At 36.7% G+C, this 72,089-nt stretch overlaps 2 protein-coding genes across 2 annotated transcripts; both read right to left on the bottom strand.

Moving 5' to 3' along the window:
* Positions 1-6,575: 6,575 nt before the first annotated feature.
* LOC131168039 (UDP-glycosyltransferase 90A1-like) lies at positions 6,576-8,156 on the bottom strand. Its single transcript, XM_058127210.1, has one exon. The coding sequence runs from the start codon at positions 8,122-8,124 to the stop codon at positions 6,697-6,699; it is 1,428 nt and encodes a 475-aa protein (XP_057983193.1). The 5' UTR covers positions 8,125-8,156; the 3' UTR covers positions 6,576-6,696.
* A 28,178-nt stretch (positions 8,157-36,334) lies between these two features.
* Positions 36,335-57,836, bottom strand: LOC131167569 (protein AGENET DOMAIN (AGD)-CONTAINING P1-like). The gene is made up of 5 exons (XM_058126368.1): positions 57,399-57,836; positions 56,526-56,634; positions 55,464-55,597; positions 36,583-36,650; positions 36,335-36,443 (listed from the first exon to the last, which is right to left on the bottom strand). The coding sequence occupies exons 1-5, from the start codon at positions 57,834-57,836 to the stop codon at positions 36,335-36,337; spliced, it is 858 nt and encodes a 285-aa protein (XP_057982351.1).
* Positions 57,837-72,089: the final 14,253 nt, after the last annotated feature.

The following is a 72,089-nucleotide window of genomic DNA, read 5'->3' as shown; positions in this document are numbered from 1 at the left end:
GTCATTTGGGCCTTTGGTGTTTAATGAGTCGTGCTCATCTGCTGGGCTGTTTTTGGCTTTTCGATTCATGCTCGTTAGTTTGGCCTCTATGCCTAATGACTCGTGCTCATCTGCTGGGCTGTTTTTGGCCTTATGAGTCATGCTCGTCATCTGGGCCTTTGATGCTTAATGAGTCATGCTCATCATCTGTTGAGCCCTTTTTGGCCTTCCGAGTCGAGCTCGTCATTTGGCCTCCATGTCTAATGAGTCGTGCTCATCTGTTGGGCTGTTTTTGGCCTTCCGAGTCGTGCTCGTCAGTTTGGCCTCTGTTCCTAATGAGTCGTGCTAATCTTCTGGGCTATTTTTGGCCTTATGAGTCATGCTCGTCATCTGGGCCTTTGATGCTTAATGAGTCGTGCTCATCTGCTGGGCCGTTTTTGGCCTTCCGAGTTGAGCTCATCATTTGGCCTCTATGTCTAATGAGTCGTGTTCATCTGTTGGGCTGTTTTTGGCCTTCCGAGTCATAGTGAAGGAGTATAAGGACTCCACACAGTTCGTTATGAACACCTCCAAAGCTTATAGGGCGAGGTTCAGGAGGTGCCAGGAACAGGTCAAAACCAAGCACCCTGACCTTCCCCTGGATGGTGTGAGCTCACACGGAAATGGCAATGAAAGTCTCGAATCCAGGGAAGATCTAGGCGAGGAAGAAGATGGGGAGGAAGAGGAAGCTGGAGAGGGGAGCAAGGCAAGCTAGTCGGCTAAAACTTCATTTGTAATATATATATATTCTTAAACTTTATTGATGTAGTACAATTGCTGTAATTGGAACTTTTATTACTGCGTTGCAAGAAACGCTCAAGAACTTTTATTTCGTTTGCTACTTGTTTCCCCCTTCTCCATCGAGAGCACCTGTTTAGCATATCTTTTTGCGAGTACCCCCACTATCTCCTCCGCTAGCAGATCCTCCGAAGATCACCACAATTTACCCTACGACCTGCTCTTCCTTCTCTTGTATGCTGAGCCTCCTCTACTTGAGAGGTTCCTTTTGTGGATCTTCTTTCTTTATAAACTTTGACAAGTATCCCCTTCTCATTAGGGCCTCGATTTCTTTCTTTAATTGGATGCATTCCTCTGTGTCATGGCCATGATCCCTATGGAATGCTTTGAACTTGGAAATGTTTAGCTCGTGAAGAGGTGTTCGCATGGGTTCGGGCCACGAGACATAATCCTTCTTTCTGATCTGCATCAGTAATTCAGAGTGCGGTACATTCAGGGGTGTGTAGGTGGAGAACTTACTGGGTTGCCCTCTTATCTTTGGGCTTGCATGTAGTGCACTAGTCTCGTGTCTTTTCGCGGATCTATAGGATTCTCCCATCTCCCTGCTACTACTTTTCCTTTTCCATTCTATGCGACTTCCTCTTGCGTCCATCATCTCCTCCAGGTTGATGTATTTCTGTGCTCAATCCATCAGCTCCCCCATATCCACTGGCAGCTTTTTCCCTAAAGAGTATAAGAAACTTCCGGGCTGAAGAGTCGTTGTCAAGGATGCTAAAGCCACCTCCCATGTCTAGGTTGTGGATTTCTAGGGTTATCGTGTTGAAGCGGTGCATGAATTTCTTTAGAGTCTCCTGCTCTCCTTGCGCCATACTCATGAGATGACCCGTTGTTTTAGCAATTCTATGGCTACTAAGGAAGTGGTTGGTGAACAGTTGTTCCATCTCTAAGAAGGAACCAATGGATCCGGGTCGTAAAGTTAGGTACCAATCTCTGGCAGTACCCTTCAGGGTAGTTGCCAAAGTTTGACACATGATGGCGTCTGGAGCCCCTTGCAACTGTATCAACATTTTAAAGTTATCTAGGTGATCAATTGGGTCAGACAAACCTTCGTACCTTTCAAAGGTGGGCATCTTGAATCTACTTGGCAATGGAGCCTCCATGATTTCTTTATTGAATGGCGGGTCTGAGGACCTCATGGAAGCTTCCCCGTAGTTGGGTTTGGTTCTGTCCTCTTTCATCATCTTCTCTATATGATCTATCTTCTTGTTTCTTTCTTCGAGCTCCGTGGATCTTTGTTGGTTGACATCCACGCTGTTTGCATCTTCTGCCTTTTTGTTGAGGTAGGTTTTCTCTTCGTTCTCCACTGGTTTGTTAGCGTTCTTGTTTGTGTTGGGGTTCTCTTGCGGTTGGTGGAGGACGTTCCCTTCCTGAATCTTTTGTTGTAAGAGTTGGTTGGGCATATCCTTCATTTCCTTTTAGAAAGCGAGGAATTCCTCCCTGCTGACACCCGATGGTTGTGCGGGTGTGGAGTGGATGGAATGGGACGATTATTTTCTCGTGGTAGGGATGGAGGTAGAACTGTGTGAGGTCGGCATTGCCTGAATGTCGAAAGTCGAGAGCAAGATATGATCGCCTCTCAAAAGCAGGTTCCCACAGACGGCGTCAACTGTTGCGAGGTGAAAATTTGCAAGGATGATCATTCGACTTCCGCTGACCTGAAAGGAGAAGAAAAGAAAGGCTTGGAGGACCCGGGGTGTACTCCGGGGGATCGCTCCGATGCCTAAGTAAGAGAAATGCTTTTAGAGAGGTTGAATGCAATAGTAGAATAGTGCTGAATGACTTACCTTGGCCTCTTCTCCAAATCCCTTCTTATAGGGGCTCGATTTGACCGTAGGTTGGTTCGTATTCATTGTGCGGTGGCATGAATCGCTCCTCAGTCATAAAGTGCTTATGCCTATTACTCGGCTATTTAAGCTGTTGACGTGGATCTCTCCTCCTCTTTATTGGGTTGGAGCTGATCACTCGTCAGAATGTCTGACCCGGAGAAGGCGCAAGACAGGTGTTGACTTGCCCTCATTGGCTAGATTATTTTGGGTGTATCAGTGTTCACTGCTGGGTGTCGTAAGTGAGGTCACATCTAGTGGAGCTCGTGGCCGAGGGTGGTGCTATCGAAGGTCTCTTGGCTGTGATAACTGGCCAAAGATGGGGAGCGAGCTGGACTACTGTGTTGGGTGAGTGGAAGAAAGAGACGATGGCAGAAGGTGAAGAGCTAGAAAGTGATAAACAATGGACTGTTGTCGGGACTGAGGTTGGTTGATGGTGGCCGGTTTGAGCGGCTACGATGGGAGAACGAGAGGCGACGAGGGGAAGCGAAGGGAGAGAACGACCCGAGAGAGAATGAGAGCTGGGAGAGAGATCGCAAGAGAGACTGTGGAGCTAGGCGAAAGGGAGAGAGATCAGAAAGAAAAGGGATGGAGAGAATGAAAAGTGAATCGCCCCCCTTCCCTAGTGTGCGTGAACCACCTAAATAGGCATTTTTTGTTTTTGTTTGTTTTGTATTTTTTTTTTTTTTGTAATAATAATAATAATAATAGTTATACTAGTAAACTAATATAATGATAATAATAATGATAATACTAAAAGTTAAAATAATAATAATAATAATAATAATAATAATAATAATAAAAATAATAAATATAGGCTTTTGTATTTTTCTTCCTTTTTGTGTATTTTTTTGTATTTTTATTATCGACCCTTATCCTTTCGAAAAGAAAGACTCGGTAAAAAATTAAACTTAATTTCCTGGAAAAAGGAGGACCCGAACTACATTTTCTTAAGATGCTTGGAATTAAGTGAAAACAACTAGGACCCGGCAAAGACATCGGGACTCACTCAAAACACCAGAACTCGATAAAAACATCGAGACTCCCTGAAAAGAACCGAAATTCGGTACAGACATCAAGACTCAATAAAAACAAGCCGGGACTCGATAAAAATAACGTGACTCGATAAAAACACCAGGACTCAATTGAACCTCCGAGACTTATTTAAGACAAAACGAGACTCGGTAAACATATCAGGGCTCAATTGAAACTCCGAGACTCCTGGAAGACAAAACGGGACTCGGTAGACACACTAGGACTCAATTGAAAATTCGAGACTCTTGGAAGACAAGACGGGATTCGGTAGACACACCGGGACTTAATTGAAACTCTGAGACTCATGGAAGATAAACAGGGACTCGGTAAAAACAACGACTCATTGAAAACAAACCGGGACTCGGCAAAAACACAGGGACTCGTTGAAAACAAATCGAGACTCGATTGGGTCTCTTAGAAGGGTCCTCCAATTTTTGGGGCATGAAATCAACTTTATGTGTCGGGTCTTCTCAAGGTAGCCTTGTTAAAATTGGGGTATCGACACTTAAGAAATTAGGATATAATATATATATATATATATAAGACTCCTTTTATGAATTGAAAAATACTAACCTCTTTAATTGAGTGCGTTAAGAAATTAGGATCAATTGGAAACAAAGTAGGGAGACACTTTGTTGAAACAAGATTACTAAATTTAATTGTCAATAGTCTAAATGAAATCATGTGAATTCACCTCAAAAGTGAAAAAGATATGTTGGAATTAATATACTTTTAAGCTAAAGCATAGCCAAAAGTGGAAAAAATATAATAAAGTTGTTCAAAAAGTGGCTTCTAAGAAGTTGAAAATTAAAATGTATTTAAAAATGGTAGGTTTTTTTTTTTTTGGTAGTCATAGGAAATAATCAAAAAGTAGCTTTTAAAAATATACTAAAAAAATAACTTTTAGCAAAAAGGAGTCGCGAGTAATGTGTTTTTAAATAGACATATATATGAAATTAATAGTATTATTTACACAGTTAGTATTTCACTCTTCGTGATTGTGTTTTACTCTTCTTTATTCGTATTAAATGAATTACAATACCCTCTCGATTTTAATATCACTAAGCAACTTACTTTCAAAAGAGTAATTATATTATACTAAATGCTATTAAATGGTACAATTAAACTATTTCAATTAAAAAATAAAAATGGAATAACATCCACCAATGCAATATAAGTTTATAAAAGTTATAGATTGGGAAAATCAACATATTCTAGCAACTTATATAATAATAATAATAATAATAATAGTTTCGGTGAAACTATTGTTAGGTTGAGTTTAATTTTTGTTTACGTGGTTAAGTTCAATCGTTTAGTTGATGTTTAATTTTAAGGTTGAATGCTTTAGTTAATTAATAAAGTTTTGATCTTTAGGCTTTTGTTCGGAATTTCATACATAGGATTTATTTATTGTCTAAATAGGACTTAATTACCATCATTCGTTTCTTGTTATTCTACGCACATTAGGTTCTTATTTTATGTTTTAATTTTATCACAAAAATCTCAAATATCCTAGAAAACTCGAATATGAACTTTGTTCAGTAAACTTTTTGTTTCTTATTTTCTTTTGGAATTACACTAAAATTTGGAATTAAACTGTATTCCCTGAAGAAACAATCTAGCATTTGGGCAAAATATTAGATAACAGAACTCTTATACTTGGGATAACTTTTGAGTTGCTTATTTTTTGAGTGAGTAAGTTGGGGTATTCTAAATTGGCCTAAAGGCACTCACCGGTCGACTAGGCATAGAACACGTGACAGGGGCGGTCGGCTGGGTTATATAATTATAGCCTAACAAGTATGGCTGGTCAACTGGGCTTTAAAGCCTTTCAACACATCGGTCAATTGGGCACATACAAGCCTGGCCAAATAGTCTAGTCGGTCGACTAGGCCATTTATATTTAACCAAGGCTGGTCGAACAGGGCCTTTGAACAAATTAAGTTTTTGCCCCTTTTTGACTTTAAAACTATTTTAAAAATTTTTATAAGATGTTATCATTTTAAAAAACGGTTTTTCATGAATGCTTAGGCGCCCTAAGGTCTGATTATGGTCATTTGAGCTTTTGTATCATATCATATAGAGCATGCATTTTACAATACTGAACTAAATGCAATACAATTTAAATAAATGTCTTCATATCCTTTGCTCTTTAATTTTCCATGGAATACGCCGGACGATGTGATCTTTAAGTCCTCCAAGTTTCCATTATTGGTTTCCTTATGTGTGTGCTAACTTATAAACTTGTTCACATACTAAAAACACACATAAGATACATGTGTTTTGTCATTATTAAAACAGAGATCGGATTCAAAAAGTAAATAATAAGCCCCAGATAAAATGAGGTATCTACAATCAAAATTGAGTGGAAAGATAAAATTTAATTGTTCACTAAACTTAACAGTTGACTAAGGTCAATTAACGAAAAATTTATTTTATTAATAAATTAAATTTCAATAAGCCTTGTGATAGTTTTCAAAAACTCAAGAATAAAGTATCATATTTAAAAAGTAAGAAAGTGTTACCGAATTTTATCCTAACAATCAAAATATTTGATAATCTTTACTTAGAATGATTTTTTTGAGATGGATAAAATTAATATTAGAGAGCCACCTAGGGTATCTTTACTTCCAAATTAATGTGAGCAGCGAGAGATATACCGCAATAAAAAAAAGTTCTCCTTAACCTCTCTAATTGTCTAATTGTCAATTTTCAAATATATGCATATAAATGATGGGCCCCACCCGAATTAATTAACCAACAGCTCCATCGAAAACCTTGGAATTTTAATAATTATAAATATTTTAAAAATTACATGTCAAAAAGGGTGGTATATAAAACTTTTGAGACTTAGAAGAGCTTAATGTTAGTGTATTTGAGGTAACGTCTTTTAATTTTTATTTTTCACTTTACTTATTTCAAAAGATAAATTAAAACAAGTAATATATATAAATCCAACCATGAAACAGCAGCGTATGCACCGCACCAACTATGAAGCTAGCTAGACCCAAGTCCAACCTGATCAACCGCTGCTCGGGTCAGTAAACAACTTGCATGTGTGAAGGATGAGCTGGTCTAACATTTGGCAGGACGATCCACCCTCCTCCATCGCCTTCCTCGCCGCCGCCGCAATCTCCTTCGCCTTCTTCCTCACCTCATTCCCCTTCTCCCCTTCCATCAGCTCCCTCACGCTCCTCTGCAACCCCTCCCCCTTCACAAAACCCCTCACCCCCCCATCACAACGCTCCACCCTCACCCCTACGCCTATCTCCTCCACCACCATCCTCGCGTTTAGGTGCTGCTCCGCCATCATCGGCCACGCCAGAACCGGCACCCCTGCGCACATGCTCTCCACCACCGAGTTCCAGCCACAGTGACTCAGAAACCCCTTCACCACTTCGTGCCCCAGTATCTCCCTCTGATCAACCCACTCCTGCACTATCATACCCCTCTCCTCCACTCTCTCCTCAAACGCCGCATCCGCCATTTCAAACATTCCAAAATCCTTTTTCCCCACCACCCACAAAAAGCTCACCTCGGATTCCTCCAACCCAGTTGCTATCTCCCTGAATTGCTCCCGCGAGATCTCGGCTTGCGACCCAAACGCCACGTAAAGAACCGGCTTTCCCTCGGCGAGCTCGCTGTCGAGCCACCTCAAGTAATCAGGCTTCTCCGCCGCTGTCTGCGACGGCGCCAGCGGCGCCGCCAAACACAGCGGTCCAACGCTCCACGCCTTCGGTTCGCACGCACGATTCCAGTAATCCACAAACGCGGGTTCGAGATCGTAGAAGCTATTGACAATGAGACCTTGGCTTTTGGCGGTGGCGGCGACTTGCTCCACGACGAAGTCGAAGTGAGGACCGCTGGGTTCAATGTCTCGAAACGGCGGTTCGAAGTCATTTCGGGTGAGCTTGATCCAAGGGAAGGCGGGCACGGCAAATGGCACATCGTCGGGGATGGGTTGTTGGAGGAGGCGGTGGACGGAGACGTCTCTGGTCACAGCCATGGCGTAGGCGCTCATGCCGTAGATCACCAGCCGGGGGATGCTATACTTGGACGCCGACTCTACGGTCCAGCCAAGGAAACCGTCGGAGATGAGGAAGCTGACTGGCGAGAGGGACTGCAGCATTTTTTCGAAGTGCGGTTGCATGAGTTTGGTGGCGATGGCGAGGGGGACGAAGAGGGAGATGGAGGGGAGCTTGTCGGTGCTCTCGACGCCGGCGGGTACGTCAGGGATGTTTTCCGGGAAGGGTATGTCGACGATGGAGGCTTTGGTGTCGGACAGAGAGTGGGAAATGAAGGGGCGGTTGGCGGGAGTGGTGATAACGGTGACGGTGATGCAGCGGCGGAGGAGGAGGCGGGCGAGTTGGAGAATTGGGATGGTGTGGCCTTTGGACATGAAGGGAAACAAAACAGCGTGACGATGGGAGGGAGGAGAAGGAGAAGCCATTAATGAATATTGCTCTCTAGGTAATTAATTAAGCTACAAATGGATGTTTGAAATGAGGAAGTGGAACATGAGATGGTATTTATCATGCACTAGCTTTGCATGTTATGGATCCAAGTGCCTTTGGGTTTCAAGTAGGAAAAGAGAACAAAATTCCTAAGAGAAGAGTAGACGGGGGCTAGGGTAGTAATTTTCTTTATGAGATTCAAGGCCCTCACGTTCTCCTATTTAAATTGACTTAGTTGACCTGTTTATAAATGGAAATGTAATTCAAATGATAGCTGGGTCTGCTATCCTGAAAGTGCGGGATGATAGAAGGGGAAGATTCATTGCACGAAGTGGATGGAGGAACCAAATACTGTAGACTATGCCTCAACTCTGTCAGTGAAAAATGATGAAGAGTCAGGTTGCTGGTGTCAAGTTAATCACAAAATTCTCATCGCATCGTTCAAACTACAGATGAATTGGAGGATAATCCTGAAAATTTGGATTCTGATAATGCAAAAAAAAAAAAAATTACAGAGGCTTCTATGGCATTATGACCCGTTTAAAAACTTTTAAAATAAAATGATTTAAATGATTATAAAAGTGTTTAAAATCTTTAAAAAAATTTAAAATAAATAAATTATATTTTTTAATCAGATAATCGATTTATTAAATGGATTAGTTTGAGTTTACATAATAGTCATCCGTTTATTAACGGATCAACCCAAACCCAAACCCAAACCCGTTTAATCTCGATCCGTTTATGATCCGTCCGAACTCGATCCGTTAACCCATTTTGCCACCCCTAATTCTCACACATAAGATTTAAAATTCTTTAATTGTGAGATGTCATACTATCACATATATATATATATATAAGAAGTTTAGCTTAGTTTAGGTTCTAGTGATGTACGTCTTATATCATTTTAGTGAGTCCAATTATTAATATAATATCTCGTAATAAGAGATTTTTAATATATATATATATATATATATATATATATATAAATATATATATGATAGGCACGGGCTATGTCATTTAATATTTAAAGTGCATAAGCTAATAAGATTAGTTTTAACATTACTTTTCAATTAAGTGGGACCAAAAATATTGGTCAAATAAGAAAATTTGATTGATTCGGCTATGTTAATAGAGTAGCTAGTAGAGTGGTGGACTATACTCATTATGGGTACATGGTACATTTGTTTATATTTGACAATTGTGAGATAAGAGTAATTTTTTCAAGCATAAAAAATATAGATGATTATTTTTCTCAAGTTAGCTTCTAGAAAAAATTATTTATGATCAACTTTGATATATTATTTCTCTTTAATCAAATAAGAAAGAATAAAGAAAGAATGAGAAATTTTTATGTCAAATGTCTAATGAGAATCTCAAAAGATTTGTTTAGAGATGCTAACAATGGACATGTGCATTTTTTGTTTTTAAAATCAAAAGATGATCAACATATCTACATAAAATAAAAGTGATTAAATCGCATGCACACTGTAACGCCCCGACCCGCCACGTGAACTAGGAGTACTTGAAAACATAACATAAAACCAATATTCCCTGATACCATTTGCAAGAGGATTCGACCCCAAAGAGTTCATGGTTGCCCAATCCATAAACAACATTCAATTAAGCAATGGAAAAACTTCTTTTACAATATTGCTCATCACTATCAAATACTTTTCCTTTTGATATATATTATGTTTATGCTCTATTTTTGCAATTTGTAATACTATGCTCAATTTTTACTTTAAAACTTCTCCCCGTTTTAACTTCCTTCAAAAAGAAAAAAAATGATTAAGTTCAAGTAAAATCACATGTTGAACATATCATCAAACATGCGTATCAAACATATGAACACATTCAATTTATTATTTTTCAATATAACATATGTAGTGTGTTATAACATTCAAGTATATGAGTTGTAATTTCATTACTAACAGCTTTTTCCTTTAGACAATATTCAAGATTTCAATTGTTGATTTTATGATACCGATTTAAAATTGAATTCATAATATCTATTTAAAATTCATGATACCAATTGAGAATTGAAACCAATTGAAAATTTAATTCATGACTCCAATTGAAAATTCTCTTAATTGATTAATAGGGAAACAATCATAATATAAGCAATATGACATAACACTCCCCCGAATTCAATACATTCAGTTTTGTTATCAACTTTTCTTTCATCATCCTATATTTCAAAACATTAATTCACATTATGTATCAAATATCAATATTATGCTCATATCATCAATGTCATACCATGCCCATAGATATAATTATTCTTGTCATGCTTAAAAAACCAATTGATTTTTTAGATTGTGATACCAAATGAACCTTTTTTTTAAAAAAATAAAAAATAAAATTGTGATACCAATTAAAATTTTTAAAATGTGATACCGAAAATATTCATGGATACCAAAGACTTTATAGATACCAAAGTCATTATCACATCATACACAACTCATGGATACCAATATAACCATTATATCTCTCATAACTCATGGATATCAATATAAAAAGTAGTAAGTCTATCCATGTAGTTCATCAATAGCATGCATGATTACGAATTAATCTCATATCAAAATTCATGCTTATACTCAATAATTTCATGCTCAAATTTTCAACATAGTGAGCCATAAATTTTCAATATAAGTCAAGCATATGATGTAGCATATCATATAGGCATGTAAGCATATAGCATCTCATATAGTCATTCATTCTCAAACTTATCTTAAACTCTTCTTTAAGTTTTTCTATTTTAACTAGTTTGTTTATTGATCATGAATTAAGTTACTTTCTCAATTTTTGAAGGGAATGACTTAATCCATGGAGTTTTTCATTTATGAACTAGTTTATCATCTCGATACCAATACTTTCTTGGGTCCAGTTGGTTTAACAAGGGATGATTCCTTAATTCTCCATACTTGTTTAGTTTTCATCCTTTTTCTCTTAAATGGACATTCAAACTTTATATGCCCCTTTTTCTTACATTGATAGCATATGGTGTTAGTGTAAGCATTAAAGGATGTGCTTGCATTATCTTTGGAGGCTTTTGAGAAATAACCCATGTAAAGACTCCTTTTCTTTTTATTTTCAATTCTATTAAATCCAATGTCTTCTTTGTTTAGAGACATTCTTTAGGAGCCTACCATTTTGTCAAAGTTTGTTTTTCCTTTTGTAAAGTTATAAATGACCTTTTTCTTTATCCTTAATATGATTTTTGAGATCATTTATTTCAATGTCTTTCTTGTTATCAACCTTCTTTAGTGATTTTTCTAATTCTAGTGATAGTTTTCTTATCTTATCCTCTAATTCAGAAATATATATATCTTTCTTATATTCTATAGAGGATAGGGATCGAAGGACTTCTATCATCTTTTCATTCTTGCTTTCTAATTCTTTAATTTTAAAATCTTTTTCTTTTTCAGCAATGTGTTTTGATTCTAATTCTTTTATTATAGCATTATACTTATTTTCTATTGGTTGCTTTGATTAGCATCTTATGTATTTTGAATAGATCATTTTGCAATTCATCATAAGATGGCCTATACTTATCATTGGATTCATCACTACAAGAATTATTTGAAGATTTAGATGAGGAGCTTTCCTCATTGTCCCAAGCCATAAAGCACGTATAAGCAACCTCTTGGTCACTTGATTCATTCTCTGAACTACTTGTACTCATCATGTCCCAAGTAGTGGCTTTCATGGCCTTTTTCTTTTTCTTCTTAGATTCTTTCTTTAGTAGTGGACATTCTGGTTTAATATTTTCAACTTTGTTGCAATTGTAACACGTAGGAGTTTTATTCTTTGATTTCTTACTAACTTCTTTTTCTTCTTCATCTAATTCAGATTTGGATTCTATTTTGAATTTATTTTTCCTTCTTAGAATTTTTGCTAGCTTTTTAGATATAAAAGCTACTTCATCTTCATCCATTTCTTCTTCACTACTTGAGTTCTCTTTTGCGACTTTGAAGACTATTGTGTCTTGGGCTTTGGTTTTACAACTCTTTTCATTCACTGCCATTTCGTATGTGAGTAAAGAACCTATAAGCTCATCTAAGGAAGTGGTTTTCAGATTTCTTCCTTCCGTTATGACAATGGTTTTTGGTTCTCATTTAGCTGGCAGCCCTCTAAGAATTTTTCTTATCATCTCATATGTAGTGTAGATTTTTCCTAGTGCATTTAGGGAATTGATTATGTGAGTGAACCTAATAAACATATTAGTTATGGATTCATCCGAGTTCATTTTAAAGACTTCATATTCACTTGTTAGCATATTGATCCTATTATCCCTAACATTTATAGTGCCTTCATATGTTACTTCTAATTTGTCCTATATCTCCTTAACTAATTTGCAAGCCATTTTTCTATTAAATTCATTGGCATCTAGAGTACAATATAGAGCATTCATGGTACTAGAATTTACTTGCAGCATCTTATAGTCTAAGTCTGTCATATCAATTTTCTCCTTAGGGACTTGTTTTCCATCAACTAATTTAAGGGGAATTTGGTCACCATCTATAACAACCTCCCAAGCTTTCCAATTCATAGTTTAAAGATATATTTGCAATCTCTTTTTCCAAAAGGTATAGTTCAAACCACAAAAGATGGGTGGCCAGGTTGAAGACTGTCCCTCTCCAAAGGGAGCTACGCCTAAGTTAGCCATTAAGATCCCTTTATGGCTACTGATTAAGATTTTCTATAACCCCGCTCTAATTCCAATTGAAATTAGGAATAGCTTCCCAATAGGGGGGTGAATTGGCTTTTAAAAATTTCTTTTTAAAGTCCTTAACTTCTTTTAATATTTAACCAATTCTTTGACTTGTTTATCTATTTTTTCAATCAAACAAGAACTTGGTTTCTTTTAAACAATCAACAAGACAACTAATAATACATTCAATCTTCAACCACAATTTGTTTGCCAAATATAAGTTCACTGCAACACTATTAGATTGATGAAAGATTCAAGATTCAGTACTTTCTGAAATATAAACATAGTTCACTTAATCTTAAGTTTTATACCATTCAATCACAATATATTTATAGTATATGTAACTTTCAGCTTTTGTATTCTGTTTGGCCCTGTGGTGAATGCGAGTTTGAACAAAGCCCTATATATATGAAATTGCTTCTTCAATATGATGGTCAATATAAATTTCAATTACTCTTTCCAAACTTCAGAATTCAAGCAAACTCTTAAGTTAATTTATCTTTGGGATGTTTACCAACCCGTATGGTTTCCACAAAGTATGGTTTAAACAACGTACTCCCTTTCGGTTTCCACAACCCAAATCAAAATTAAACTTTAAGTTTACTTGATTCCCAAATATACGTAGTATATATGATTTCCAATTTAAACCATCCACGCAATTTAAATATGCTGAAAATAAAGAGTAAGGGAAAGAGAAAGTGAGACTGGGATTTTTACGAGGTTCGGCTTATACCCAGCCTACGTCCTCACCTTTGGCAAACCACCAAAGGATTCACTAAACTTGTTCCTTTAACGGGCAGAACAATACCTTTACAACACTCTTTGGTTAAGGCTAGAGCCCACCTTCTCCAAACGATGTCCCCTCATTCGGTCACTCCTTAACTAGGCTAGAGCCTGCCTCTCTAAGCAATATCCCTTTGCTTAGCCAATGATCCAAAAAACCCTTGGAATCATCAATCTACAAGAAATAAATCAAATAGATGTGTACAAGAACTTGCTCACACAAAGAGCTGATTAGTGCAACTATTTAGAAACTAATATACTTCAAAGTAAATAACAATATGGAAATTAACTTGAAGCTCAATGAAGTATATCACTGATTAATTCTTTCAATGATTGAAAGATTTATAATTTGTAGTACAATTTCGGTGGAAGAATCAGCAAGACTTCAGCAAATTTTGTAGACAAGATGAGAGTGAAAGTGCCTTTGAGTGTTGAGAGCAATTGAGAGAGATTTTGAATTTTTCTGAATTTGAATTCTTAGTGTATTGATTCAATGATCTTTGAGGCTTATTTATAGACTTTAAAAGTTATGTAACTTGGTCCCCAAGTGACTCAGAGTATCCCCCAAGTTTTCACAAAGTTTGAGCCCCAAGCAAACCATTTAAAAAATGTTTCTGTTGAGGTTTTTTTCAAATTATGTTTGTAGCAGTCGCTTGCCCCAATCTGGTAGTCACCTGCCATGTTATTTTTAAAGGAGCAGTGGGGGTAGTAGGGTGGCAGTCACCTACCAGAACACAGCCAGTCACTTGGTTTGACCACCCAGGCGCCTGTCCTGGTTCAGGCAGTCTACTGGTTGTTGTCAGCTTCTAGTACCCTTTTTTTTCAGTCATAACATTTTCTTTGTAACTCCAAATTTGATGATCTTGGTGTCAAATGAAAGCTAAGAGAAAATACTACAACTTTCATGTTGAACACTTTTTAGAATAAAGAGTTTTTGATAGAACAAAATACACCTCAATGCAGATGTAGAAAAATTAACAACATTTTGAAAATCCTCTTTTTGATGCTTTTCATTCCAAAAATGATTCTTACCTTTTTGAAATATTTTTTGACCTTATAAAAATATTTTCCAAGAATGTTAAAAGGTATTTAGGTCCAATAAATTAACCTAAGATCTTTATGTATCCATATTGAAATTATTTGAAGTACTTATATGAAATTTCCTACAAACTCTTTCAAATTTTCAATTCTTGAATTCCTTGAGGTCTTTATGCTTGCTTCATCTTTCTTTAAGCTTTCATCAAGTTCTCTTAAATCCTCATGCTCTCATGATCTTCAAACTTTATCTTTAAATCCATTTTTGAATCCATGCTTCAAGCTTGATATAAATCATCTTTCTTTGAAATATAATCTTTCATGAAGTCTTTAACCTTGCATTCATCATTGAGTCCTAAAAATATATCACTTAAACAAAGCATGTTAAGTTTTACTTGTTTGTTAGCATCAAAATAAGATGTTAAGCCTTGTAAGGCCAACACTATTACATAAATATTGTCAATGTTTCTATTACAATCCCCAAGAAGATAACCTAACCATAGTGCAGTACTTACACGAATACTTACAAAGCACTCCCAAAAACACTACGCTCCAGAACCCACTAAAACGATAGGTTTGGTTTCCTGTAGGACCAAAAACAAGATTTGTATATTCGGGTGAGACACTTTTCAGTATGGTGGATCAGATTACATTAGTGTGTGATCACATGAGTTTATTCCAACAGAAAACAATAGTAATTTTAACTGAAATGAATTACGCAGTTAAAGCATTCTCAACCCTGTAAAATAGAAGATATATATATAATTCCTGCAAAAGATAGGGTGAATTATTACAAGCGAGAGTTCCCGAGACTGGGGTAGGATATAGACCTATACACTATAAAATCCCTCGGCTCGGTACTCAAAGTTGTAACTTTGTCCATTTCATTTTTAAATCATGTATATGCATATTGAACTCCCCCCTGCCTAGGAATACCACATAAACACCATTTACTTCCCCCATGGTACGGGTTGTGCGGTCCGTACACCCGATCTAGCTCTAGCAGCCCACCAGTCCAATCACTTCAATGCTACAAGTCCGCCTTGGTCATTTCCCACCTTAGATCAAACACCAAAGCCAGTGACCAATCGACTTTTCAGATACCCACCCTTACGGATAAGGCATGGTTGCACTATATCACCCACTAGCAACAGTATCGTGCTTCCATAGTAACTAGTTCCTCAGGTGGTTCATACATCATATATACAATTTATAATGAAAGTATAGTAACCTATTTTCATTTCATAAAGCATTTAAGTAATTCCAGTATTTTTCACAAACTCATTTATTCATTAGCATTAACAAACATACACAACCCTCGGTCTTAAATCGATATCTCATTTTCCATAATTCCCTGAAAACAATTTGGAACTCCAGTTCCCATATTTCATACCAAATATTCTACCAGTTCAGTTCATTCACATTAACCATCTCATGTCACACTCATTTGATTAAATAAGCTATAATATAATAAACGGTTTGTGAAACTACGATTTACATAAAGCAGGGTTTCAAGCATCTCCAACTTTTAATATAATAAGAATATATAAGTTTAACGAAAAATGGAGACCATATCCTAAAACCCTAATTTTTTTGAAATCATAAAATACAATTTAACTGGTTTAGATTTCAAAAAATTAACTAATGTAAAACTAATCCCCTTACCTCGCTTACAAGAAAACCCCCTGAAAATCCCAAACTCCATGCCCTACAGCGTTTGTAGTTCAAAATCCCAAAACCACAATTTCCCCAAATAAATCAACACAAACTCTAGATCAGCAACCATTAATAATTTCCTAAGCCTTCCTATAGTTCACAACAATCATAAAGCCTTAAAAACCTACTTACACTAATTTTGGAGTAACGCCCAAAATGCTCAAATCAAAGATATGCTCCACTAGACTTGTAGATAATCTCCCCTAGATGCTCGTAGTAACTTCCATTCGTCGAATCTATCAATGAGCGGTGAGAAATCATAGAGAAAGAGAGAGAGAACGTGGGCATGGGTTAGAGAGAGAAAGAGAGAGAGAGAGAGAGAGAGAGAGAGAGAGAGAGAGAGAAAGAGAGAAATTATGTTTCTTAATGAAGAAGTAAACAAAATTTCTATTTATAGATCCCTTGACTCTGTCAAATTCGTCGACGAATGGTGCCTTCGTTGATGAACCACTAAAGGTCATTCGTCGACTAATGAAGAACCTTGTCGATGAACCCTAAGCTTTATATTTTCTGAACATTCTGGATGTCTTCGCCAACGAAGCTCTGAATTTTGGCGACGAATCACATAAGGTCCTTCATCGACAAACATAGGGGATTCGTCGACGAAGCCTACTAAGATCTCCTTTTTTATTTTCCCTTTTCCTTATTTTCTCATTTATTTCTTTATTTTCCGAATTCGAGGCTCTACAATCTCCCCTCCTTATAAAAATTTCATCCTCGAAATTTGCCAACTAATGTTAATTACCTCTTTATCTCATAATCTGTCTTTGCGGAAGAGTCGGTAGCCACCCACATAGCAGCCCCTTACCACATTTAGTACCTACCCTCACTTATAGCGGAGGAATACCATGGTTACATACACTGTCTTGGGAGATTACAACATCCATACAAAACTCTCCTGAAGACAAAACATACACCAAGCTATAAAAAAACCTACGCTAAAACACTATACATATAAACTGATACTTACTTACCGCTCTACTCACCTGTTTGGTTCTAAGCTTCTCTGAATAACTGTGGGTACTTCCAACGTATCTTTGACTCTAATTCCTATAAAACTTCCTCACTGCATGATTACACCATAGTACCTTTACTAATGGAATTCTCTTCGTACGTAACACTTGCTCTCTATGATGTAGGATCTGAACTGGTATTTCCTCATATGCCAACACATCTCTGAGCTCCAACGACTCATAATTGATCACATGCGAAGGATTCGGGACATACCTCCTAAGCATTGATACATGGAACATGTCACAAATCCTTGGCAATGCGGGAGGTAATGCTATCATGTACGCCACTGAATCGGCTCTCTCCAGAATCTCGAACGGTTCAACGTACCTAGGGCTCAACTTGCCCTTCCTACCAAATCCCATCACTCCTTTCATCAGAGCAATCCTAAAAAATAGGGCATCCCCTATCTTGAACTCCAGCTCCCGTCGGCGAGCATCTGCGTAACTCTTCTACCGAATCTGAGCTATCTTTATCCTCTCCCTGATAACTTGGACATTCTTAGCAGCCTGCTGAACAAACTCTGGCCCTAAAATTTTTCGCTCACCGACCTCGTCCCAATACAACAGAGATCGACATCTCCGACCATATAGTGCTTCATATGGTGCTATACCAATGCTGTCCTGATAACTATTGTTATAAGCGAACTCAACTAATGGCAGATATCTGATCCAACTGCCACTGAAATCCAGTACACACGCCCATAACATATCTTCTAAGATCTAGATAGTCCTCTCTGACTGACCATCTGTCTGTGGGTGAAACGTTGTACAAAATGTGAGTTGAGATCCTAACACTTCTTGAAGACTCTTCTAGAACCGTGAAGTAAACCGTGGGTCCCTATCTAAAATAATAGACACCGACACCCTGTGCAATCTTACAATCTCTTGAAGACATAGCTCTACCAGCCTATCCATAGAATAACTAACTTTAACTGAGATGAAATGGGTTGTCTTTGTCAATCTGTCAGCCACAACCCAAATCGCATTCTGCCCGTGAAGTGCTGATGGAAAACTCGTGACAAAGTCCATGGAAATGTGATCCCACTTCCATTTAGGAATGAGAAGTGGTTGCAATGGTCCCTCCGACCTCTAGTGCTTAGCCTTCACCTGCTAGCATGTCAACCATTGCTCTACGAAATGGGCGATCTCCCTTTTCATGTTTGACCACTAGAAAGATTCCCGCAGATCCCTGTACATCTTTGTACTTCCTAGATGTACTGTGTAGAGCGAACAAGGTGCCTCCTCTAGAATGACCCGCTTGATCCTGACATCATTTGGTACATAGATCCTAGTGTAGAATCTCAACATCCCATCATCTGAGATGTTGAAATCCGGTTTCAACCCCTTCTACACTCCCTTCATAACCTCTACTAACTCTGAATCTTTCGTTTGAGCTGTTCTGGTCCTTTCCCATAAGGTCGGCTGCACCACAAAGCTAGCAATGAAAGCCTAATGATTTCTTTCCACTAACTCCACGCCTAACCTTTCCAGGTCCATACCAATCTAATGTTGAACACCCACTGATGAGACTCATGCATCCACTAACTTCTGACTCAGAGCATCAGCTACAACATTAGCTTTTCTAGGGTGGTAACAAATGGTACAATCATAGTCCTTTATCAACTCCAACCATCTCCTCTGCCTCATGTTCAACTCCTTCTAGGTGAAAAAGCACTTAAGACTTTTATGATCAGTAAAAATCCCACACCTTTCATCGTACAGGTAGTGCCTCCAGATCTTCAATGCATACACTACCACAACTAATTCCATATCGTGTGTCGGGTAGTTCTTCTCGTACTCTTTGAGTTGACGAGAAGCATAAGCAATTACCTTTCCCTGTTGCATCATAACACACTTGAGACCTTTTGTCACGCCCCGAACCTAGAAATGGGACCCGAGGGTGAATTTAAGTACCCTAACCTGTCTCTATATCAATTAAAACATACATGATACAACACAAAAAGAGGGTTTGACCCCGTGGGGTGAACGGATGCCCTATATACATACATACAAAATCCATACTCATCCAAATATACGCAGCGGAATATGGTCTTCTATACATAACCAGTATCATACCAGAGTCTACATAAACTAGGACATACATTCCCATAATTACAACACGTACCCTAGGTGTCTACAAACTATCTAGACAACCTGGATACCAAAACTTGTACCTAAAAGGTACTAGCAATAGCTACGACACCCCTTGCTTCCGGATGCTAGGATGTTACTTACGGCTACTTGAGGGACCTGAAAAACATTATACGTACATTCGGGGTGAGACACCTCTCAGTAAGGAAGAAAGCAGTTTATATCAGTGTGTGGCATACTAGTGTCATTTTACATACTTCATAACACCATACACACGATACAGTTTGAAACAATTCGTACAATTTCATACAGTTCCATACAGTTCCAGTATTTTCACCAAAAACCATTCCAATTCATATGATACCAAAACATACATACATACATACATACATACATACATACATACATACATACGGTCAGTGTCGTCACACCAGTTCGCAACTACACAAGGTCACCTCGTCTCACAGCGATTACATTGTTACACATGCAACTACGCTGCGACGATCAAGACCCAATAGTGATTACATTGCTTCATACGCAACTACACAAGGTCACCTAGTCTCACAGCGATTACATTACTACTCGTGCAACTACGAAGTGACAACTCAGGCCCAATAGTGAATTCATTGCTACACATGCAACTACACAAGGTCACCTAGTCTCACCACGATTACATTGCCACATGCAAAACTATGTTGCGACAACTCAGGCCCACAGTGAATCCATTGCTTCATACGATGTAGCATATAGCTCACACCACTTTGGTGACCAACCGAAATTAGACTAGTGATATTTCATACACTCGAATATAAAGACGAACACTCTTGCCTATGGTAGTTAACCGATCCATGGCATAGCGTACGGTAATTAGCTGCCTTTTTGGCGTACGGTAATTAGCCGCCCTTAGCCGATTTCACAAAGCCTGGAATCATTTTGGAACTCACGTCCCTATACATTTCAGCGTACGGTAATTAGCTGCCACATAGTTGTTTTACAAATACCTGGAACAAATACATATATCCATACATACCACACTTATTTGGTTTATGACAAATCATATCAATTACAAATTCAAGTATACAGTTTATGCAAATATGGTTCACGGTCACCTCAATAATATAGTTTCAACAAAACCAACCATTTTTTAAACAAAGTAGAGATGATACCTGAAATCTCCAATTTTCCCAAAAACTAAAACCCAAAAATCTTGCATTTTTACCTGATAGATTTCCCCAAATAAGTAGCCAAAACAAACATATGATCGTAACCTACAGGCTTACTGATCCTAATTTCAAAAATGGACTAATATAAACAAAATCCCCTTACCTTAACCCGAAATCCAACTATGAACTCTACGGTCCTCAAAACTACGAACCGAGACTTCGAAACCTACAAACCACGGTACAGTACATGCTTACAATTCGTACTACTACACATATACTGAATCAAAAATGAAAACTGAGTCTTACCTCGATTTTAGCCCAAAACCCAAAAACGCTCGAATCGAGATTCTGATATGCTAAAAACGTAAAGAATCCTTCACTGATCCTCGCAGTAACCTTGGATTTACGATTCAGGCGACAAACAGCGAAGCAATCAAGGAGAGAGAGAGAGAGAGAATTTCCAAACTTAGAAACTAAGCAAACCCAAAATATCCTTATAAAGACCTTTGACCTGGGGGATTTCGTCAACGAGATGGCATCCTCGTTGACGAGGTCTTCAGAAATTTCGTCGACGAGATAGCGATTTCGTCGATGAATCCTGATATTTCCAACTTTCCAGACCTCTCGCCTTTTTCTCGTCGACGAACCTCTAAATTTCGTCGACGAGAAGTCTTCTACCTTCGTCGACGAATTATGGCCTCGTCAACGAAGTCTGCAGAATTCCATTTTTACCCCTCTTTTTCATAATAAGCCCACATATCATGGTTCGGGTTCTTCCGACCTCCCCTCCTTACAAAAATTTCGTCCTCGAAATTTGCAATCTCTCGTTACACACACATTCAAACTACTACATACTTACTTTGAGAATACAGCGGTCATTTATACGCAGCTCCGTCACGATACATACATACATACTCTAGAGAATACGGCGGCCATTTATATGCAGCCCTGTTACGATACATACATTCACACTCTAGAGAATACAGTGGTCATTTATACGCAGCCCTATTACGATACATACATACACACTCTAGAGAATACGGCGGCCATTTATACGCAGCCCCGTTACAATACATACATACCTTCCCTAACTTATGGCGGGGGAATACCGTGGTTACATAAATATATGGTCTCGGGAGCTTACAATACAACAGGACTCTCCCAGAGACTAACGACTAAATACGGTAACAGAGGTTTACATACATACATACTCATACCCCCCTGCTATCCAGTTACTACTCAAAACAACTGCGGATACTTCTGGCGTATTTCCATTTCCAGTTCCCAAGAAGCTTCCTCAATCTCGTGGTTTCGCCACAATACCTTCACCAATGGTATTTCTTTGGTATGAAGCTTCTGAACTTTACGGTCCAGAACCTGAATAGGTATCTCGTCATACATTAAAGTATGCTCGACTTCCAACTTATCATAACTAATAACATGAGATGGATCCAACACTTACCTTCTCAGCATGGATACGTGAAACACATCATGGACCCTCAAGAGTACTGGAGGTAGTGCGACTCTGTAGGCTACCGGACCCACTCGCTCAATGACCTCGAATGGTCTGATATACCTCAGGCTCAACTTGCCTTTCCTCCCAAATCTCATCACTCCTTTCATCGGAGCGATTCTAAGGAATACTTTACCCCCTACCTCGAACTCCAACTCACGGTGGTGAACATCCGCGTAACTCTTCTCCCGACTCTGAGCCGATCTAATCCTCTCCTGGATCAAACCTACCTTCTCAGGCACCTGCTGCACGAGTTCAGGTCCTAAAACCTGACGTTCACCGACCTCATCCCAATACAAAGGAGATCGACACCTCCAACCATACAAAGCCTTGAACGGTGCCATCCCTATACTAGCCTGGAAGCTATTGTTATAGGCAAACTCCACTAGTGCAGAAACTGAATCCAACTACCACCGAAGTCCAATACGCAAGCCCGTAACATATCCCTCAGGGTCTGTATTGTCCTCTCCAACTATCCATCAGTCTGGGGGTGGAACGTTGTACAAAAAGTAAGCTTCATCCCCAATGCTTCCTGCAAGCTTTTCTAAAATCGAGAAGTAAACCTCAGATCCCGATCTGAAACAATGGACACCGGTGCCCCGTGTATTCTCACAATCTCATGCACATACATATCAGCTAGCTTACTCAAAGGGTAGCTAACCTTCATCGGTATAAAGTGAGCAGATTTTGTCAACCTGTCCACAATTACCCAAATAGCATTCTGCCCGTGAAGCGCTAGTGGTATTTCGGTAACAAGGTCCATGGAAATGTGCTCCCACTTCCACACCGGAATAGGCAAAGGCTGCAACGGCCCTACTGGCCTCTAATGTTTAGCTTTCACCTGCTGACACGTCAGACACTGCTCCACAAACCAGGAAATATCCCTCTTCATACCACTCCACCAGAAAGACTCGTGCAAATCCCGATACATCTTCGTACTACCCGGATGTATAGTATACAAAGAATGATGTGCTTCTTCCAGAATCGTCCTTTTGATTTCATCGTCTTTTGGAACACACAGCCTGGTCCCAAACTTCAACGAACCTCTGTTAGGGATGTTAAAATCTGCAACGAAACCCTGCTGCACTTTCTCCACAATCTCAGTTAACTTTGCATCACTAGCCTATGCGGATTTAATACGCTCAAACAAGGTCGGTTGGATCACCAAGCTAGCAATGAAAGCCTGATGATCACTAGACACCAACTCCACACCAAGGCTTTCCAAATCTCGCCTAACATTATGTTGAGCTACAACTCCAGTTACTGCTGCATGCTCTGACTTCCGACTCAACTCATCTGCTACCATATTAGCCTTCCCCGGGTGATAACTAATAGTGCAATCGTAATCCTTAATCAACTCCAGCCACCGCCTTTGCCTCATATTCAGCTCCTTCTGCGTGAAAAAGTACCTGAGGCTTTTGTGGTCAGTGAAAATCTCACATTGGACACCATACAGGTAGTGTTGCCAGATTTTCAAGGCATAAACAACAGCAACTAACTCTAAATCATGCGTAGGGTAATTCTTCTCGTACTCCCTAAGTTGCTGAGAAGCATAAGCTACCACCTTACCCTGTTGCATAAGCACACATCCCAAACCCTTCAGGGACACATCGCTATAAATCATGAAACTCCCATTCCCCGAAGGAATGGTCAATACTGGAGCAGTAACCAGACGGTGCTTCAACTCGAGAAAACACTGCTCGCAATCACTAGTCCAGTCAAACTTCACTCCCTTCTTAGTCAATCGTATCAGAGGTCTAGACAATTTAGAGAATCTCTCCATGAACCGATGATAATAACCCGCTAGTCCTAGAAAACTCCGAACCTCCTGCACACTCTTCGGTCTAGCCCAGTCGACGACAGCTTCGATCTTACTGGGATCAACAGAGATACCACCCCTAGACACCACATGGCCTAAGAACACGACCTAATTTAACTAGAATTCACATTGTTTCAGCTTAGCATACAATTTCTTCTCTCGCAGAACCTGTTATACCAACCTCAAATGGTTTTCATACTCTTTCAGATTCCTCGAATATACCAGAATATCGTCGATGAACACCACTACGAATTGATCCAGGTACTCATGAAATACCTTGTTCATCAGATCCATGAACACTACCGATGCATTGGTTAGTCGAAACAGTATAACCAAGAATGCATAGTGGTCGTATCTGGTTCAGAAAGTGGTCTTTGCTACATCCTCAGATCTAACCCTCACCTAATGATACCCTGATCGTAGGTCGATCTTCGAAAAGACCTACGTTCCCTCCAACTGGTCAAAGAGATCATCTATACGAGGCAAAGGGTAATGGTTCTTCACCGTCACTTTGTTGATCTCACGGTAGTCAATGCACATACACATCGACCCATCCTTCTTCTTCACAAATAATACTGTAGCTCCCAGGGTGAAACACTAGGTCGAATGAATCCCCTGTCCAGTAATTCCTGCAATTGCTCCTTCAACTCCTGATGTTCTGCTGGAGCCATCCGGTATAGAGTTTTAGAGATCGGTGCCTTGCCAGGCAGCAAGTCAATTGTAAACTCCACCTCACGATCCGAAGGTAGACCGGGTAAATACTCTGGAAACACATTTGAAAACTCGTTAACCACCCGAATATCCTCGAGTCTCAACTCATCCCACGACAATTCCTTCACACAAGCTAGGTACCCCTGACAACCATCCAAGAGTAACCTCCTTACCTGTAATGCCGATAAAATCTGTGGCGTCGAATGCACACACTATGATGACCCAAAAATATATATACAATTAAAGCACAATAATAATAAAATAAAATAAATGGTCATTAAGTTAATATCAATACAGAAGTGTTTTTCTGTAGGATCCTTGATTCCATGTTTGATGCCTAAGAAAGACCTTGTCTTAGCGAGTGCTCAGAGACCATTGCGGCTCAATCGCTCCCTGGAGGTCGACCTGGTCAAAATGAAATTTCATAAGATAAACAGGATAGACATTGTTTGTACACGTAAATAAGTACATAAAATAATATTTTTACTGACATAATTTATAGAAATATATGATAAAATAATAATAATATAGGTATCTTATGCGGGGCCCACAAGACTGTATGGGGCCCACATGAGTCCCGAAGCCATGTGGAGGTTTACACGAGTCTCGAAGTTACGTAGGGCTCATAAAATCGTATGAGAATTTTTGGAGTTACGTAGGATCCATTTGGGTCTCGAAGTTGTGTGGGGCCCACAAGATCACGTGGGGCCCACATGAGTTTTCAAAATTTAAATTTAAGTCTTGTTCAAAAATAAATAAATACTAATAATAGTTTAAAAGTAATAACAATGATAATAATAATGATAATAATGATTAAGAAAAATAATAAAATAATAAAATAATTAATTAACTAATTGATTAATTAATTAGGTAAGTAATTAATTAAAATTTTTTTTAATGGGAATGGTGGCAAGCACTCCCACATGGCCTCCATCCTCATCCCATACTCAACCCATACCTTACCCATCCCTTGCCCATTCTTTAATTTTAAAAAATTATAATTTCACCCACCTCCCCACACTTTTATAAATTCCATTTCTTTCCCAAAATTTTTCTATAAATAGGAAGCTCTCAACCTTCATTTTTCGCAACAATTTTTCCAAGGAAGAGAAGGATTAGTGAGTGAAAAAATTTGCGGTGGAGAGAGAATTTTGATTAAGTTCTCACTCACCCACTCTTTCCGATCTCATTTCTTAAAGATAGTTATTGTGTTCGTAGCACACGGTAAAAGAAAAAGGTAAGTAAATTTTGATTATGTTAGTTTTTTTTATTTAAAATTCATACCCGAGTTTATTTTATAAGTAAATTTCAATTATGTTAATTAGTTTCACAAAATTTTCATGAGTTTATTTTTACGCATATTTAATTATACTAGTTCTATCTTTAATATACTTGCATCTATTTTTGGGTTAAGAAATGTTCTAATCCCCTCGGGTAAATTTTCAGCATTTCTTTCTATTCAAAAATAAAATTATATATATTTTTAACACAAAAATTGTGTGGCATGAGTTTATTTCTACGTTGCATTTTTTTTATGAAAATATGAGTAAAGATGAGATTTTCACGATATTATTTTAAATTGCATAAATTATAATGAGATGATTTTAAAACCTCTTATGGCAACGAAAGTTCAAAGTTATATATGCTCGGTACCGCAGCTTAAAGTTTAAACAGATCAAAGTGCACCCACACTATTTACAGAGTGGTTATTTATGTTAGTAGATTTCTCCTGAGTGCACACGTGGTTCCGGACCAGGACTTAATAAGGAAAATCTCACTTAAAGTTTACGTATGTTGATTTAGTTTGGTCGGCCAGCTAGTTAAGTCCAGTCTTCGAACCGCACAACCCAATCATGGGGGTAAACATGACTTACGGCAAATAGGCCTAAGGGTGATTTTTACAATATATGTTTATACATATTTAATTACGTGTACAAAGTTACTGATGATTTGAAGGAAAAGTGTAAGTTTACATGAAAAGGATCATTCTAGTGCTTAAATGACGATCTAAGGAAAACGTATAAAGAAAAGTATATGTATGTTTATCATTAAATATTTTTACAGTTTTAAAGTTAAAAGTTTAATTTAACAGTTATAGTATATGATTATAAAATTTTACTGTTGTAATTGATAGTAAAAGTTTTATGTAATAATTTTTAAATTTATATTTATTCTAAAAGCAGTCTTGAAGTTATAGTATTATTTTACGAAATTTTTGAAAAGCTCATTTTGGCCACACACTAATAATAATCTTATTTACTTACTGAACGTCGTCTCACTCCAATCATATTTTTATTTCAGATAACTCTGAAGGGCATGTCGGAAATCAGGCTTAGCAAGCATACGTGTGGGGATTAGAAAAATAAAGATTGATTAGAAATATTAGTATGATTTCAGACATTTATGTTTGTGTAATTTTTCTTCTTTTGAAATAAATGATTGTACTATGGATAATTAGCGCTCTAGTTTAATAATAATTGAGTTTATTTGCTTCCACTGTAAATTAGTAGTAAAAAGTAAATATCCCAGACCCTTTCGGGGTTGGGGTGTTACACACACAATCCTACAAATTCATACTATCGCTCCCCAGGAGGTCTAAACACCACTACCTTCTTACGACAATCAATCACTGCATAGCTGGAGAACAACCAATCCATCCCCAGTATGACGTCGAAACCCGACATGTTGTATACTATAAGATTTGCCGGTAGCAGTCTCTCCTGAATCACAACTTGGCAGTTTCCTAATATCCTACTGCAAAACGTTACATTCCCATTCGGCGTAGTCACAGACAATATTTCATTCATCACACCGGTTTCCACCTCACACAACTTCACAAAACTAGCAGATATGAACGAATGGGTTGCCCCCGAATCAAATAAAACAACAGCTCGATTCGAAAGAATTAACATGGTACCTGTCACCACATTCCCAGCATGTTCCACATCTGCTGGAGTAAGTGAATACACTTTCACTGGAGCCGTGGTTGCCTGGAAATTCACCTGAGGCACCTGGTTACTTCCACTGTTCTAACTCTGTGCAGGCATAATCCTCCTCGATTCCTGGCAGCTCTTCGCCATGTGGCCCGACTTGCCACAATTGTAGCGAGCACCTTAAAAAGGTTGACACTTGCCCTCGTGTCATTTACGGCACTTAGCGCACGGTGTAGAGGATAGATCCCCCTGAGAACTCGGCCTCTCGATGTTCTGCCAATAACTAGAGCTGTAATTCTTCTTCTTTTTCCACTGACTCTGCTGAGGGCCACTCTGAGGACCAGAAGATACTGGCCTCTTCCCCTGAACTTGCACCACCTCATCTCCCCGAAGGTCGGTCTCAACTATGGTGGCTTTATCCACGAGGACAGAGAACTCACGGATCTGCAGCATCCCCACAAAACGGCGGATGTCTTTCCTCAGACCCTTCTCGAACCTCCGAGCCTTCTCATGCTTATTTGGAACCAAGTACAGTGCGAATCGAGACAACTCAATAAATCTAGCAGCATACTTCTGCACCGTCAAAGTACCCTCTATCAGGCCTGAAAACTCATCGACCTTCGCATCCCGAGTGGAGACCGAAAAGATGTCTCAAAAAATACATCCTTGAAAAGGCCCCACGTCATACTAGATGGACCAGCTCTCTGCCTCTCCAGCAGGCTCACAGCCGTCCACCATTGCCTTGCCTCCCCAGTCAACTGGAAGGTAGCATACAAGACCTTCTGCTTCTCAGTGCAGTGGAGTACTTTCAAAATCCTCTCGGTCTTCTCGACCCAGTCCTCTGCCACTATCGGATAAGATCCTTCCATAAATGTCGAAGGATGCATGCGTGTGAACCTCTCGATGGTACACCCCGCATCAATAGGAGAGCTCTCGCGTCTCCTAACACTCCACCCAATCTCTCGGATCACCTGTCTCGCTAAACCATGAGACACAGAAGGAGACTCATCGCTTGCCGTCTCCTCGGAGCCACTTTCCAAGTTATTATCCTTGGGCTCCATTCTAAAAATTGAATAGAAATTGGTTAGAATTCCTATATATATCATACGCAGTTAACACAATCATAGACCTAATCATGTCAACTATTACTCTCACAGATCTAAACCTGTTCCGTCACACTGACACGAATCCATCAATGGTCTGCCCTGCCTTTACTGGAATCGTTATTTCAGGAAAAACAGGGAATACCGCCAACACATCCCAATCTAGTAACAGAACAACCCTCGACCAACCCTACCCATTTCCTACATCCTATACTCCGGTATGTACACATCAATACTCCTAACCAAGTCTACAAGACCTAACAACCTGGTTAGCTCTGATACCAAGCTGTCACGCCCCGAACCCGAAAATGGGACCCAGGGGTGAATTTAAGTACCCTAATTTGTCTCTATATCAATTAAAACATACATGATACAACATAAAAAGAGGGTCCGACCCCATGGGGTGAATGGATGCCCTATATACATACATACAACATCCATACTAATCCAAATATAAGCAGCAGAATACGGTTTTTATACATAACCAGTATCATACCAGAGTCTACATAAACTAGGACATACATTCCCATAATTACAACACGTACCCTAGGTGTCTACAAACTATCCTGACAACCTGGATACCAAAACTTGTACCTAAAAGGTACTAGCAGTAGCTACGACACCCCTTGCTTCCGGATGCTAGGATGTTACTTACGACTACTTGAGGGACCTGAAAAAAATTATACGTACATTCGGGGTGAGACACCTCTCAGTAAGGAAGAAAGTAATTTATATCAGTGTGTGGCATACCAGTGTCATTTTACATACTTCATAACACTATATATACGATACAGTTTGAAACAATTCGTACAGTTTCATACAGTTCCATACAGTTCCATTATTTTCACCAAAAACCATTCCAGTTCATATGATACCAAAACATACATACATACATACATATGGTTAATGTCGTCACACTAGTTCGTAACTACACAAGGTCACCTCGTCTCATAGTGATTACATTGCTACACACGAAACTACGCTGCGACGATCAAGGCCCAATAGTGATTACACTGCTCCATATGCAACTACACAAGGTCACCTAGTCTCACAGCGATTGCATTACTACACGTGCAACTATGAAGTGATGACTCAGGCCCAATAGTGAATCCATTACTACATATGCAACTACACAAGGTCACCTAGTCTCACCACGATTACATTGTCACATGCAAAACTACGTTGCGACAACTCAGGCCCACAGTGAATCCATTGCTTCATACGATGTAGCATATAGCTCACACCACTTCTGTGACGCCCCGACTTTCATACAATTTTTTTTAAATAATAAATAAATAGTCACGTCATAAATCCATTAATCAGCCACGTCAACAATCTACTATCATTCATACGACCCGACCCGCATTGGGTACCGGGTAAAAAGTATTTTATTAAACAACCTAACAGCGGAAGACAGTATATACACATCAATTAGAATATAATACCCAGAGTATCAACGTACATAAATACACAATACTATCTCATACCCAAAAATAATACAACCCTATGGAACCACACCTCCCTAGTCAAAACTTACCCTGTATCTCAAGGTCCCAGCTCCCTATGATCACGGAGCTCTACCACCTGGCCTATCTTTGTCCCTGAAAAATTTAGATAATTTGGGTGAGACACATCTCAGTAAGAAGGAATAGATTATTTACAGTGTGTGACCAAATGAGTACAATTATAATACACTTTACTTTTCAAATCACCATTTCATCAAAGAAAATACACTGATATTCACATACACATAATCATATAGATATACAACACAAGCTTTTATAAGCTTTAAAATCATTTATCAAATTCAATGATTTCCAACACATATTTACCCGCAAAGTCCCTGAGAATAGGAAAGATTACTCGCTCATATAGGTAGCTTCCCTCTGCCCTAACACGTTATGCAGCCGGGTATGGCCACATTTGATACCCATCAGGGCACTCACCTTACTCAGTAAGCCCTCAGGCGGAGAGTTTCACTTCGCCTTAATTATTTATATTATTAACTCAAACTGTTCCATTTCTCAATTTTATCATTCTTTATTTCTCAATTTCCATTCTTTCTTTCATTTCTCATTTTAGCTAATTTTATCATTCTTTCACTTTTCATTTCCACTTTACTTTCCGGCTCATGAGTATCCTCGGTATCAAATACCAACATCGCGTCTGTAACTCAAGGCCACCCTAAGGATCTTTCTATACACGCCATGCTTCCCCCCATGGTCAAGGTTGTGCGGCCCGAAGGCTGGATCTAACTGCGGTTGGCCGACCTGGTTAGATCAAATATCATATCACATATCGCGTCTGTAGTATGACTGGTCGGCCTAATACCCTAATCCGGACTCAGGGAGCCCAACACCCTACACAATGGCACAGTCGACTATCACGCCACACGCTCCAAGAGTCCGTGTGGTTGCACTAACACCACTCGCAACGGTACCGTGCTCAATATCATAACCATCCAATAGGGTTTACCACCACATACCCGCAATCATTATGCGGTAATGACATTTCATCAATTATATTCCAATATATCACAATTTAGTTCAATATAAATATTATCATCATTTTCTGTGCACATTTCATCATCTCGTAATATCATATATCATATTTCACGTATTTTTCACATTTTCCCAAAATACTTATATCAGTAATTTGTACAAACTTATTTCTCATGCAAATAATTTCCACTCACAAATAAATACCACAATATCAATAATTCACAAATTCTCATTTTCCAGGCAAAACATTTCTACTCATATAATAATACCATATTACATTATTTTTCACTAATCACATCAGTAATTCTCGTCTCAATATTTTTTTAGAAATTACTCATCGTTATATTTTACACTCTAAAATACCACAATTTAAAATCACTCAAATGCCACACAGTTTATCCGATATTTATATCATAATAATTTTCAGACAAAATATTATATGCTCATGTTCATATATTAATTCAAATAATAATTCTAAAAACACTGCTATAATTTATTCTCCTTACCTGACTTACTATGAGTCTCGCTAGAATTCCAAAATTTCACGCCCTTGGCGACCGAAATTAACTCCTACAATTTACATTTTTCCTAGATTAAATAATCTATTTCTTCAAAATGATACTCATCTAGTCTTCCCTAGGCTCCATATACCTCAAATTGATATTTAAACTATTATTTAACACCCCCACTTAATTTTTTTAATTTTGCCTGCGAGTCACAAAATTACACCCGCGGCGCACACCTGGACCCTAAATTCCAGAAATCCTACTTCAGCCTCAGATGCTCATTATTTTAGCATTTCTAAATGAATGCTAATTAATTAAAAATAAGCCCCTTAATAACCCCCGCACCCCAAGTTGGGGGTTTTGGCCCGACACCCCCACGAAAATTCTGTCCCTCTAGACTTGTAGAGAATCATCCCTAGATTCTCGTGATGGTGTCTTTTCGTCAATTGGGCTTATAATTTGCAAAAAATTAAAGAAAAAGGGAAAAATGGCTTACCCCAGGGAATATGCCTACGCCGCTTCTACCACTGATCCGCTCCGATAGAAATGATGGCAGCGGTATCTTCGGATTTTCGATCGAGCGAAAATCCGTCACGAAATCGAGGAGAGAGAGAGAGAATGAGAGGAGAGAGAGAGAGAGAGAGAGTTTAGAGTTGCGTTCCAGCAGAAAAGGAAAAGAACAGAAAAGAAAAGAAAGAAAAAACAGGGGGGGGGGCGTGAATGCACCTGAAGCTTCATGAAGCTTCAGGTGGGTGGATATATATAAAATAATAATAATAATAATAATATTTAATTAATAATAATATATTTTATTAATAAAATAAAAATTAATTTTAATTATTATTTTTCTTTTTTTTAAATCCGTTTAATTAATTAATTATTTTAAAATTTTTTAATTAAATTTTTTTTTAAAAAAATTTCAATAATTTTTTTGGGAATCATTCTACTAATCTTTTATATCTCTTTTTGGGGTTTTTACAACTTCGGTGACCAACCAAAATTAGACTGGTGATATTTCACACCCTCGAATATAGAGTCGGATACTCTTGCCTACGGTAGTTAACCGATCCATGGCGTAGCGTACGGTAATTAGCTGCCACATAGTTGTTTCGGTGTACGGTAATTAGCTGCCCTTAGCCGATTTCACAAAACCTGGAATCATTTTGGAACTCGCGTCCCTATACATTTCAGCGTACAGTAATTAGCTGCCACATAACTATTTTACAAATACCTAGAACAAATACATACATCCATATATACAACACTTATTTGGTTTACGACAAATCATATCAATTACAATTTCAAGTATACAGTTTATACAAATATGGTTCACGGTCACCTCAATAATACAGTTTCAACAAAGTAGAGATAATACCCGAAATTTCCAATTTTTTCCGAAAACTGTAACCCAAAAATCCCGTATTTTTACCCAATAGATTTTCCCAAATAAGTAGCCAAAACATACATATGATTGTAGCCTATAGGCTTACTGATCCTAATTTCAAAAATGGACTGATATAAATAGAATACCCTTACCTTAACTCGAAATCCAATTACGAACTCTACGGTCCTCAAAACTACGAACTGAGACTCCGAAACCTACAAACCACAATACAGTAGATGCTTACAATTCATACTACTACACATATACTGAATCAGAAATGAAAACTGAGTCTTACCTCGATTTTAGCCTAAAACCCGAAAACGCTCAAATCGAGATTCCGATCCGCTAGAAACGTAGAGAATCCTTCACTGATCCTCGCAGTAACCTTGGATTTACGATTCAGGCGACAAATGGCGAAGCAATCGAGGAGAGAGGGAGAGAAAGCTTCGAATCTTAGAGAGAGAGAGAGAGAGAGAGAGAGAGAGAGAGAGAGAGAGAGAATTTCCAAACTTAGCAACTAAGCAAACCCAAAATATCCTTATAAAGATTTTTGACCTGGGGGATTTTTTCGACGAGATGGCATCCTCGTCGACGAGGTCTTTAGAAATTTCGTCGACGAGACAGCGATTTCGTCGATGAATCCTGATATTTCCAACTTTCCAGATCTTTCAGTTTTTTCTCGTTGACGAATTATGGCCTCGTCGACAAAGTCTGTAGAATTCCATTTTTACCCCTCTTTTTAATAATAAACCCACATATCATGGTTCGGGTTCTTACACCTTTCTTTGAGGTATCACTGTAAATAACAAATTCACCATCCCCTCATGGAATGGTCAAACTAAAGCAGTAACCAGCTGCTGCTTCAGTTCCTAAAAACTCTGCTCACACTCATCAATCCATTCAAACTTTACATTCTTCCTCGTGAGTCGCGTTAATGGACTTGATAGTCTGGAGAACCTTGCTACAACCCGTCGGTAATATCCTGCAAGACCCAGAAATCTCCTAACCTCTTGAATATTCTTTGGGTCTACTGATACCCCTTCCTTGGACACTACATGCCCCAGGAATGCCACTTGTTCTAACTAGAATTCGCACTTAATAAATTTTGCAAACAACTTCTTCTCCCTGAGTACACGAAGTACCAACCTCAAATGAACTACACGCTCCTCAGGACTCCCTGAATAATCAAGATGTCATCAATGAAAACAACCACGAATTGATCCAGACTCTAGTGGAACACCCTATTCATCAAGTCCATAAATGCTGCAGGAACATTAGTCAATTTGAAAGGCATAACCAGAAATTCAGAGTGGCCATACCTAGTCCTGAATGCAATCTTCGGTACATCTTCCGTTTTCACCTTCAGCTGATGATACCCAGATCGCAGATCGATCTTAGAAAAGACATGTGTGCCCCATAGCTGGTCAAACAAATCATCAATTATGGGTAATGGGTATTTTCTCTTCACTATCACCGTGTTAATGTTCCTGTAGTATGTGCACATCCTCATCGACCCATCCTTCCTCTTTACAAATAACACAGGTGCTCCCCAGGGTGAAACACTCAGTCGGATGTATCTTTATGTAGTAGCTCCTATAACCGCTCCTTCAATTCCCTCAATTCTACTAGAACCATATGATATAAAGCTTTCGAAATCGGTATCGTGCCTGGAGTTAACTCTATAAAGAACTCCACCTCACGATCAGGAGGCAATCCCGACAAGTCCTTTAGAAAAACATCTGAGAACTCCATCACCATAGGGATATCCTCCAGTTTATGTTCCTCCCTCGGTGCCTCTTTTACGAATGCTAAATAACACTGGCATCCTTCTAGAAGTGATCTCCTCATCTGCATGGCCGAAAGGATCCGTGGTGCAGAGCGCACACATGACCCAACAAATATAAACTCTGGCTCATCAAGAGGTCGGAACACTACCTATTTCCTATGATAGTCAATACTCACATAACTGGCCGCTAACAAATCCATACCCAAAATAAGATCAAAGTCAAGCATATCAAATATAACCAAACTAGTAGGTATCATTTTCCCCTAAATCTCTACTGGACAATCTCAGATTACTTTATTATACATTATCTCTGCCCCTATCAGTGTGACCACCTCTAACGACTGTGGTTCTACCCTATACAACTTAATAAATTCTTGAGAAATGAAGGAATGTGTTGCACCTGAATCAAATAATACAATAGCACTATTCAACAAATGGAAATAGTACCTGTTACCACGTCACTAGCGTTCTTAGCATCGCTAGGAGTTAAGGAATATACTCTCGCCTATGTCATACCCCTCTGATAGTTTCCATGTGGTGCCTAGCTACCACCCTGATGCTGCTGCTAATGACGAGGTAGAACATTTGACGACGAGTCACACTTTCGCATCTTATGTCCAGGCTGACCACACCGATAGCAGTCACTTGGTCCGATCTTGCATTCTCCCGAATGCCATTTGCCACACCTAGGGCAAACAGGGTGTGATGTGATATCCTGAAATGCCCTAGAACCCATATCCTGATGCTAGCCTCTTCCATGCCCATATTTCCTCCAAGAACCCTACCTCGCATCACAATACAAACCTGAAGGTGATGTCCTCTTCTTCAAAATTTAAGCCTTAGTATCCTCCTGCAGGCTCTCCTCTCACACGGTGGCCTTATCCACCAATGTAGCAAAGTTTTGAATCTTCAATATCATCGCATGTTTCTCAATCTCCTTCTTTAGTCCCCTCTGAAACTTCCAAGCTTTCCTTACCTCATCTAGTACCATAAACGGAGCAAAGTGAGACAACTCCATGAATCTGGCAGCATATTGTTGTACTGTTAGCTTCCCCTAGGTCAGGATCATAAACTCCTCCGTCTTCGCATTCCGGACCATGGCTGGAAAGTACCGCTCAAAGAACAGCTCTCTAAAATGGCCCCATGTCATCGCCGCCTGCACTAGCCTCTTCTCCTCCAACATATTCACTGATTCCCACAATCTCTTGACTTCTCCAGTCAACTTAAACGTCATATAGAACACCTTCTGCTCATCTGTGCAATATAGAACAGCCAAGATCTTTTCGATCTCCCAAATCCAATTCTCTACTCGGATTTGGTCTGTACTCCCTGTAAAGAGTGGGGGCTTTAGTTTGGTAAACTGATCAATAGAACCTCCCTGCTCAACCATGGGATTGTCCTGCCTCCTAGTATTACGCGTAACCTCCGCCATAAACTACTGGGCGAAGTCCCAGAACGCTACAATAGAGTCACTACCACCCTCATGGGCAACTCCCTCGCTACTACTGCCTCCAGCGTTGGCAGTATTATCCCTAAACTCAATCCTGAAGAGACAATTGAAAAAATTATTTAGAATCTTGGTACCTTACATAACTGCTACAACTACAAAACCATAAGACTTACTTAATAACTTATTGTTCCTAATGACGACATACTCTTCTAGTTTACTACTCTCATTCTAACTCAAGTCCCGCCCCTCCACTCGGAAACAAAACCGTCAATGGATTGCCGTGAATTTCTGAACCCATCGACTGATCCAGAAAAACAAAGAAGTCCGCCAATGGATTTCTGTCTCCATGCCTACGAAGCAAAACTCAACATTCCTATTCTACCCGTTCCTATCTTCCTATTCTCTGGTATAACCTCCTAAACTCATTTAATCAAGTCTAAAAGACCTAACAACCTAGTTAGCTTTGATACCAATTGTAATAGCCCGACTTGCCACGTCGGCCCGAAGTGCTAGAAAACGTATAACAAAATGAAATATTCCCTCTTACCATTTGCAAGAGGGTCTGACCCCAAAGAGTTCATAGTTGCCCTATCCATAAACAACATTCAATAAAGTAGCGGAAAAATATCAATCTCAAAATTACCATACCAGAGTTCTAAGTTATTGCTATTACATTAATATTGCCAATGTTTCTATTACAATCCCCCAAGAAGATAACCTATCCATAGTCCAGTACTTACATGAGTACTTACAAAAAGGACTCCCAAAAACACTATGCTCCAGAACCCACTAGAACGCTAGGTCCAGATTCTTGCAGGACCTGAAACAAGATTTGTATATTAGGGTGAGACACTTCTTAGTAAGGTGGATCAGATTACATCAGTGCGTGATCACATGAGTTTTTTCCAAAAAAAAAACACAGTAGTAAGTTTAACTGAAATGAATTACGCAGTTAAAGCATTCTCAACCCTATAATATAGAAGATATATATATAATTGCTGCAAAAGAAAGGGTGGCTCATTACAAGTGAGAGTTCCCGAGGTTGGGGTAGGATACACGCCCATACACTATAAAATCCCTCGGCTCGGTACTCAAAGATGCAACTCCCCCCCCCCCCATTTCATTTTTAAATCATGTATATGCATATCGAAGTCCTCCCTGCCTAGGAACACCACATAAACACCATTTACTTCCCCCATGGTACGAGTTGTGCGGTCCGTAGACTCTATCTAGCTCTGACGGCCCACTAATCTAATCACTTCAATGTTACAAGTCTGCCTTAGTCAATTTCCACCCTGGATCAAACACCAAATGTAACGACCTGCTTTTTCATGCCATTTTTTTTCCTCTTAATATATAAAACATATAGCAAAACTCTTTGTATTATCTACTAAAAATATCTCAGGGGCCCCAAGGGAGCACTAAGGAAACTCCGATCATATTACATTTCTAAGCAGTGGTAAACATAAAACTGTAAACTATATTTATAATACCAGAAATCTAAAAAGTCCCAAAATATACATCACAAAATACCCAATGACATCAATCAAAAATCCTAGGATCTACCCCAAACAACCAACACCCAGGAAACACTCACCCTTCTAAAAAGGGTAGCACAAGAACTTCTCTACCCGCGAGCCTGATTTGCACACCTAGCTGGATCACCTAAAAAATGTTAATCAATGGGATGAGACAACTTTCAGTAAGAAGAAATATGTTATCACTAGTGTGTGACCTATGAGTTACACAATTAATATACTGATGCAATAATGAAACTATGAAACTGTTAGTCTAGTATACCATACAAATTACATTTATTATAATTTAAAATACAACTGTATATATGAGTTTTCTAGTTGCACATAATTCTAGCATCATAATAAAACTGTTGATGCACTGTAGATCTGTATATATAGAAACAATTATGATAATACCCTGGGAACTGAATATCATGATTTAACCCCTCATGACAGGGTTGTGCGGCCCGTAGGCGAGACTTTACTCTGGTTGGCCTACCAGGTAAGTCAATTTGAAACTCTACCAATCAACAATCTGGCCCACTGCAGTCTCTCCGAGCACGATACTACCCTACCTCGTCAAACCGGTTACCATAACCCAGTTCTCTGGTTAGACTGCAATCTCTTTTGGCACGGTAGACGAAATCCACATACTATCTGAGATATATGGTTGTACTTTGATCTAAAATAGTAACGGTACTGTACTCTGCTATCTGAATTTGACTGAATATTTTCTCAGGGTCTGATACTATTTAGTATTGATATATATAATTATCTCACTGTTTTTTTACCATGAGTTTGAAATAACCATAACATCTTTAAACTGATCTACATAATCTGAATTTCTGACTGCATATCAATATTTTCTGCTAATATACTATAAAACATGATATTTGTAAAACTGTATAAATACTATACTAAACTATAATAAACTCATGTCACACAATTGAGTAATTAAATCCATTGCTCTAAAATTTGCATCTCCTGATATAATAATAATATTTTGGAAAACTGAATAATAATACAGATATATACATAATTTTCTAGTAAACTTTCTAAAATTCCTAGCATAGCATATTCCTCTTATTAATCTGACTGGGAGACTGCCCTCCACTCAACTCTCGCACCCTCGGTGTACAAACCCCAAAAACTTGCATTTACATATACAATTCTCGAGTAAATCAATACACCCATATTTCCTGAGTTTGCCTATTCATAATTTCCTGAACTATAATTACCTAGGCTCCCTAACCATACTTGATGGGGTCCTCAACCCATGATTATAGGGGCCCAAAACACCCTATTCCTGAAAATATAACACCCAAAATTTATTCCACAAAACACTAGTATATCCTCATAGAATACAAAATATGACCCCAAATAATACTGGTAATACTGAAAATACTTAAAAATCTACTTACCCTAATTTTAGGATGGATTCCAAACTACTCAAATCGAATTTTCGCTCCAGCTAGGCTATAGAGAATCTCCCCAGGATCATCGTGGTAGCTTCTGATCGTTGAATCGGGGAGAGACGGAGATGAAATCTTAGAGAGAAGTCAGTGAAACCCTTTTAAAAAGAGAGAGAGAGAGAGAAAGAGAGAGAGAGAGAGAGAGAGAGAGAGAGAGAGAGAGAGAGAGAGAGAGAGAGAGAGAAGAATTATAAAATGAATTTCTTGTCAAAAATTCATTTTAAGGCTATATATAAAATGTTGTCCATGTGGCCTCGTCGACGAGCCACGTCGCCTCGTCGACGAGGCCCTGCTACAACCCCCTTTAAAGTTCTTTCTTTACCCCTCTTTTCTTTATTATTTAATTCCAATAATTATCCAGGTTATTACATTCTCCCTTCCTTAAAAAATTTCGTCCTCGAAATTTACTATCTGTATACCAAAGACTTGTACTGAACTCTATCCATTAAGGAAAATAGGCTACTTATTTTATTACTTACCCTCACTTATGGCGAAGGAATTCCGTGGTTACATTCAAGATCCTAGGAGATTACAAATATACTCATAAAAGAAAATTCCCCCAAAACCAAAACATTACCTATCCTATAATCTAAAATACAACCACATATGTATTTCTCTACACTAAACAACTTTGTCTTTATCTAAACAACACTAACTAATACTATAATTCATTAAATAAGTATGGATACTTTTTTCTAATTTCTTCCTCAAGCTCCCATGAAGTTTCTTCTATAGCATGGTTTCTCCACAAAACTTTAACCAATTGAATTTCCTTGGTGTGCAGTTCCTGTATCTTTCAGTCTAAGATCTATACTAGTGCTTCCTCATAGGCTAGTGATTCTCTAAACTCTATTTCTACATAACTGATTATGTGGAACGGGTTTGGAACATATCTTCTTAGCATATCAACATGGAATACGTCGTGTATTCTAGAAAAAGCTGGTGGCAGAGCTAGCCTGCAAGCAACTGTTCTCACTTTCTCAAGTATCTCAAAAGGGCCAATATACCTAGGGCTCAGCTTGTCCTTCTTCCCAATCCTCATAACCCCTCTCAGAGGAGCTACCTTTAAGAATACCCGAGTCCCCACATCAAATTCTAACTCCATGTAGCAAGTGTCTGCGTAGCTCTTCTACCTACTTTGAGTTGAACTGATTCTTTCTTTAATTAGTCAGACTTTATGATATGCCTGCTGCACAATCTTCGGACCCAAAACTCGCCTCCCGCCTACGTCATCCCAAAAAAGAGGAGAATGACACCTCCTACCATACAGTGCCTCGTAAGGTGCCATGTCGATGCTGGCCTGATAGCTATTATTGTAAGAAAATTCATCCAACAACATAAATTGGGTCCAGCTACCCCCAAAATCTAGCACGCATGCACAAAGCATATCCTCTAATATCTGGATCATCCTCTCAGTCTTACCATCCGTCTGAAGGTGAAAGGAAGTGTTGAATGCTAATTGTGTTCCCATAGCCTCCTGAAAGCTTATCCAAAATCGTGAAGTAAATCGAGGATCTCAGTCAGAGACTATGGATACCGGCACACCATGGCCGTGAACTATTTCTTGAAGATATATTTCTACCAATCTTTCCATGGAATAGCCGACTTTAATAGGGATGAAGTGAGCGGTCTTCGTCAGACGATCAACGATCACCTAAGTAGCATTCAACCACTGTCGCACTGGTGGTAGCCCAGTAACAAAATCTATAGAGCCATGATCTTATTCCCACTCTGGAATGAAAAGTGGATGCAACTGCCCCGTGGGTCTCTGGTGCTCAGCCTTTATCTGCTGGCATGTCAAGCATTACTTTACAAATTCAACGATATCCTTCTTTATACCACTCCACCAAAAGAATTCACGTAAATATGTGAAATCTCACTATGAGTAAATATGTTGGACAAAGTTTGCTCCAGTGGTGGTAATATGTATTATTAATATTTAGAATTTGTTTAAATGGACTTTTGGATGTTAACAAAAAAAATTTGAATACATAACTTATTTTCCGATATTGTATTTTTTTTTCAATTCAACTAATGTTTTATAGGGATATTTTAAGAAAATAGTAAATGGGCAACAAATTAGGGAAATCCCTTTAACATATCCATCGATGGGTGTAGATAACAAAAGAAACAACAAACTTAAACTGAGTCTTTGTTGGAGTTTGTGTATTCCCAAGAGAGGGGTGAATTGGAAATTTAAACTTTCTCCTAGGTCAATTTAGATTCCTCAAACAGTATTGCACAAACCTAGGTTCTTTCTATATAATCATAAAATCAATTAAATATTTAAACAATTAAACGTAAACATTCAAGTGCTGAAATTTAAGATGCGGAAATTAAAAGCAGGCACAAGATATGTTATTGGGGTTCGGCCAATAGTACTGCCTACGTCCTCACCTCAGCTCGCAAGCCCGAGGATTACCACTATTGCTCACTTAATGGGTGGAACCGTTTACAACACCTTACCAAGATGGTGCACCTAACTTTCCTAACTGGGCCAAAGCCAATTCGGGACTATTCATAGGGCTAGTCTCTCTCTTCCTAAAACTCATCAGGAATACAACCAATAATATCAATTTCGTGTACAAACAGAGGTGCTTCTAGACTAAGCAGATGATGTACAAAAATTGGTTCAATACTATTAAAAATTGTTCTTCAGTATGATATGAATGTATAAGCTCAATGAAGTCTAAATATGACAACTTTCAAGATAATGTCAATATTATCAAGCAATATGTGAGAGTGTGTTATGAATGAATCTTTGAGTCAAGACATGAATGTATATCAATCACAAGTAATATCCTCAAAGATCTCAAGAGCACAAGAAAGTATCTCAAGGATAATTTATCAAATAATTATAAGAGATATTTGAAAATCAAGTTTGTTTTAAAAGTATTTCACAATAACACAAAAACAAGTCTTTGAATACTTGCAACAATAATGCAACACTCACAAGCTCTATAGAGTATTCCCACTGAAGACTTATGAATTAAATTACAAGGGAACTCTTAAGCTTACTCTCAATAAATTCAATATCAAACAAATACAACGAGAGTGTAAGCTAATATGAACAATCTTAATAATACTCTTACCAAAGGATTTTAGCATGTAGTAAGTTGGGAAATTAATTAATTAGTTAATTAAACATTATTTAATTGAATTAATTAATTAATTAATTAAACATTTTTTAATTGAATTACTTAAGTAAAAATATGATGGGTATATATATGCAAATATATATATATATATATGTATATAATAAAAATAATGATAAAACCCACTCTTTCTTCTCAATTTCTCTCAAATCTTCAGCCTAATTGACAATCAAACGCCATTTCTAGGGTCTAGCATTGATCCTTGTCAATTTAACCGGAGAGAATTTTTGAATTGGGTTTTCCAAACACCACCCCAAGGCTATGTAAGATTTAGGAAATTAAGCAATTTGATGATTTTGGTAGTTTAATTATTTATTTAGAGTTTATAGGCCTAGGAAATGCTAAAATAGTATTTTACCTAGGATTGAGTTGATTAAATTAGGATTTATGAATTCAGGGTTCGTGTGAGCACCGTAGGCGTAGTGTTGGGATCCTTACACACATAGTTTCAGGAAATCAGGTAAGAGAAATAGATTAAGCTATTGTTTTGTAAATTCTACCGGTTAAAATCGAAATTATATGTTTATGTATATGATTATCACACAAGTTTTGACAGCCAACCGTTTAAACTGGAGTTTTTGAGCCTAGGGTTGTGTTAATAGCTATTATTTTCACCAATTAAAAGAAAGAAAAAGGCTACAAGATTTAAGTAATGGATTTTCTGGATTAATTGACTAATTGAAATGATTGGTTGGAATTGTGTTACACTTTCTAAAAATTGGTCAAAGTGAGTAGGGTTAACTATCTCCGTTTTGAGTATATGATAAATTGTGGAGATAATTTAACCCATATTTTTAGTAAAGCAGATAATGAACATGGATTGACTTATTATTTCAGTAGTTATATAAATATGTGCATTATTCAAATTGTGTGGCATGAGGAAAAATGAAAATACTGTGTTGAGTTATGAAATATATATAACATGTGGAAATACTTAAATGTGTTGGGATTATACTATATTTGGAATTGTTTATTCAGAGTAGAATATTAATGTTAAATTGCAATGTATGGTTTGAGAACTTCGGTGGCCCATAGTACGCATGGTACCGTTGCGAGAGTTATGGAGAGTTTAGTGCAATCACACGTCTTAGAAAGAGTATTAGTATTGAATAGTCGATTGAGCAGTGAAGAGTAGTGTTCCCCTTGGAATATAGACCCGCATTGGAAAGCCAATCAGACTAGCAGACTAAAGAGTTGGAAATTGATTTAAATCTGGTGGGCCAACCAGGGTTAAGTCCAGCCTACAGACAGCACAACCCGTCATGGTGGGAAGCATGTTAGTTTTTATCCATCTAGCAGTGAGTTTTAAATTCATATTTGCAAACTTATCCAGAGTATAATAGAATAGTGCATGTAATACAGAACAGTGTATGTGAATATAAAATATTTGGAGATAGAGGATGTGAAATGTGAAAATAGAGTATGTGATAAGAGAACAGAGTAGAGTATATGAAAACAGAGCATATGAAGACTCTGGTAATATATGAAAGACATAGATTATGAAGAGTTGGGTTTTATAGAGATAACAACATACAAAATAAAGTAACAACATATTAAATGTATTAAATATAATGGTATTATATGTATTTGGGGTGAAGTAAACACTTCGCCCGAGGGCTTGCTGAGAAAGGCAAGTGCCGTCGTAATTATAGTCTGGTACCAGAGTAGAGGGTAGTTACATGTATGGGCATGTAATTTTCCCTATTCTTGGAGACTTCGCTTACAAACATAAACCCAAGGGCTTACTAAGTAAGGTGAGCGCCCTAATAGTTGTAATGACATTAGAGCAGAGGGAAGGTACATGTATGGGCATGTAATCTTCCCTATCCTCGGGAACTTTCACTTATAAATAATTGTGTGTATGTGTGTGTGTGAGTATGGGCTAAGAATGATTTTATAAATGTGGTTAAATAACAATTGATGATATTTTGTATACACTAAATTCATGATAGCCACAAACTGGTATTAGTCTATTCCATCTTACTAAAATGTCTCTCACTCACTATACAATTCATTTTTTTAGGACCTCCGCATGATCGAGCTTAGCAAGCTCAGGCCTGGGTTTGTTGGCATAGCATTTTTGTGAGAGGGGTATAGATCTTGGATGTATTTTTGGGTTTATGTTTTTTTTTTTTCTGAGATGTATATATGGATACTAGATGTTGGGAAGTTCGTTTTTGGGATGTTTATATAGAACTCTGATATATTATTGAGGATGTTTATTTATTTTTCCGCTACATGATTGAGGTTATGGTATCAGACAAAGGTGATTGGATCACATCACACCCCCGGCCCCACTTGGCGGGTTCGTGGCATGACATGGCAAGTAGGGTGAGTAAGAGAGGGATTTTTAGCTTATATGAGTATTTGGAAATTTAGAAGATTTTGGCTAATGATGTTTTCTAATCTATTGTTAATATTTCCAAATGAACTAATATATATAGACAAACACAAAATTATAACCATTGAGGGACATAGGAGTCTTTTTAGAAAATATTAATGAAGGTTAAATAAAATTAACCTTATTTTACTGTAGTTAAAAATGTTCAACCCAAGAGTTTTTAATCGACTATATTTTAAGTTCGGTTGATCCAATTGAAAAGTTCGGTCAACCATGAAGATTTTGAAGTGAAGGTTTGGTTGACTGACTTAGGGCAATTTACGAACCCTTTGAGGTTTGATTGACCAAGGCAGGTTCAGTTGACCCTTTTCAAAGGTTCGGTAGACCAAGTCTGTTTTGAACTAATGGTTCAGTCAACTAAGTTATTAGGGGTTAGACACGTGTCAATTCAGTCAATTGTGGAAGATACATTCAAAAAGATACAGTTGACCAAGCGAAGTCAAAATGTTGACTTCCACCCAGTTCAGTTGACTAAGGCATTTTACACTCCCAAGGTTCAATCGATTGAATTTGTCCATGAACCATATTTGGCCTAAATAAAGACCCGAGTTAAATCCCTATTAATGTGAGTTATTAACCTAATATCTTGAGGGATTCCTGTAGTCATTCTATGGTCTTTTGAGCTTATACAGTCTATCATGCATGTCATGCAAATATATTATAGACCAAATTAAAAACTAAAAGCAATACAATGAAAATTTTCTTTTTCTTTCTTTTGCTCTTCATATTTCCATGGATTTATGCTAGGAGTATGTGCTCTTTAAGATCTTTCTGGCAACCACATCACTTTCATGTGTGTGTTTTGAATGATTAACCTGTCCAAGTACTTAGGCACACACATTAGTAACTTGCGGTTTTTCATTATCAAAACCAGGGATTGGACTCAAAAAGTCAACAATCTCCCTCTTTTTTTATGATAAAAAACACACGAGAGCAAAATGAGGTTTAGCCTAAAAAGGCTCTCTCTAAGAATATGTATAAATTAAATTTATGTAATATAGCACACGCATATTAATGAAAGAAGACAATTAAAAATATTTGCATTCAGTTTTAGCAAAAAGGTACAAGTACAGACATGCATGCAGCTCAGACATTTTGCTCATAAAAGTTCTCCCCCTTTTGGCATTAGCAAAAAGCACTAAGTAAAAAATTGGCCATATAAAGCAAACTTAGCGAAAGAGAACTCCCCCTTTGAAAAACATTTCCTCCTTTTTATCATATAGTATTTTGGGCATAAAAACAATTTTAAAAATATAACATTAAGGCACATAAGCAAGAAAGTAAAATATGTCACATGTAAAACCGTTTCTTGCCAAATACTAAAAAATATATGTATATATATATACACACTACAAGAAAACTAGTTTTTAGTGATGTAAGTACTAGTGACAGATGAAATTTTGTCACTAAAAGTGCAATGGTAGTGAAGGTTTTATAGAAACATCACTAATAGTTCGATTATCAGTGAAAAAAGTTCATCTGTCACTAATACTGCACTTTTAGTGATAAAATTTCATCCGTCACCAATACTTCTGTCACTAATACTCCAGTTTACCCGCTCAAACCAGCGCGGGAAACCACTTTCCGCGCAAAAACTATCCCAGGAAACAATTAGTGCCAATTCTTTGGGTATTAGTGATGATTTTAATGCGTCACTAAAAGGAACTTTTTAGTGACGGTTAATTAACCATCACTATTATTGTTGTATTAATAAAAAAATAAATTTATTTTAAACTAGTAGTGAGAGTTTGTAATATTCGTCACTATTAGTGTGACATCCCAAAAATTCAAACCATTTTTTTAAAAATACACTGTAAAATCATACTACTCTAAAAATCTACTATAACATCTCAGTCCCAAAGTGGGCACTGAGGAATACCTGTTCATAAGATAACACACTTATGCAATGGAAAATATAAAATCATATGACCATAATCATAATACTAGGATTCAGTATTTTCCTAAAACATATATACATACACATCTCTCCAGTATTTATCTAAATCATCTAGAATCTACAAAAATGCATCTCCTAGCATTCGCTTACCCTACAAATAGGGCAGTACAAGATCCCCTCTATCTTTGAGCCTGATATGCTCGTCTAACTGGATTACCTGAAATGTGTTAAAATACTATGATGAGACAACTCTCAGTAACATGAAATATGCTATTACTAGTGTGTGGCAACTGAGTTTACATGAACAATATATCTCTAATCAACTGAAACTGAGATAATATGTAAAATAAAATATAATATAACTCACACCTATGTAGCTTAAAATAAAAATGTTTCTGAACTTTCTATTTAATCATACTTTTAGTATCTATAGGTATATATGTTGTTTTCTGTAAATCTAAATATAACATAGTTGTGAAAACTTCTCTGGATGGATAACTGTAAGTCATGATTTAACCCTTCATGACTGGGTTGTGCAACCCGTGGAAGGGACTTAACACTGGTTGGCTTACCAGGATAAGTCAACTGAAACCTCTGTCGTCATATCAGCCACCTTAACCCGAACTATTGGGGAGCTTACAATCTCTCCTAAGGCATGATCGACTACTCATAAAATTCACTTACTATCTAAGATATGTGGTTGCACTCTAAACTGAAATAGCTACATACCGTGCTCTGAAATCTAATCTGGTTCATGAAGATCTGATATATATATATCTTATTATTTTACCATGATTCAGTTTTAACCGAATGAACCATAACACTATAATAATTGATCTGAATAACTGTAATATATAAGTAAACTATAATATCTGAATGAACTATAATATCTGAATGTTATGGTTCTGTAATCTGTATATCATGGTATTCTGTAAAATGCTGTAAAACATCTTTCTGTATGTATACTGTAAATCATGATTTTGTAAATCCTGTAAAACATCTTTCTGTAGATATGCTGTAAATAATGATACTTTGAAAGCTATGTAAATATTGTACTAAACTAATATTTACTCAAGTCACACAATTAAATAAATAAAACCCGTGTACTGTAACATGTATTTTCTAATAATAAAGATAATTTATAATCTATAGAATTTCCTTGAAAACATATAATTTCATACCCTAATAACATCCAGAATTCATATCTCAAAATACATATATTTTACTGGTAAAAATTCCTAAAATTACTAGCATAACATATTTCCCTTATCTCACTAATTGGGAGGCCTGACTCAAACTTTATTCTTACGCCCGCAGCGTACCAAACTCCAAAACCCCGAAATAATGTACATTTCCTAATTCATTCAACCCAAACTCAGAATAATAACTATACTCGCCTTTTCCTCAAGCTCATATATAGAATCCATAAAATTCTAAACTACTAATTATTTATCAATGTTACCCGAGTTCCTGAGAAAACACCCGCTGGGGTCCTCAACCCATGCCCGTGGTGTTTGGAAACCCAAACCCTGAAATCACAACAACCTAGTTTAATCAACTTAAACATCAGTATATTTTCATCTAACACAAGGTCTTGGTTTAGAAATGCCTACAACCATATAAACCTTAGAATAACCCACTTACCTTGATTTTTGGATGGTACCTGAACTTCTCAAACCAAAATTTTGCTCTAACTAAGTTATTGAGAATCACCCCAAGATCATCATGGTAATTTCTAATCGTTGGAAGGGGGTGAATCGGAGTAAGAAATGAAGAGAGAAGACAGAGGATCTGAATTCTAGAGAGAGAAAATGGAGGAAATAGTAGAATTCTTGTTGAAAATGTGATTTTCAACTATACATAGATGACTGGCCACATGGCTTCGTCAACGAAGGTAATGAGATCGTCGACGAACCAAGGTCTAAAATTTTCCCCTCTTGGTATCGTTTTGTTGACGAGACACTAAGGCTCGTCCATGAATCATACGAGGGCATTTGTCGACAAAACCAAGTGGTTCATCGATGAACCCTAACTTTGGTTCCTTTTGAATTTTTCTTCATTGATTTCATAATTTAAATTTTTTGGGTCTCTACAATTAGTCCATTAGTAGTGACGGTTCACATGCTTCGTCACTACTAATTCTTTTCTTTCAATAAATAAAATAAATTTATTTTAAACTAGTAGTGACGGTTTGTCATATTCGCCACTATTGGTCATTAGTAGTGACGGTTCAGATGCTTTGTCACTACTAGTTCTTTTCTTTTTAATAAATAAAACAAATTTATTTTAAACTAGTAGTGACGGTTTGTCATATTTGTCACTATTAGTCCATTTGTAGTGACAGTTTGGATGTTTCGTCACTACTAGTTCTTTTCTTTTAATAAATAAAATAAATTTATTTTAAACTAGTAGTGACAGTTTGTCATATTCGTTACTATTAGTCCATTAGTAGTGACTATACACATGTTTCGCCACTAATAGTTCTTTTCTTATAATAAATAAAACAAATTTATTTTAAATTAGTAGTGACGATTTGTCATATTCATCACTATTAGTCCATTAGTAATGACGGTTTGCATGCTTCATCACTACTAGTTCTTTTCTTTTAATAAATAAATAAAACTTATTTTAAACTAGTAGTGATGGTTTGTCATATTCGTCACTATTGGTCATTAGTTGTGACGGTTCGGATGCTTCGTCACTACTAGTTATTTTCTTTTAATAAATAAAACAAATTTATTTTAAACTAGTAGTGATGGTTTGTCTTATTCGTCACTATTAGTCCATTAGTAGTAACGGTTCGGATGCTTCGTCACTACTAGTTCTTTCTTTTAATAAATAAAACAAATTTATTCTAAACTAGTAGTGATAGTTTGTCATATTTGTCAATATTAGCTCATTGGTAGTGACGGTTCGCATGCTTCGTCACTAATAGTTCTTTTCTTTTAAGAAATAAAACAAATTTATTTTAAACTAGTCTTGACGGTTTGTCATTTTCATCACTATTAGTCCATTAGTAGTGATGGTTCAGATGCTTCGTCACTACTAGTTCTTTTCTTTTAAAAAAAAATTATTTCATTTCACACTAGTAGTGACGGTTATGGGATTCGTCACTACTAGATCTTTTATTTATCAGGTTTCGCCCCAATCTTCCTCATTTCCCTCCTTTCCATTATCTTTTTCCCGCCCCCTCTGCCGATCCTCCCCTCCGGATTCTCCTCTCTCTATCACAACGCCATCGCCGTTTGTTGCAGCCTAAGGGGGTCCATCACCATTTGCGGACCATCGCAACCCGAGAGCCCATCACCATTTGTTCGCTAACCATCACAGCCGAGGGCCTTTTGCCGTTCGTTCACAGAACCCGTCGCCATCGCAACCCCTCGCCTTTGTCGTCACTAGGGAGGTCAGTATTTTAGCTTCCAATTTTGTGTTAAAAATTCTAGTCCTAATTTGTTATTGATACACACACACACAAACACACACACACCCACACACATGCATACTAAATAATTTTTACTATATTTATAGCAGTAAGTTTTATTCTTATCATTTTTTTCAATATTAGAGAGACTCTATACATGTTGATTCAATACCTAAAAGGATAAAATTAATAAAATAGAAAATAGTTATATTATGAATGAGTGTATTATATATAGGACAATCTTCTATACTTTAAGAATTATTATCTGAACGTATTTTATTTTATTTTATTGTTCTCTTGCTAATTGTGACTAAAATTGATAGACACCCTTATCATTCTTTGAAAATTTTTGACTTTTGAATTAATATATATCTTTCTCATTGTCATTCTTTTAATTGATCAATACTACTTTAGGCTATAAATTTCATATAAAAAAAAACTCTAAAATATGTATTTACAATGATACTCTTATATATATTAGTTAATTTAAGGCGGCTAAAGGGATGCCACGGGTCCAACCAGATGTCGTTGTCCTTGATGTGAAAGCCAAGTTGACCTTAGGTCACACCCGGTTTTGATAATGACAAATACTCATTGTATTTGATGGGTATTTGAGATTATGTGCATGTATACTAATTAGCAGATCATATTGATAGCACAAAGAGGAAATGGAGTTGAAGACCCAATATATGTTGTATTTTATTTTATTATTATTTGAAGGGTCTGTAATAGTAAATAAGGCTTGACTTGTAATAATTGCATGCATCACTTGCATGATTTCATAGGTAAGCTCAAAACTAAAAAGGAACTAGAAATGACCCTAGGACCCTCACTCATGCATATATATATTTGGTCATTTGATTAGGGTGTTTGCAAAAATTGAAAAGAACCGAAATGTATGAAAATTACATGTTCAGTCGACTGTACTTCCAAGTACAAAATCCTCTCGATTGACTGAACTCACCTAGTTCATTTATACCCCGTTGACCGAACTCCATTGGAGTCAACATAATTGACCATCTGGTCGACCGTGCCAAGATTGCATACCAACGCTCTGGTCGATCGAGTTCCCACATGTGAGAACTCAACCATCTGGTCGACCGACCGAGATGGTTCAAAATGTTCCCCATTGATTGTGCGCTAAAAAGGAAAAATCGTCCTGAACCTCCAAGTTCGATCAACCGAACTTACAGTTCAATAAATCCCTGGTCGACCGAATTTCAAGCAACTCGATCAACCGAAATTGCCTCGTTCGACCGGTGCTCTCAGGCTGCCCCATTATTTTTACCCTGGTTAATATTTTTAAATGGGGTTAATTATATTAAAATATATTAAAACATTCCTAATAATTTCATATGTGTCCTAAACGATCATATTTTTAGGGAAGCCTATATATACCCATTCATTTGGAATAATTAGTAAGAAATTAGCAATCTTGATTAGGAAAAAATCTTTGAAATTCCAAAATCTATAATATTCATTTTTGAGCCTCCAACACTCATTCTTACCAGATTTTATTGCTCAAATATCTTTGTAAGTGTGATTTGAGTGTTGTTGTTCTAAAGGTTTGCTCTCTTGAGATTGTACTTGTTTGATATTATTTTATTTTGAGAGCAAAACCCCGAGTGTTCTTAGGGGACTTCATTGATAAGTCTATCCTACGAAGACTTCACTTGAGCTTTTGAGTATTGCATTGTCATTACAATATCTTGAGAAGTTCTTATTTGATTTTGGTTGCAAAAATCTTTTCAAATCATTTTCTTATTTCTAGTGTCTTTCATCTTGAGAAATCTTTGAAGAGATATTTGTTTATGTGGTGAAAATATTTGTTACAATATTCATTGATAATATCATTTGTTGAATATAAACATTAAATCCTCTTTGCAAACCAAACATATATATTTCTTCAGCTTTATACGTTGAGAAAATCTACTCATTGAGATGTCTGAAGTATTGCCAAAATCTTTGTCTGAGCATCGTGATTGAATATATTTTGTGAAACAAAGATCATATTGTTTACACTCTCATCTACTGATTACATCACTCATATAATTATTTGAGAGTAGAACTCTAAGACCACATTGAGCTTACTTTATTATATCGTTTGGTGGTGTATGTGATTGCACGTATTGGGTACATATCTGATTTACATGAAAGCATAATCATTGTACCAATTTCATTATTGAGAACATATTGTTGTATTCCAGGCATGAGCCTGAAGAGGGAGACTAGCCCTGGTAAATAGTCCCGGATTAGCTTAGACCCGGTTAGGAAAGTTAGGTGCGCCATCCTGTTAAGGCATTTTGGTTGAGGTTAGCCCCGTGAATTGACCTGGTTGTAATCGGTGCCGCTCCACCCGTTAAGTGATCCTTTAGTGGAATCCTCGGGTTTGCGAGCTAGAGGTAGGGACATAGGGACAGTTGGCCAAACCCTGATAACATTTCGTGCATGTTCTTTACATTTCTAAAATTTACATTTTTGCACGTGTATGTTATAATTTGAATGAAGCGCATGATTTAATTTATGTTTCTTATATTTATCTACGCATTTGGGATTGTATAGAAAGATCCTAGGTTACCAAATCATATTGACTTATGACTTAACCTAAGATAAAAGTTTTAAATTCCAATTCACCCCCACCCCTTCTTGGGAATACACCAATTCTAACAATTGGTATCAGAGCCTCATGGCATTGACTTAAACATTTTTGCTAAAAGATCGAGATGGCTCTCGTTGGTGTATCCCCATTCGGAGAGCAACAATCACCTACTAGTCCTCCATTGTTTTGTGGTGTCAATTACACCACCTGGAAAGTTAGAATGAGCATTTTGGTAAAATCTATGAGTTGGAGGGTCTAGTAAGTGATGATCAAAGGAATTTGTATGTTTGTAAACAAAGATGACATTACCTTGATGCATGCAAATTCATATGCCATGGAGTTATTATATTATGCTTTTGATTCTCATATTTTTCATGAGTTTATGGCATGTAGAAGTGCACAGGAGATCTGGGTTGAGCTGGAAAAGAGATATGGAGAGTCACAGGAAAAAGAAATTGCCACTCCAAACGATGATCAGGTAATGGCTAAACATGAGCAAGTTGCATTAGTAGATGATGAGGTATATGAATCTTACCCTACCTCATTTACTGATTCATGTAATGAAGCATGTGATGATTCTTATACTGAAACTTGTGATATATAATATGTTAAATCATCAGTTGCCTCTAAGGACTGCTTTGACGATGACGCATGTATTAATTCATGTGATGTTTACTGTGATGATTCTTGTTCCAAATCATGTGATGTGTCAAATGCTGAATCATCTGTTGTATTTTGTGATAAATTTGTCGATAATGCATGCAATGATATATGTGAAAATGATTGTATTAAATCTTATGTTGAATCATAAGATCAAATTTTGAAAGCATGGCTTGTAATGAAAAACTAGAAATTGTTTTAATGAAAATGCATAAATTTCTAGATAGGTTATATAAGAAGAAAATGTTTTTGAAAAATGAAACTAATAGGTTGGCAAAGCAATTAGAAAAATTGTAGGAATGTCATGCTATCCTTGAGAAGAAAAAGATTAAGAAGATCTTGAAAATCATCTACTTAAAAAGAAAAATTGAAGATAATTCTAAAATCACTACAAAAAATAAGGTTATTAGTAACAGTTTTCAATTAGTCGCTATAACTGTCGTTACTAATACTTATTAGTGACGAATTTTTCAAACCGTTACTAATAATAGCGTATTAGTGACGGATTAAAACCGTCACTATAGATTCTACACTAAATCGATAAAAAATCGTCACTAAAGCCATAGTATTAGTGACGGTTTTAAAACCGTCACTATTTCTCTATTATTAGTGACGGTTTTAAAACCGTGACTATTGCTCTATTATTAGTGATGGTTTTTAAACTGTCACTATTGCTTTATTATTAGTGATAGTTTTTAAACCCTCACTAATATTTAAATTGGACAATTAGTAGTGAAATTAATTTTTTTCCCAATTATTAATTCCTGTAAAAATCTATAATTAAATTATATTTTCTTATACATAACATTAAACCATAATTGCAAAAAAATTCATAAATTATTCAAAATTCTAATTCTAATTCAAATTTAAATACGTACAAATACAAATTCAAATTCAAATACAAATATATTATACAAATTCAAATTTAAATACAAATACATTATACAAATTCAAATACATTTAATCTATTCAGATAACAAAAAAAGTCAAAAGCTGCATCTGTAGTGCATAACATCGTGCTGATGTTGTCACAGTTGCAAACCCTACAAATTAAGAAAGTTAAAAAAATTAGTATACGCTTTTTGAAAAATTTTGGCAACATTTCTCTTGTAAATATGACATTTTCCATAGAGATATACTCCAAACCTAGGTATTTACAATAAACAGTTCACAATAATCCAGCTGGTAATGAATTTTACGAGTGCACAAGAACTTCATATAATAAGCATTAAATAATGTAACGTGTTCATGCATCCCATAAACAACATATATCAAAATATAGTTCTATGAAAAAATAGAATGTGATGTTTATGGTTTACATGGCTTCCATAGGACTCTAAAACAACTACAATAATCAAATAATGCAAATGAGTCCATGATTGATAGAATGTTCACTTAGCATATGAAAAAGTAAATTTAAAGATAAAGTTCAATGTTCATTTGAAGTTCACTTATTCTTTCAAAAATGTTTTAACATTTAACACACTATAACCATATGAGCATATGGTATATGGCTATGATTATTTTGGGAAAAAGTCAACAAATTTTCGGCAGCATGCCGTCTATAAATAGAATATTTCCCAAACCTGTAAGTCACAAAAGCACACAATTCACAATATTTTTGCATAATACAGATGCCATTTAGATTAAGATCAACATGCAACAACCTAAAAGTATCTACTAGTAGGCAATACACATCACTGCATTAGCCATGCAGGTGGCGCTCCAATCAAGCATGTAGCCCTAATGTCCACTACCAGCATGCAGTTCACAAGACATATCAATCCAAGCATGCAGTTTAGAAGTTAAATCATCTATTAAACTGAAGTTAGATAAGCACAAGGAAATTGTGTGTTGTGCGCAGGAAAAAATTTTGAGTGCGCAAACAATATAAATTGTGTGTGTTGTATGTACAAAAAAGAATTGTAAGTGTGTTCTGTGTGTTGGCAACATGGAAGTGTTTTGTAAGTGACAATGTTTAGTGTTACTTACTCCAAAAAATGTAGAAGACATCATAGAAACCTTTGTCTTCCCCAAATCAGCTTCAACCCATCTTCCTCTGTCGCACCCACCATAGACTTTAGCGCTACCACCGACTTCACCCCCTTCCTTTGCTCCCCCAATCTCTGTCACAAAAACATCACAAAGTCGAAAATCACAGCCACTGAGGTCGTCATGATCAGGGCAGCAAAGGCAGCTATGGCTTGCTGCAGCGTCATCCTCGAGGACGAAGTTCTCGAACAATAAGGCTCCATTTGCAATCTAGGGCCCAACTTTAGAATCCTCAACCTTGATGGTGATGGAGCAGACGACGAGGTCATGGAGGGTGATGAAGGACAATGAGGTCATGGATGACAAGGAAGGACGATGAGGTCGTGGATGGTGGTGGCTACATCAACGATTCTTTATCTAGTTTACCCGGAGTTTTTTTTCAAAATTGATTTGAAATGCAATAAGTCTGCCCATGTAGATAAAATGAATTTTAGCCTTTCATATGATAGGTTGTCTTTTATAGTTAAGGTATGATTTAAATATTATTTTTATTTCTCTTAAATCTTGATGCCCTTCTTGTGGTCATTGCATCCACTTGCCTTATTTACAATAATTTCACACTTGAGTCTTTGAAATTTTGTAGAATGTTCTAATTGAAAGCAGTGATTTGGACAAGATTCGGCCAGATTATGGAGCTAATTTAGTTATTTGTACACAAGATGAGTTGTTCTCAATTTGCATTCCATGTCAAGGTATATTCATTTATTTCTTGTTCTTTGATCATCATGAATTTTTATTAAAGCTTCTACACATAAGGTTGAAGAGATGAGTCCATGATAACAATACTTGAGGAATTAGTACCTCTTCCTCCAAACAAGCCACAGAACCATCATGATTGAATTTCATAATGTAAACCTATTAACAACCAACCACAAACCTATGAGGAGGAAGAGGTACTAATTCCTCAAGTATTGTTATCCTGGACTCATCTCTTCAACCTTATGTGCAGAAGCTTTAATAAAAATTCATGATGATCAAAGAATAAGAAACAAATGAACATACCTTGAAATGGAATGCAAATTGAGAACAACTCATCTTGTGTACAAATAACTAAATTAGCTCCATAATCTGGCCGAATCTTGTCCAAATCACTGCTTTCAATTAGAACATTCTACAGAATTTCAAAGACTCAAGTGAGAAATTATTGCAAATAAGGCAAGTGGATGCAATGACCGCAAGAAGGGCATTAAGATTCAAGAGAAATAAAAATAATATTTAAATCATACTTTAACTATAAGAGACAACCTATTAGATGAAAGGCAAAAATTCATTTTGTCTACATGGGCAGGCTTATCGAATTTCAAATCAATTTTGAAAAGAAACTTCGGGTAAATAACTAGATAAAGAATGACCATCCACCCACAATAAGAGTACCTGAACCTCCCGATTCTTACCTCCATGTCCATTATAAACTCCGAAGAATGAAGTGGAAGCATCCAGAATAGTATATATTATGCAGCATGCTAGCAAATCAAACATTCATAGTCAATAACAGAATATTCATACTATTAGTTTGAGGGTTTTAAGGAGAGAATATAATGGATGTTAGGTAATCATTAAATTTATTCTCAACGCTATTTCGAAATTTCCAAAGAAAGTTGTAATTTGGGAGTTTTGAATTAAATGGAAACAAGTAAAGAACCCTTCAGGCTTTGATCCCCAGATTCGTATTTAAGAATTTCAAGTAGAATAGAAGAGAATGAAGAATTCTTCAGTTCTACAATTTGCATTTTTCAGATGCAATGAAAAAAAAATATGAACAAAGAATTCTTCAATCTTTTTCCCTTCATAAAAACAAACTCCAAACATTATTTAATCCTTCACTCCATTTCCTAAACTTCCAAAATGATTGCCAAGGAAAAATCTCAGAAATACCTCTTCTTCCAAAGGCAGAACCCACTTGCTAGTGACCCATTCGCGATGAAGCCTTAGATTCGTGGTCGCAAAATCCATCTGCTCCCTCAACCCACGAAAAAAAATGGAGCACCTCCCTCCGTCCAACACTTCGGTGACCACGCCCTCCCACCACCCGTCATTGTGGAACGCGTCGACCTCCTCGCTAAAATTGAACCCACGGCCGAGCTCACGCAGCGGAGGCGGCCGCAGCTGCACCAAATCCACCAGCTCCTGCAACAGCTCTGACCCCTCCTCATCGGCCATCAGGCTCTTGTACACCACCATAATGGTCAAGTTCTTCTTCGACATTGGCCGAATGACGGTCCCGGCATACCAGGTGCCGCAAAAGCCCTCCTTATCGCTGCTTATCTCGACCTCCGCTCCTTTCTTCAAATACTGTCCTGGTGCCTCTCCCATTTCTAGGGTTTATGCTAAAATCCTTAACTAAATTTTTTTTATTTGTTTTAAATGAAAACACTACTAGTGACGGTTTCAAAACCATCACTAATACCCTATTATTAGTGACGGATTGAGAGATCCCTCACTAATACCCTTAACTAAATTTTTATATATTTTTTTAAATAAAAACACTATTAGTGACGGTTTCATAACCGTCACTAATACCCTATTAGTAGTGACGGATTGGGAAATTCGTTACTAATACCCTTAACTAAATTTTTTATATATTTTTAAATAAAAATACTATTAGTGACGGGTTCAAAACCATCACTAATACCCTATTATTAGTGACGGATGCTCCAATTTGTCATTAATACCCTTAACTAAATTTTTTTATATTTTTTAAATAAAAACACTTTTAGTGACGGGTTCAAAACCGTCACTAATACCCTATTATTAGTGACAGATGCCCCAATCCGTGACTAATACCCTTACCTAATTTTTATACATTTTTAAAATAAAATCACTATTAGTGATGGTTTCAAAACCATCACTAATACTCTATTACTAGTGACGGATCTCCCAATCCGTCACTAATACCCTCAACTAAATTTTTTTTATTTATTCATAAATATTAGTAGTGACGGTTAGTTAATAGTTACTAATAAGTGACTTTTACTAATGAATTTAATCCATCACTAATACCCTAGAATCATCGCTAATATTTTCCTGAAAAACTTTTCGCGTAAAAATTGTTTACCGCACAGTTTTTAGTGACGAAAGTATTAGTGACGGTTTTAAAATCGTTACTAATAGTGTTGTATTAGTGACGGCTGCTAAAACCGTCACTAATGCTTACACTATTAGTGACGGTTCTTAAAAACCGTCACTAATACCATCTTTTAGTGACGAAATTGAATTTTTCACTAATACTTTCGTCACTAAAAATCAGTTTTTTTTTGTAGTGAATAATTTTCAAATCCAAAGATGGGAAATGTAGTTCAAATAAACTCCTAAAAGTTAAAAAGAAAAACATTTTCAAAATGGTTTCATCCTTCAAATCCCATAGTCATGCCTCATCAAACAAAAGGAATTTAAATAAGCGTAATGTTTCACATATATACAAAATATGCTTATTTCATGAAAGAAAAGGGCACGTGTGGTTTAACTGCTTATTTAGAAGTGATAGAGGCTTGAGTAAAGAGATGATATGGGTTATCATGATAGCAAACCCAGTAGAAGATGAGGAAGGATGATTTCAATAGAAATTGTATAATTGGTTAATTCTTCCTTAGTTCCTAGGTTTAGGGGTTGTGATGATTGTAAGTCTGGGAGGTAGTCTTCGCTTACATTATGAAATCTTGGTATATGCTTTAACTGTATAATATTGCTTTACCAAGAACTCTTAAGAATCACGTCAGTGTGAAAATATATGTAACATATCAAATCTAAACTTAAGGAGGGGTTTTTGGTCAAAACTACGTCAAATCGAAAAAATTGACTATGCTCGGTGGACCGAGCATTGAATGAACTGGAGCTCCCGGTCGACCAGCCCATTGACTTTTGACTGTGCAGTCGACTGACCCATTTTGAGCTTTTCTAATTCGGTCGACCAAACTCGTCAGTCTACCCTCGGTCAACCAAACCAAGAACCGTGCGCCTACCTCGGTCGATCGCCCAATTCAGTACAAACTTCTTACGATCGATCGAACACTGCCGGTTTTTGAGGAATTTGAATCGTCGGTTGATCGAATTTGTTCCTAGTCGACCAAACCTCGGTATTTAAATTTATTCTTCACGTTCAGAGCTCATTTTTACTAGAAAAATTTCAGAGCTCCTTCACTGCTCCTCTAAGAATCATCACATATCCTTAGACCAATACTAAACCTATCTCATCTAGCACTCATGGCTCATCAAAATGATTGTATTGAAGCCCATGATCTGGCACACACTGAGGATGACTAGCTTTTGTCAGAATGCTCCAAAATCATATATGTGCAGGAATTTCGCCCAAAAGAAGCCATTTTGGGTAAGATTCTAGATCTAGAATTTATGGACCAACATTTTGGAAATTTATGAACATGTTCTAGTATCAGGGGTGGAAAAAATTTATTTCTTATCAGCCAAGTGGCCACTACCCTGCCTATGTTAGATTGTTTTACGCAAACCTAGGAATGATGAGAATGGATACTTCTCCAGGGTAGTAAGGACCGATATTTGCTTTGATGTAGAGTATTTATCTAATGTCCTAGATATAGATCGTGGCGACTTTGACTGCCTAGACTCAATAATATCCTAGAAAGGCCAAGATTGTGCACCACCTGATTACGTATAATATCCTACCTAAGGCAGGATCTAGGGTGCATGTCTCCTTCTTAGACTGCTTTGTTATGTAGTTCCTGTTTGCTCGAAAGAAACTAGATTTACCCAGCTTGACGATACATTGGATGATGGCCGAGACGATCGGCCACAGGATCATTATGCCATACGAAGGGATTTCAAACAAGTATTTCGAGCAATAGGAGTTACCTGCCAATGTGGCTATACTGAAAAGAAGGAGGTCAGCTGATATATTTTCCGCTGTCACCCAGAGACTGATGGGATATAAGCTAGTCAGCAACATATGGTTGCCATCTAGGGGTGCAGCAGCTCAGGAGGAGGCCCTGTAGGAGTTACCACCACAACCCATGCAACTGACGAATACTGACTTGATGGCTATCATCACCAATATTTCTTATTCCTTTGGGCAGTTTAAAGGATCAGTCCAGTCAGATCTTCGAGATCTAGCATCGTCATCTACTGCACTTCATGATGAGTTTAGACAGTTCTTAATCTCCTCTACTAGTTGGTTCACGGAGATAGAGAGGGTCATTGCAGTGAATTTCAGTGAGTTGAATGAACAGATCTAGGAGATGCAGGATGAGAGAGATCAGATGACGATGGATTTCGACATCGATGGGGGTGATGGCGCCAATGGCAGTGTGGATGGAGGCAAGATCTAGTTTCAGAGGAGCATTTTGCAGATCATGAATTATATTTATGATTCATTATCTTTTATATTCTCTGGTCTGTACTTATGAAACAACTATTATTTTTCCTTTCTTTCTTTTCCCTTTTTACACACCACACTCTAACCCACTGTCTATTTTGGATTCTACTAGTAGTTGGGTTATCTATTTTTATTTGTATCTAGTGGTATGTATTGATTTTGGGAATGTCGTGGTTGTCTCTTTCTTAGGTATTGCATGTTCCCATGATTATGTTTGTGTGTAATGCCTAGATGATAGTCTTCTACTCTCTTGTTGGATATCATGTGATAAATGACATATATATCTTTGTCTACCTATTTGCATGCTTAGTTTTGAATGCCTTCTGCATGGTGGATGCAGTTGATACGTAATTGCATGCTAGTAGTTGATATAGGTTCTCACATGCCCTCAACCTCTAATGTACTAGCTGTTGAGAATCATTTATGCAGGTTTATTTGGGAAATGTCCTATTTACAAACGGTATGCTGCCGAAATTTCGGTGGACTTTTTCAACATAAAACCTTGTCAAATGATGATTATAATGAAATTAAAAGTTAAAATCTTTTTGAAAGGATGAGTGAAGACTCAATGAAAATTAAACTTCATCCTCACATAATCATCAGGTGTTTAAAAAAAAAAACGTAGCTCCATCCCTAGGGAAAGACCGTAAAGAACTTATATGCATCATGGTTTGACTTGTTGAATATTTAGGCTCTTCTAAGAACCTTGATCATCATTGTATTCCATGTGTTTGTATATGGATGGTTCTCGGTTATGTGCTTTATTTCATGCCTTAATGTATGTCTTCTGTTGCATACGTGATCTATAGGGATGATTATACTGATTGAATGGTAAAGTGAATAAATCTTAATTTAGTATATTCGTTTTAAAAGACTTAAAAACTTATCCATCTAGTCTATGTAGTTTATTTTATATATGCTTGGATTCAATTTTCTAGGGGGAGCTTTCAAGTAAATTTTACAAGTCTTAGCAACGAATATTACCATTGATATTTCTTATTGGCTTAGACTTTGTGACTATGCTTGTTGTTTGCAATCCATACTTTTCATATCTACAGCATGATAATGATGGACTTTATGTTTTATTGCTTTGAAGATACTGGAACTGTTTGAGTAGTTGTGGATAAATTGCTAGGTTTTATAAACTCAAACATGTCATTGTTTATATAGGATTTTTTTTTGGAAAGTCCTATTTTCAAACGGCACTCTGTCGAAATTTTTCAAAAATTTTCCAAAACTTATAATGTATGAAAATGATGTCTACCCATTGCCTAGAGCTCTTATTTTTATGGCCCTTTTTGCTGTTCCCAAAAAGGGGAGATGAAAGAGGCAAAAATTATTGGGTTAAAAATTAAGTTTTATTTAATGCATATTGATAGGGGGAGCCTTCTAAGGCTAAACTCATATTTTTTCTTGATGTATTTGTCATCATTAAAAAGGGGAGAATGTTGACCGTATAGGTCACGCTCAGTTTTGATAATGACAAATACCTGTTGTACTTTATGGGTATTTGAGGTTATGTGCAGGTATACTAATTAGCAGATCATATCGATAGCACAAAGAGGAATTGGAGCTGAAGACCCAATATATGTTGTATTTTATTTCATTATTATTTGAAAGGTCTGTAATAGTAAATAGGGTTTGGCTTGTAATAATTGCATGCATCACTTGTATGATTTAATAGGTAAGCTCAAAACTAAAAAGGAATTAGAAATGACTCTAGAATACTCACTCATGCATATATATATATATATATATATATATATATATATGCATGTTCAAATGTAAGAAATTGAAAAGAACTGAAATGTAAGAAAATTACATGTTCAGTCGACCGTACTCCCACGTACAAAATCCTCCCGATCAATCGAACCAGGACCAGGTCAACAGATTGACCACAACCCGGTCGACCAAACTCACCTAGTTCATTTATACCCAATTGATCAAACTCTATTGGAGTCAACATAATTGACCGTATGGTCGACCATGCCAAGGTTGCATACTAACGCCCTGGTCGACCGAGTTCCCACATGTGAAAACTTAATCGTCTGGTCGACCGACTGAGATAGTTCAAAATGTTCCCTGTAGACCGAACCACGCTAAAAAGAAAAAATCGCCCTAAACCTCCAAGTCCGGTCGACCGAACTTACAGTTTAATAAATCCCTAGTCGACCGAACTTCAAGCAACTTGGTCAACCGAACCTGCCTCAGTTGACCGGTGCTCTCGGTTTGCCCCATTATTTTTACCGTGGTTAATATTTTTAAATCGGGTTAATCATATTAAAATATATTAAAACTTTCCTAATAATTTCATATGTGTCCTGAACGATCATACTTTTGGAGAAGCCTATATATACCCCCCTCATTTGCAATAATTAGTAAGAAAATAGCTATCTTGATTAGGAAAAAATCTTTGAAATTCCAAAATCTATAATACTCATTTTTGAACCTCCAACACTCATTCTTACCAGATTTTATTGCTCAAATATCTTTGTAAGTGTGATTTGAGTGTTGTTGTTCTAAAGATTTGCTCTCTTAAGAATGTACTTGTTTAATATTATTTTATTTGAGAGCAAAACCTAAAGTGTTCTTAGGGAACTTCATTGATAAGTCTATCCTAAGAAGACTTCACTTGAGCTTTTGAGTATTGCATTGTCATTGCAATATCTTGAGAAGTTCTAATTTAATTTTGGTTGCAAAAATCTTTTCAAATATCTAGTGTCTTTCATCTTGAGAAATCTTTGAAGAGAAATTTGTTTATGTGGTGAAAATCTTTGTTGCAATATTCATTGAGTAATATCATTTGTTGAATACAAAGATTAAATCCTCTTTTCAAACCAAATATATATATATATATATATATATATATATTTCTTGAGCTTTATACGTTGAGAAAATCTACTCATTGTAATATTTTAAGTATTGCCAATATCTTTGTATGAGCGTCATGATTGAATATATTTTGTGAAACAAAGATCATATTGTTTGCACTCTCACGTACTAATTACATTGCTTATATAATTATTTGAGAGTAGAACTCTAAGACTACATTGAGCTTACTTTATTATATCATTTGGTGGTATATGTGATTGCGCGTATTGGGTACATGTCTGCTTTACATGAAAGAATAATCATTGTACCAATTTCATTATTGAGAACATACTGTTGTATTCCAGGCATGAGTCTGAAGAGGGAGACTGGGCCTGGTAAATAGTCTCGAATTGGCTTAGACCTAATTAGGAAAGCTAGGTGTGCCATCCTATTAAGGCGTGTTGGTTGAGGTCAACCCCGTGAATTGACCTGATTGTAATTGGTGCCACTCCACCTATTAAGTGAGCCTTTAGTGGAATCTTAGGGCTTGCGAGTTAGAGGCAAGGATGTAGGCACAGTTGGCCGAACCCCAATAACATTTTGTGCATGTTCTTTACATTTTCATAATTTACATTTCTACACATGTATGTTATAGTTTAAATGAAGTGCATGATTTAATTTACATTTCTTATATTTATCTGTGCATTTGGGATTGTATAGAAAGACCCTAGGTTACCAAATCATATTGACTTCTGACTTAACCTAGGAGAAAAGTTTAAAATTCCAATTCAAACCCCTCCCCCCCCTCTCTTGGGAATACACCAATTCTAACAACCCCTTTTAGGCATTAAGCTCGAACTTTTTTATGAGATTAAGAAGAAAATTGCCCATAAAATAAGTAATAAAAAGCAAAGGCACAGATCATTAGTATCTTCTTAACCCTTGCTTAAGACTTAATCACCTAACTAGGAATCATCCATGATGAAGAAGTATAAAAATGAAAAAAAAAAAAAATACTTCAAACATTGTAAAAATTTAGCTATATGTATTTTGATGATATATGGAGTGTCCCCCTAGCTAGCAGAGTACAGTGAACAATAAAGTATGAACAAAAAATTGTGAAGGATAGTCCAAGGAAGAAGACGATGAGTGAGAAAAAGACCCTGCCTCCCTCCCTATAGCTAATTAGTAAAGAGATGAATATATATATATTGGGTTGGGGGGATGGGGATCAGATTCCTGAGTACCCTTTTCCCTAAATAGATTTTTCCAAGGGCTAATGGGGTGTTGCCATGTGCATTGATGTGCCTTTTCGTTGGACTCTTATTGATTGGTGTCCTACATATAGACTTATAAACAAATGAATAAGTAAGAAATATTATCGTATATATAGATATTACAAATAAAAAATATACTATTTTAAAACTGCAGAAAAAGTGATATGGCCGGTTCATGGTTGGCACTTGGCATGGCTCTCCTTTTGGGAAATCTAAACTAAGCAACTAAATACAAAGCAACATGGTATGGGAGTTGGAGATTCAAGATCTCTTAACCCTCACACCTAGCTTTATATTTCTTTAACCCAAATCCACCCCTTTATCATTCATCACACACACACACACACACACACACACACACAAAGAGAGACCTACATGAATGTATATATATATACATGAATGTAGCTCTCTCTCTCTCTCTCTCTCTCTCTCTCTCTCTCTCTCTCTCTCTCTCTCTCTCTCTCTCTCTCTCTCTCTCTATCTCGCTTTGGTCTTGGGCTTTAATCAATTAAAGTGAAGCACGTTTGATTAAACAAATGTAAATGCACTAACTTTGTAGTCTAAATTTTTTATTTTACATACTCATTGCAAAATTTAAATGGTAAAGATGTATTTGAAAAAAAATACTATTAGTGACAGTTTTTTGATTAATAGTGACGGTTTTGATCCTTCACTAATAACCTCCTTTTTTGTAGTGCGACTTTCAACATACTTTACTTATTTAGTAAATGAGTTTTAAAATTAAATTTATGTTGAACTATTTTAATAAGTAGGGGTGAATATTTTCTCGTAATGTTATTGTTAAGTATGCCCCTCCAAAAAAAAAATTTGTTCTCAACATATATTTTAGAGTTTTGTCTTTCCTGGCCAATGCCACCATGAACAAAGCCTTGAGCTACCTCAAAGCACGACCACTCGCCACAAAGCGCTGCCAAGCGGCAGAGGGACCAAGACTCGCCAAGGGGAGAGTCTTCTTCCAGGGGTCAAGCAGCCTTAAGTGAGCACGAACGGATTTTGGATGAGACGAGAGCACCAAAGGTAACTTTTGAGGATGTGTAGTTGCCCCCGGCATGTTTAGCTGCGCCACCCATTAGAGAGCAGTCCTCGAATGTTACCCCGGCGCTTATAGAGGACATGCCCACTCAGCCAGTGCTGTTCCATATGATTAGGCCGACCATGCCACTGGATGTTGCCGTGGTGCCTCCGGTGGACACGCCTGACCAACTAGTGCTTCTCCATATCCTTAGGCCACACAAACCACCATCCTCCCCTCTTATCCCTAACTTGCGTCGTATTCTAGAGGAAATGGCATGGGACCGAGACACCGCTAGAGCAGTAGCCGCATCGCCTTCCTCGGCCAGTTCTGATTCTAATTTTGACTCTGAGTAGGATAGATTAGATGCTTTGTATCTTTTGATGCGCTTTCTCTTCTTTGCCTATGTATTGTGCTCATGCACCCTTTGCTTTTATTTTATTTCATTTTTCCTATATTTTGTTTTACCATGCTTTTGAATGGCTGTACCTGTGCTTCGATGTTTTTATCTACATTGTATTACCTCTGAAATTAATGAAAATACATGGTGCTTTTGGTTTCTAGCTGTATTTTGTGCTTCACTATATCATTACGTTTTTCTGGCTATTTCTAGATTTTATGTGGATGTTACTTACACAGATAAGGTAGGCAGATAACTGTTCACTTTTTTTCTCCATCTTATGGCATATTTTCCTTTTTTTGAAGGAGGGCAAATGGAAATTGTGTTCTCAAGTATTTGATTTTTATTTGTCTCTAGGAGAAGGAGTCTTGGGATATAAGCACTCAGGAGAAGATTGAAGCTGCTGGTAGAAAGAAAGAAGAAGGAAATGCATTTTTCAAGACTGGTAAATATCTTAGAGCTTCAATGAGATATGTAAAGGTACATTTGCCTAGCTGAATTTCATTAGGATGAACCCAGCTGAATTTCTTGTATACTGAATTGCATGCTTGAACTAAATGCCATCTTTATGGCTGATGCAGAATCTTATGAATTGCATGCTGGTAGTTGCTTAGGTTGTTTCATGTTTTGATTAAACACATGAGAACACACAGAGGAGCTGAACTCCATCCTTAGTGAGCTGACCTAAATTTAACTATCTTAGGGATTCAAATGAATTGTATTTTTATTATTTTTGTGATTTTCAGGTTTGGGAAATGTTCTATTTATAGACGGCATGCTGCTGAAATGTCGTTAGAAATCTCATACATGACTAGTGTCATTAAAAATATGTGCTAAAATGATTACAATGTCCTGTATATTTTGAAAGGATAAGTGAATAAATGAATAATTGAATTTCATCCATTTAATGACACTAGAAATTAGTTTAATTTTGGGTGAAAGCCACATGAGAATTTTTTTTTTTGAACAAAAAATATGTGAATGGAATATGGTGCAGAAGACCACTATTAGGAATTAGTAACTAAGCCCACATTTTTTATGCAAAAAACATTACTGTCATGTAGCCCTAGAGTGCTCCCACAGCACCCAGTGATTAATTTAAAATAGAGTCTATTTTGATAGCTAACTTAAAGTAGAAATAAAGAAGGGTGGTTGGGGAGGCTTTGTGTGAGCCCACAAAAGTGAATCGTAATGGAATTAAGCGACCGACTTTTTTATTCTACTTATTAGTACAAGGCTACCCATTTTGCATCCTAAGAGTGGTTGGTTGTGCTTTATTGACATTAGAGTTGAAATGTATACCTATTATGCATAGTGAAAGTGCATGTGAGCTTGATCTCCTCATCATAAGCATTGTACAAATGTTGTGAATTTTCCTAAGAAACCTTATTACCTTGTTTCCTTTCTGTCGTAATGTATGACTTGATGGGGAAAATAATCAAATTAGTGTTAGGGTAGGATTTGATCTCTTTGTTCCTTAAATATTGGCATGAGAAAATGCTACTTATCTTGCCTACTTTCCCTTTATGTTGTTGAAATTAAGGATAAATCTGATCTTTTAGGTATTGGCATTAAAAAGATCATTCCGGCATAGGGTGTTGGACTATGAAGATGAATTCTTTGCATTGCTGATGCTGGTTCTTGAAACTCATAGCTTACAAACTACAAGTTTTCATCTTTCAAACCTTTGACAGTTATTGCTTCATTAAAAAAATTCTTAACCCCACCTATAACGATCTCATTTTTTTTCATGCCATTTTAAAAAATATATATAATAATAATAATAATAATAATAATAATAATAATAATAATAATAATAATAATAATAATAATAATAATAATAATAATAATAATGGTGACTGGTAAAATCTTGTACCCTAATACCCTGTAACATATTCATATACCTAGGCAGCGGAAAACATAAAGTGTACAACAGAAACACAATACTAGAATTTCTCAATACTTATACACATCACTCTAGTTTTAGATACCAGATCCTTTACCATCTATACCAAATACATATCTCCTAAAATAACTCACCCTTTAGATAGGGCAATATTGATAACTCCTCTATCTACGAGTCTATTCTACTCGTCTAGTTGGGTCACCTGAAAAGTATTAAATCACTGGGATGAGACAATGCTCCGTAAGAAGAAATATGCTATTACTAGTGTGTGGCACCTAAGCTACATAAAATTATACTAATAAATATCTAATATTGTAAAAATTGATAGAATAATATACAGTACAACTTGCATCTTTTATAATTTAAAATACAACTGTAGTGTCTAAGTTTTCTGAAAACTAAGGTGTAGTCCCAAGAGGGGGGTGAATTTGATTACTAAAATTTCTTCCAGATCTTTTTATGAATTCTTAACCTCTTTTAAAGTCTTTCAAAGATTTCTTGACTTCTTGTTGATTTAGAAATCACACAAAATTCAATGTTCTTTTATTCAATCCACAACCACACAATCATTCAAGCAATCAACAAAACCAATTAAACACAATATATTTAAACAAGATATAAGATTCAACTTTCAGCTTTTGCAACCCTGTGTATTTGATTCAATCCCTGTAGTGAATGTAATTTGATTCAATGCAAACCACAACTCCAATTCCCAACAACTCAAAATTTAAATAAACTCTTAGTTAATTTGTCTTTGGGTGTTAACCAATCAACATACTCCATTTGAGGTTTCTGAAAAGCATTGATCAACCAACGTACTCCCTTTCGGTTTCCGCAATCCCAAAACCAAATTAAACTTTAGCTTATTTAAAATCCAAATTACGTAGTATATATGATTAAGAAATTAAATCATCCATGCAGCTTATATGTTTGCTGGAATTTAAAGAGAGTAAGGGAAAGAGAGTGAAACCGGGTTTTCACGAGGTTCGACTTATCCCCAGCCTACATCCTCGCCTTAGGAAAACCACCTAAGGATTCACTAAACCAGTTCCTTTTCAAGTGGAAAACCGTTACACACTTCTTCAATAGGCTAGAGCATCGCCTCTCCAAGTGATACCCCACACTCGGTCACTCCTTCAAAAGGCTAGAGCTGCACTTCTCCAAGTGATACCCCACACTTGGTCAACAATCCAATAACCTGGAATCGTCAAAGAAACAAAAAACAAGAGTTGCGCACAATAATGCTTTCACACAAAACAGATTAGTACAATTTCAATCACTACGCACTTCAATATTCAAATATCAATAAGAAATAGAATTGAAGCTCAAGTATATAATTCACCAATTCCTTCTCTAAAATGAGCATCGGCAGTAAAGTCAAGAGTAGGATGAATTCAACACTTCAAATTATCTCAGCAAATTAGTTTTGCAATGAGTGAGCAAGAGAAGATTGAAATTAGAGAGCTTGAATGCTAATATTATGCTTGGTTAATTAATTCCTTTGGTTAAAGGAGTATTTATAGACTTTTTAGAATGAGTTTCCTTATTTTTCAAGTTACTTGGAGTGTCCACCAAGTTTTTATAACGATCACTTTTGAAAAACTAATTTTTAGAATTTTCCCATTGAAGTTCAAAATTTTAATTCCCATAGGGTCAGTTGGCCGGACAAGCGACTGGGTAAGCACTTCATACAGGGTTAGTCAGATGGATAGGTGACGGAGACTTTTTTGTCTTCCAGAAATTAATTCCATTAATTTTTCAGTCGGCTGACTAAACACACTTTAAAAAGTGTCAGTCGGCTGATTGATCATAGGTCAAAATGGTCAGTCGGATGGGCAACTATTCAACTTGTTATATTTTTGTCAGTCGGCTGAGAAATTTTAGAGCATTCTGGTTAGTTGGCTGACTAGTCAATTTTTTCAAAACTTCTATTTTTTTTAAGCTTTTAAACCTTTTGTTATTTCAAAAACTTAAATGTGACTTTTCAAAAAAATTTTCCAACGTTTTAAAAAACTTGGTCTCTAAGTCCTTGTTGCATCCTAATGAGTTTCAACATATTTCAAAAGATACTTAAAATATGAAGCACTTACATAAAGACTTCTTAGAACATTTGATATTTTAAGTGCTTGAGTCTTCATGCTTGTTTTTCTTTGGCTCTCTTGTCTTCAAGCTTTAAGCTTTGATATACTTTAAACTCTTTACTATCCATGCTCTCATATTCTTCAAGCTTTGATAAATCATCCTTGAATCTATGCTTTAAGCTTCATATGATCATCATTTTTAAAATATAAGCTTTCATGAATCCTTCTGAACACTTGATCTTACTTTCTCATAGTTGAGTCCTGAAATGTCATCACTTAACCAAATATATTAAATTCCACTTGTTTGTTAGCATCAAAACAGGATGTTAAGTCTTATAAGACCAACAATCTCCCCTTTTTTTTTTTATGATGACAAATGAGGAGAAAAAAATTTGAGTGAGCCTTAAAAAGACTCCCCCTTACAATAAGTATCATCTCAATAAACTTAACAATATCAAGATCAATTTCAAAAACTCTTTTACTATCATACTCATTACATCATTCAAGTTCAAATACGCCTCCTCCTTTTGATACATATATCATGTTCAAATTTTCGATACCATGCTCAATTTTTTACCCAAAACTTCTTCCCCTTTTAACATCAATCAAAAAGAGTAGGATATCAAAAATGATTAAATTCAAGAAAAATCATATTTTGAGTATATGAATATCAAACATGCATATCAAGCATATGTACACACTCAATTCATTATTTTTCAATATGGCATATGTAATGTGTTTCAGTAGTCAAATAGTCATATATATTTCATATTTGTAATTCATATATGTGTTGTAACATCTTTACTAACAGCATTTTGCCTCTTTAAAAATTTCATTAATTCATGATACCAATTGAAAATTTCATTAATTCCCGATATCAATTGAACTTTTGAATTTGTGATAGCAATTAAAACATTAAAGAATAATACTAACTGAAAATTTCATTAATTCATGATACCAATATACTTTATAGATACCAATGCTAATGTCACATTATGCACTGCTCATGGATACTAAATTATTTAGGTGCAAATTTTTTTTAATTTATTCATGTGATCCATCATTAGCATGCATGGTCAATAATTAATTTCAGATTCATATATTAAATCATATCAAAATTCATGCTTCTAAATTATTGTACTTAATAACTCCATGCTCATATTTTCAATATATAGTGAACCACAAATCATTAATCATTTCATGTCTTTGGAGATTTCAAGATATACACATGTAGCATATAGCATATCAGCATAAGATTTAAGGATGGAGCATATCAATATCACGTGCATTGTGCTACAATATTGCTCAATTTGTTCTCATTCTCAAATATCTTTTCTTAATTAAAAAACTCAAGCAATAAGCTCAGATTTTCTTTCATTTCACATGAGTCCCCAAGTTTCATATACCTTAATACTTTCTTATTTAAGGCTTGTATGAATCATACTATGATTTTGGCCAACAATGTTATTTTTGTTTTTATTTGTTTCAATAAGCTCTTAAACTCTTCAATAAGATTTTTCATGATTTGAACAAGACCTTTTATCTACGTACCCATACTTTCTTGGGTCCAGACGTTTTAACAAGAGATGTTTCTTTTACTCTCCAAACTTGTTTAGTTTTCACACCCTTTCTCTTTAATTGACATTCAAACTTTATATGTCCCTTCTTCTTACAGAGGTAGCATGTGGTGTGAGTGTAAGCATTTGAAGATGTG

This window comes from Malania oleifera, chromosome 11, assembly GCF_029873635.1.
Source record: "Malania oleifera isolate guangnan ecotype guangnan chromosome 11, ASM2987363v1, whole genome shotgun sequence".
Taxonomy (NCBI): Eukaryota; Viridiplantae; Streptophyta; class Magnoliopsida; order Santalales; family Ximeniaceae; genus Malania; species Malania oleifera.
This window is presented reverse-complemented; position numbering and strand designations above follow the sequence as displayed.

Excerpts from the sequence above, each read along its gene's own strand:
- LOC131168039 (XM_058127210.1), bottom strand. The coding sequence starts at position 8,124 with ATGGCTTCTCCTTCTCCTCCCTCCCATCGTCACGCTGTTTTGTTTCCC.
- LOC131167569 (XM_058126368.1), bottom strand. The coding sequence starts at position 57,836 with ATGGGAGAGGCACCAGGACAGTATTTGAAGAAAGGAGCGGAGGTCGAG. Across the intron at positions 56,635-57,398 it reads TTCTGCCTTTGGAAGAAGAG|AATGTTCTAATTGAAAGCAG; the intron begins GTATTTCTGAGA and ends GAAATTCTGTAG. Across the intron at positions 55,598-56,525 it reads AATTTGCATTCCATTTCAAG|AGATTGGGGGAGCAAAGGAA; the intron begins GTATGTTCATTT and ends TTTTTGTGACAG.